This window comes from Macrosteles quadrilineatus, unplaced genomic scaffold (assembly GCF_028750875.1).
Source record: "Macrosteles quadrilineatus isolate MER2022 unplaced genomic scaffold, UCM_ALF_1.0 Scaffold_5__1_contigs__length_97177068, whole genome shotgun sequence".
In the NCBI taxonomy this organism is placed as follows: domain Eukaryota; kingdom Metazoa; phylum Arthropoda; class Insecta; order Hemiptera; family Cicadellidae; genus Macrosteles; species Macrosteles quadrilineatus.
The window spans coordinates 53,963,401-54,035,489 of record NW_026542598.1 but is presented as its reverse complement, the minus strand read 5'-3'; the positions used below and the strand labels follow the sequence as shown (position 1 = coordinate 54,035,489).

Below are 72,089 nucleotides of genomic sequence, written 5' to 3'. Positions count from 1 at the left end.
CAGCCGACCTACCCCTTCTAAATTTACTCTCACACATTACTGTTAAAATATTATTACAGTGTTGTAAATTGTAATATTTTTAAATACATTTTTTAATATAATTAGGTACAACATTGCCAAATAAGTAATACTCTGCAACAAACCTGTACAGACTAGACGGACTTCCAGTTACCTTGTTGGATTTTCACTAAAATATCCCCTTAAAATTATGAGATTTATTTTCTTTTCATCAATGCTATTGAATAGGCTAATACAATGTTCTCAATTTAGGCTCAGGTGTTTGTTACATGTTCTCTGAATCTCAGGTTGGGGTGATCGGGCGGCGTCGGAATTTAATCTTGTGAATTGGTTGTTTGGTTATTACACATCAATCAATAGTCCTAATTAAAATAAAATTAAATTAAGTTTGCTAAAAAGACTGTATTATCGCGGATAAGAAAATAGTCCAGGAGAAAAAGTACACATAACATGTAAAAATCCACCTCTGATAAATAATACAACTAGAAAGTAAGCTTCCGTTGTCAAACAAAACTAAAATATTTATTGCAGGAAATGGTCATTGAAACAATTGTTTGGGGTCGAAAGGAAATAATACATACAGTAAAATTAACATGCATCGGGGATTGGAATGCAAATTATCTTGGATTCGGAATACCAGTAAATCAACTTGTAAAATCGGCCTTGAAAAAAAACTATTAAATAACAGGATAGTCAAATATCATCACACAAGATGAAACATGCCAACCTCTTGCAAAATGGCAAACACGAGAATTAGTAGGGTGCACTCAGACCAAAACCTCAACATCCAACGTTAAATATAACGTTTTACTCCATACTGTTCACCGTAGTCCCCGTATTGAAAGGTAAAAAGTTACTCCAGTTATTATTTTTTTCATTTTTTCGTAAGCTATGTTAGTTTGTTGAAAATGAGTTAATAAAAAAAATTAATAAATAAATAAGAATGCTCGTCTTTGTAAATTGGTTTAAGTAAACGATTACAGAGATGATGCAATATTTAATTAATTGTTGATTGTAATTTTGGTCACAGACCAGCAGCAAGATTGTTGGAATGTGTTGAGTTGTTAGCGCTAAACTTAGTTATTGGAATTGTTATCTGAGATCTGAGATTGGTCCTATACAGAATGTCAACCTCATAGAAATACTTAAATGTATTCTATATTATGAGTTGTGTCGGTCTATAGACTACTACCTGGTTCGATGTTGAAGTGGTTCATTTAATAATTATAAATAAAGTTCTTGTTTTCCTTTTTTTTTTGTTAGAAAAGTAGAACTTGAAAACTCAAAAGGTTTAGAGTTCTCAATACTGTTGTTTAATACTAGGCCTAATTACAGTGCTGTAAATTTTAATATTTTTAAATACGTTTCTTATATAATTAGGTACAACATTACCAAATGAGTAATACCCCGCAGCAAACATGTACAGACTAGACGAACTTCCAGTTACTTGTTGGATTTTCAGTAAAACATCCCCTTTAAATTATGAGATTTATTTTCTTTTCAAACAGCATTTCTTAATGGATACTTAGGTTTGCTGCTACAGGGAAGGTAACACTGTAAAGTGTGTTTTCATTGAAATGTTAACAGCTTAGTAAAAATAAACAAATTTGCTAAATTTGATCAAAATATATCTCTAATACAGCAAATACAACAGTTTTGTTCTCAATAAGAATAGCGTAGAAATTTTAAATATAGCCTAAATTTGGTTTTAGCAAATTCCTCTATAGGGAAGTAGCTATTACCGTAAGTGGCACGGTAAGACCTAGACCCGGGACCGATTTACTTTTTCATTTTTATGTCCCCAGAGGCCAAAAACTCTTTTCGTTCAAATTGTTATTTATGTATATGTATAATTTTATATATACACGTGAACGCGATAACTTGAGTAATCTTTGCCCGATTTTGATGAAATTCGGTTCAAAGGTGTTAAGGCAACTTAATAACTAACTTTAGACAGATAAATAAACTTGAATGAGTTCGCGAACCGCATGATCGGACCATGGGAGCGGGGTTTTACGGGGGGTTTTATGGGGTAAAAATGGTTTTCCTCATATTTGACCCTCAATACACAAAATTCCCCAATTTCTCTTAGTACCATTTTTAGTGCTTAAAAAACAAATAATCTAGTATATGAAAGTGTTTTTAACCGGTTATTGGTAATGTAGGAAATTTAAAAAAATGTAAATTTAAAATTCCCATGTTATTCTTATGTGTAGCTGTTAACATATTGTAAAATGTTGTAGTTTGCTTGTTTATGGATACATTATGATCAAACTTGGCAAACGTATTTATTTTATACTAAGATATTGAAATTTTACTAAAAAATGCACTTTATTAGTTTCCTTGTAGCAGCAAAACTAGGTACTAGTTAAACCTCATGTTTTTTTTTTTTTTTTTAATAGATTTAATTAAAAATTAATTCAGACAAATGGAAATTCGCTTAGTTGGCAGGTTTACTGCGGTGGGGGTATTTTTTATCTCATCTCCGTAAACATTAGGCATACAACAGCACATCAAAGGGTAAAGCGGTAGAAATTGTTTACCATATAGCTAATTAGGCCAAACGTAATAATCCAAATTTTAGTCAAATTTTAGTTATGTTTACCTCTAGCTCATGAGGTAAATTGAAAAGAAAACTATAAATAAAACTCTATATAACTTTTATTGCCTTTCCTTTAATAAATAGAACGAATACAATTACTCAAACATACAAATTTTAATAATGTAAATAAAGTACTATCAAAACCACTTTCAAGTAAAAAATTAATACATTGAGCAGCTGGTTAATTCAATATAATAAATTATGTAAACTTTGGAAGCTATGTAAGGTGGAGTCCTAAAGGAAATCAGCCTGTGGGGCAGAGCCCTTGAGGAATTTGATAATACTAATAGTTTTGGCAAATCTTACGTTTCATTTGGATCAGCAATAAGGCCAATATTTTCATTTTTTAGAGACTTTAATAGATTACTAATTACAAACTTAGCCTTATCACGTCAAGGATATAATAGATAAGTTATCATTACCCATACCTTTGAGGTTTAAATGTTGTATTTGTTTTAAACATTAATATTTATAGACCTTAATTATTTCATAGTCCAATATGAAAATTATTAATCTTTCTAGATGAACGAGCCGGAGATTAGCTAAACTAATCAAATGCATAACTCTGATAACAACCCTTTATCTTTGGTAAACATATTAACGGATTTTGCTGACTAAATATTTCCCCTAAATGTTTAGCTGTTGCTAAATTAATATTACTAATATTTTAGATAGTGTATTCATGCGTTAATACGGAAAGTTAGAAAAAGATCAAACAGTGACTGTTATTATAAACATTTAATGTTAAAGATATTTAAAATATGCAAGCATTACATTACAAAATAGGGTAAATTATTGGACATTTTTGACATACAAATAAATGGAGGTTGAAAACATTTTTGTTAAAGAACTTAATATTAAAAATATGAAAGGTAACAACAGTAATGCTAAAGATGAAATCAAACAATTCTGTCAAGAATGTTTATCTCAAATGCAGCTTTCAATCATTTATCAATTTTAACTTTGTCAAATGACATCATCAATGGTTATCTAACACGCAAGCTCTAAATTAATGTTTGTAATGGATCAATTATTTTATCTCTGTCTGCGTGTGATATATGTTTTCTACGTTAACTGTGAAATATTTTAATTACAAACAATTGACTTGCTTCAGGTTCAGTGTTCTTAAGCCGTTGACTATAGTTAAAACAACCCATTTCATTCCCATGTTGAATCTGTAGTCTGTTTTACATAATTGTAGTAATTAAAATGAGCTAAAATGCTATAAATCGTTTGTAAAACTGATAAAAAAAAACTAGCTGTTTACATCTCTAGGTGACATTATAAAAAAATGATTTTAATAGAGTACATTACTGATTTTGGCTGAATAAACGAATTAGGTTTGTATGTTTAAACCCTCTGTAATCCCGTTCTTTATAGATATTTGTTTATGATAATCCAACAAATAAGGATACTACCAAATAGTTATGGACATGATTATTATACTGCATATAGTTTGGTGACGAAAATCCTTACCGGTATGAGTTTTGATAAAAACCTACTAACATTCTAATTAAAACCTATGCGTGTGAAGTCAAATAATTCAATTGCATACTGGCCAACCTTTTATCACTCAACATATTAGGCAAGCCCATATCCACCGTGCCTCTGACAGGCTTTCTGTTTTAAAAGCATGATTCAGTTAGCTAGTCAATCAAACCACTTTCAACGCAAACTAAATTAATTATGTAGCTTACCAAAACGTAGTTATCTTTAAAATGTAGACTTTTTGCAATTAAATTTTTTTATTTATTTTTATAATATCTAATAAAATATTAGATTCTACACACGAAAATACAGTGTATAAAATTTTAAAAAATATCACACGAGAGCAAATCTATATACTTAAGGGGATTTCTCTGTAATCCCTATTCACTTGTCCTACCTAATTGATTTTTTACGATTAAGGTGTAATGTTTTCGAGCTTATAAAATTATTTTTTTCTAAAGTGCTTTGCCCCTTGGCTTTTTTCATTTCACTTACAAAGATCAAGTGTGGTTGACCAACTTTCTTCATGACGGGTTTTAAATTTTAAATTTAATTTAACAGCTTTAGATTCAGTTGAATTAATCACTGTCAGATTGAAGAGAAGACTAAGCAAATAATAATTATTGGATTTATTACTGAAGCTCCTAAATTTGGCTATAATAATTATTGTAGTTTATTTTAATTATTTAAGTTGGTAAATCACTCTTAAATCTACAATCAACAAATTATATTTATTGTATATTAGTAGTTTTATTCCCATAATAACTGTCTCAAAACGAACATAATCTTTGAAAGATAAAATAGTATTGTATTGTTCGTTTTCTCTCTAAAACAAATTTTAAACCCTCAAAAAATCATCAAAATGTGCAGTTTTTGCACGTGTTTCCTTATTGTGTTCTTTTTCTAAGCAAACTGTTGACAAAAATACAAATACTTGATATAATCTAATGATTCGAGAACAACTTAATCTCGGAAGATCCATAAATAGAATCTAGGTATTCTTGATATTTTAAGAACACTTTTCTGCTCTTAAATTGAATTAACATTTTAAATATCTATATAAAGTTAATTTATTATATAAATAAATTATATCCTTTTTGCTCCATCAAGCAAACTGCTGAACACAACGGATAACAAACAACAATTGAAACTAAACCGAAAAAAATAACTAATTGAAACTACACATTAATTTTGATCTTGATCGGTCAGAGTATAAAGTATTTCTAGGATTGATATTGAAGTTTTCTATGTCACAGTGAAATTTTCTTTAGAATGTTTCTGCCCAATTTAAATATTTTCCAAAATGTATAATGTATACAAAACTTGTAATTGTCCCTCTTGATCCAATAAATAAACCAATAACTTCAAAAATTTTAAGTTGTATTTTTTTTCTAAAATATGGAGTCGTCGGCTCATATATCTTTTTCTCTTCAGCATCGATTTCCAATGGTTGTTCTTTACTAATAACAACATTTATAATCTTATGGTTGTTTACTGTATATCTGTATAAACTACCTTATCTGCTAGGAGTGATCTAATAAAACTGTCTCAATGTTTCATATGAACTATATCATTTTATTATTAAAATTCATTTTGATAGGAAGTCATAACGATTCCTGTTTTGTGAATAATAAAGCAGGAGAAAATGTTAGATATCATACGTTTTAAATTGAATGAATATATCGAATTATCTATAGCATTATCGATCATTTTCATTCGAATGATTGTAGGACAAATACTAAGGTGCAGCTGAATTTTGTTTCTAAAAGCGTTGGTGGATGTGTAACTATTTTATAAAACGAATGTAAAGATCAAAATGTTTGTTTCGTGTCCTCTTACCGTTGCAAAGCACGGGTACAACAGCTAGTAAAAAATATATTTTTAAATTAATATAGGCTATTTTTATAAAATAATGAATGTTTTACACGAGATATCTTGTTGAAAGGTAATTGGGTTCTTGAATACAAACATTGAAATATTGAACTAGAATTAAAATATACAAGAGGAATTTCTATATGTAACGCATAGTACTCATTTATTTTAAAGTTTATATGAATGCGATTTCCTTATTTCTTTGAAAAGAAAGTTTTTTTTTTAATGTATCCTGGAACATTTATTTTTTATAATACAGGGTAAATAAAAAGTCAAGACCCCCCCCTCTAATATTTTTCCAAGTAAATATACAGAGATATCCTTTTGGTGGTCAAGCAATCTTAGCAGGAAGTTTCATTTTATCATTTTGAAATTTTTTAGTGTCCCCCCAAAAGGGGGGATTTGGGGGGCAACTCAAATATTTTAAATGTAAACCCCCTTCAAATGACACCTCATTTTGAAGTGTTTACAAAAACTTAAAGAATGGTGAAAACTAGAGGTCGCTATCTTTTCTCTATCCAAAATGATAGCCCGTCAAATGTTATGGAAAATCAACGGTAAAATTGTTAATATTAGCTGCCATTTTGGATAGAGAAGAGATAGTTAGCTCTGGTTTTCACCATTCTTTAAGTTTTTGAAAACACTTCAAAATGAGGTTTCACTTAAAGGTGGTTTACATTTAAAAAATTTTAGTGTCCCCCAAAAGGGGGGATTCGGGGGACTACTAAAAATGTTTCAACAGAAACCCCTATCAAGTGACACCTCATTTTGAAGTGTTTAAACAAACTTAAAGAATGGTGAAAACCAGAGCTCGCTATCTCTTCTCTATCCACAATGGCAGCCAATATTAACAATTTTACCATTGATTTTCCACAATATTTGACGGGCTACCATTTTGGATAGAGAAGAGATAGTGACCTCTAGTTTCCACCATTCTTTAAGTTTTTGTAAATACTTCAAAATGAAGTGTCACTTGAAGGGGGTTTACATTTAAAATATTTGAGTTGCCCCCCAAATCCCCCCCGGTGGGGGGACATTCAAAAATTTCAAAATGATAAAATGAAACTTCCTGCTAAGATTGCTCGACCACCAAAAGGATATCTCTGTATATTTACTTGGAAAAATATTAGAGGGGGGTCTTGACTTTTTATTCACCCATGTGTCAGTATAGTGGGACTTACAATCCCAATTATAGTGATGAAACTGGGTTTTAGCAGTTGAACCTCATTTACTACTAACTGTCAATTGAAATTCCTTGTTCAACGTAGTGGCTTCGAACCCAATAAAAGTTAGTAGCTTTTGATGGTTCAAACCTGAACCCAGCTGCTTTTGGCTTTGTAATTAATCTGACGGAGTAGATGACCATGATCGGCGAAAATGTAAATGAATCACCCCTTCCCACCGACCCTCTCTACTATCATCTTTCATTCATATTTGGGTTTAAATACACCTTAGTCTCGTCCCATCTCAAAACTGTTATATAAAAACGCGATACTACTACAACACACAAACTCATTAGTGTAACGATGTAATGGCATTAACATTATATTTAATGGTGAATATTATGTGTAAAACATCTAGGTTGAATGAGGAACATGATCGCATTGTTTTTTCCCTGAAATAAACTTTTTTATTTATTCAGATTAATTTATTGAACAAATTATAAATACAATGTATGTACCATGTACCATGTATGTAGTATGGTTACTTGCTAGGATGGAGACAGAATTTTAAGGCAACCCAAACAATAGCCTAGTAGGTTATAGTTTATAGATATAGTATATCTATTATTTTAAAACCTCGCAAATACCTATATGCTCAAAATAGATTTTATATTTTTCACCATTATTTGATAAGCTTTAATTTACCATTTACTCTTAATCAACGCGTTTACCGCATGTATTTCAAATAAACATAAGTGCGTTTTTAGTAAAATTCCTTATTACAGTGCTTTGAAACTGCAAACCACAAAACTTAATATTAACCGAAAAGGACAACGGCTATGAAACATAAAGTGATATGAAATTCCTGGAGGATTTATGTCGTCGCAATTTTGAACTTGGGAGGGAACTAAACTGTTCTCAGACCTCATTTGTGCTTTGTTAGACTTGCTTTTGAGGGTCCAACGTCATGACAAAACATTGAAGTTGTTCACATTGACATTTACTGTAATACATTTTTTATTGTACTATTTTAGATCCAAACTCGTTGAAATCTGTAACCTAGGTAAAATATTTGAATACTAAGTATATTATCCGATCATATTAGTGTAAATAAAATATATTAATGTAGGTTGGATACAACCTGTTTCACAACTTTATTAAGTTTGATTAATTTACGTAATACTTCCAATACATAGTATTTATTTTAACAATAATTCGGTACCATACAAGTAAACACTGACCAAGATTTTGCCAAATGATGCACAAAACACGTTCTTCCGTTTCCCCTTTTTTAACATGTTTAGGACTATATTTAACAATTTACAAAATTTAATTTACTACAACCATCTATATCTCTCTTTGTTTGTAAATTACTGTAAAACTAATTATCTTGAATTAATATATCATTTTTATTAGACAACTTTCTATCAGTTGAGATTTGGAATTCTTACACAATTAAATCGTTAACAGTCGTCAAAATAATTTACTGTTTTTTTATAAACATTGTTTAGTTTAATTTTATCACGGCAAATATTAAACACGCTGCGACTGAAAATAAGAACTTGGATGTAGCTCCTGAGGCTGTGAAATTGCTTGTAAGAAAGTGAAAAAGGGTTATTAATCGTAGAGTAACTTTGATTGCTTCTAAACTTTGTCCAGAACGGCCAAACCCGGAACAGAACTTTAAAAAGATAGATTGGGAGCAATAGAGTAATCTCGTATTTTGGGATACACCACAGGAAATTATAAATACTGAAATGTATTCATCCAATAATAGTTATTCAATTTATATTACAGTTTCGTTCATTTTTACGGGCAATATTTTTGTACACAGTTTTAATGTGAAACTTGGATACGTTATTTATAATCTTTCTTCATACATTGCTCTACTAGAGTTTTATTTTTAAATTCTGAATTTTCAGTGAACTTCTGCCAACGTGTTGTGTGATTAGAACATCGGTTGTAAGTGTTTTTAACATTCGTTGCTGCCATGTACATGTTTCATAATGTTTGACTTTAATATTCAGAGATCTTCGAATTAAAAAAATTCGAATAAATAAATTTATAAGCATAACACACATTCCACTTGTATACATAATGATGATCGAATGAGAAATTAAAACAGTTATAACAATCTTGGATTGCTTACTTCTTTCTTTCGTTTTATGTCACATCTTCATATCCTATGATACTAGATTCTAGCCCGGATCTATTTTACACATTACTTCAGGCTAGTACTGGAGGGATGCAGCATTATCACACGGATAAAATCCATTCCATTTGCCAGATTTGAACCGGGGACCTTGCTTGGGCTCCGAAGCCTCGCGCTCAAATACTAGACCAGCTCGCTCCCCAAATTATGTTTAGTAGTAAAATAATCTTTTGTAATGTGACTTTCAATTTTATCAGCATAAACATCTCAATCTGAATGGATTTATGGAAGTGTATTTAAATCAGCACTATAGTTACTTATTCAGCTAAAACCACCTAAAGCTATCCGTTGCGTATTTTGGTATTATTATTATTTTCTGTGTGTTTGTAGTGTTAATATTAATGAATTATTAATTTTAAATTAATTATTCTGTTCTTGAATTCAGTTATTACTTTTTTTCTAAATTTGTTTCTGTTTTTTGCCGCGGAAATGAAATTTTATACGAAGCGGTAATACATGATAAGGTAGTAACGGGAAGTAATTTCTTTAGAAGATACTACCAAAACGTGGAAATGTAATATTCATTCGTTCTTTGTAAGTAGTTTCTTGGCTTCTTCGCTGCTTTTAAATTAGAAACGCAAGAAATGGGTTTTAGATATTTTGTTTTGTGACATTATTTATTTAGGCCCAGTTCATTTTTATTTGGAACACTTTGACTATATGCAATGTTTAATACAAGCAAGAGTTGTATACTTGTATAAATATTGTCAGTATGTAACCAATTAAAAACCCCGTATCAGCAAACCTGTAGCTTAAGTGAGTTTCCTCGTTAGTATTTAGATTTTTACCAAAATATTTCCTTTAAAACATGTTACATTTATTCCCTATTTAATTAGCATTAGGCTTAACTAGTACTTAGGTTTGCTGCTAGATGGATGGAAAAGAAGGTTTTTAGGTTAAAGGTTAATAGTACAGAATTAAAATAATAGTATAGTATAGATCAATTTGCCAAATTTGAACAAAATATTTCCAAATATCAAAATATATAAGAAAACAACAACATTTTTCTTTTTCTCTGTAGGAAAATAATACATGGGAATTTTGAATGTACAGTTCATTTTTATCCCCCGTAACCTTCAATCAACACTGCAATGTAATAATTCTTTTTGTGTAAGCTCTACACGATGGCTGTAATAAAAATTGGCCATTTTTTAGTAAAGCTTTTAAAAACCCCACAACTGCTTTTTCCCATGACCCGATCTAGCTCGATGGCAAACTCATTCAATTTTACCCAGCCTTACACATTTATGCCAAATTTCATCAAAATCGGACCAAAATTACTCAAGTTATCAGATTTATAGACACAAACACATAAAAATTACAATTTTAAAGAATGGTGTTTTTGACCTCAGGAGACATTACATTAAAAAGTAAATCGGTCCCGGGTTTATGTCTTGCCGTGCCACCTACGGTAATAACTTCTGTCCTATAGGGGAAATCCTTTTAAACATATAACCACTTTTGAGTAGAAGTTATTTTTTATCTCATGACTAATAGCTTTGCCTTGTCGGAAGAATTCCATCTCCAAGCGCCGGATTTACTTGATGAGTTGTTCTTCCTGGAGGATTATAAATGGCGGATTCTTTTACGGGAAGAAGGAAATCATTGTAATCTCCCCCAGATTCATTCTTACAGCTTTGGGTCTTTTCTAAATATATCCCTGCATTTAAATGTTTTTCAAGACACCAAGTATCAGCTTTCTACTTTTTGCTGATCGAGTAATATTACAAAGCATTTGTTTAGCCCGTCACAATTTGTTTAGTGAAAAGGTATTTTCAGTATGATTTGAGGGGTTAGTAATTTTTTTATCGTTTGCGACTCTTTCTTTCGGAATGGCCTTGTCGTTGTTAGTAGAAAAACAATTAAAAATAAACTAAACCTCCTTATCGTGCTGCTTATAGATTAGTAATGCGTTTGCTTTTAGTAATTTTGCTTATTATTTAAAACAATTAACTTATAAATGGACCTCAACAAGTTGTGCCTCTATTTCCTTACCTGTATTAAGTTTTTCCTGTAAGGTCTTTTTTTTATTAGCATGTATGTATTCATTCTACAATATTTAAGATTTTATTTCGAACCTTTGCATACTGAAAAAGGCCCATATCCATTTCCAAAGGTATTAAATTTAAAGAAATAACATACGGAAACTTATCGAAATAATTATAACAATATAGTTATTCAGTACCTCAAAAACGTTACAGATACACTTTCCTCGAGTACCAAAGCTCTTATACAAAGTACATAAATATGTTAATAAGTGGTCTGGTCTCTGTGAATTACTACAAGCCGACCCATTTGTCAGACATGTTCTACTTGATTGGCAACACAAACTGGAAACCACAACATCCTAATACACACCTCGAGCATAACAACGTTGTCAAGGGAATACTGACTGTATTTGCTACAGTAAATTAAAAAAAAAGAGGTAAATATCAATTACTAACATTATTACATTACAAGGAAACTGTGTTTAATATTCTTAATACGAAGTTTTTACTTTTTGATGGCTTTGCAAAATATTATACATATGGTTTGAGCAAGCTTGTATAGTTATAAAGTTTATTATATCAGGAAATCTCAATTGGAATAAAATTACTATGCAAAAACTGGCGATGGAGCAGAAGCTTAATTTTTTTTTAGAAGTAATAGCGGAAGATCGGAAAAATATTGTCACCAAACATTACCGACTTAATATAAGAACTTTGGGTTACATTATGAAAATTAAAGAGAGCCATTTCGAAACTAATATGATTTGGTTCATTTTACTACTACGTTTTTCAAAGACATGACTAGGTGTAAGAAATATTCCGTACGAGTAGTACTTTAACGTAAGTCGAAATGTTCATCTCAATTTCATTTCTTTTCTTTTCTTTACATTACGGGAATATTATTATTTCAGAGAATAAATGTTAATTGTTTGTGATAGTAAGTGATTTTCTAAATTATAAAATATATATTTTACATTGTTTTAACTAGTATACCCAATTAAACACTACCTAGCAAGGCTCTAATACGCCGAAACCTACTTTAAAGATATTACTTATAAACCAATTGAATATGTAACCCTTATGCTGATACATGCTCATGCTTACTCCTCTAATTCACTTATAAACCGCTTAAGGTGCGAGACTCGGATTACAACATTTGCTGACTTCGATATAACATCCTTCTGCTGAGATATCAGTTCCTCTCATGTCCCAATCCACAAACAAGTTCTTACTTCAACCATTTAAAATATCATATGTATATATCAGATTACATCCATACAAAGCCAACATACAGCATCTGTAGTCAAGCAATCTTCAAATTAAGTATAAATTTCAGGTTTAAAATATTTGTAAAATGCTGAAATGTAAATAATATAATATAATTATACTTCAAAATTAAAATTCCAGGACATCTGGTGACTCTTAAAGCGGGAGGATTTTTGTTGTATTTGAAAACACCTCTATTCTGATTTCTGATTTTGGTTTACTCAGTGGTAGTAGTGGCATGTTTATTGCCACTATTGTTGGAAGTGATTGTTATTTAATTACTTCAACATCATTATATTACCCTACCATCATTTTTTACTTAGAAATAACACAGTATCGAGTTCCGTTGTAGTTTCTATTTTAAGACTTGACATATATTCGTTTGTTTACATGAATTTTGTTTAAGGAAGAGTTCACATCAGATTAAAAAAATAATAAAAAGGAAAGAGAATTTTAAAGCCTTGAAATATTGCACGATCCATCAAGATGAAGTGTTTCAAGAAAGGATGAAGCTCGATCATCCTCCACTTCAGGATTGAAGATGTCTTATTTTGAGACGCTGTATTAACCAAGTATCCTATATTTACACCTACTTCATTACAAAATCATTTCTTTACGTCTTATAGGCCTAGTTAAAAATGTTCAATCTAGATTTAAACCTTACTAACGATATTGGCAACCTAAACTTGAAACCCATCCTTATAGGTACATTGATTATAAATACGTTGGACCATAGAGACGTCTATGGTTGGACCCCTTAAAACCCTCAGGGGCGGAGCCCTTTTGACTAATCTGCACCAAACGTCACACAAACTATCCTTGAATAATGCTTAATAATGCCTGGAACTTTTGTTCAAATCATAGGGTACATACATACATACTTCCTCTATTATAGATATAGATAGGCAACATAATAGTATGCATAGTTAAAAACATTGTCCAAAGTTTTCAGGCGAACTATGATGATTAATTTTGTCTTCGAAAAAAACCTGCATAAATAAGTTATAAACTATGTTAGACAAATAGTTGTGAGTGTGGCCCGCATATGCCATATTTTAATAGTTACAAACAATAATTACAAATAATTACAAATAATAATTACAAATAATTACAAATAATAATTACAAACAATTAACGGGTAATTATCATACAAACCAAGATAGAATCTCCGAGGAGTGAAAATTGCAATTAAAACCTTATTACCCAGAAATACAATAATTAACATCTTAACTCAGCATAACAGCATCTTTAGGGTAATAAAATGTCTACGAAAAGACTTACTGTTAATTAAGAAAGTGTTAAATGGTTAATTAGATTTTATCCTCCGACTGAGTAAAAAATGGCTGAAGTTAACTCCCAGCTTTTACTTTTACTTCGGTACACTTAACATAATGTTCGAATATATGAAAAGTGGTTTGTCAAACAAATTAAATTAGTCATGCAGAATGTATTTGTGTCATGGTATTAACACATGCGTGTTTACCGTAAGTTTTATGAAGAAGATTATGCTAGTTAGGACAGGGGTTTTGCTAGTTTATACGATAGAAAATATGCTTAAGAGTTTTATTCAAAATTGGATTAAGCTTGCACAAGTGTAAGGTTTATAGTAACTTTTTATACGTTAGTGAACAAATCGATTTCTTTCAATCTTAACAGTCACTATTAAACATATAATATTTCTAGAGTACCCAAAGGTAATATTGTAATAAAGTTAAATTTAATGCTATTGTTAATCAGGTTAACACTGGTAAATGAGGTCATCAACCTAGAGCACTAATTAGTTAAACACAACAAGTTAAATTTTTAAGCCTAATTGTCAATAGATACCTGTTTGTTGGTAAATATACTCATAACTCATAAACATAAAATATACTCGTGAATTCAGATTTTGCTAGTATTTTTGGTATAATTTAACTTGTGCATATTTTTATTCTTCATAATAGAATGATAATACATTATATTCGATTATTATTAGATTACTTATATGTTTGTATGTAGGGAAATAAATTCTAAAAAATGTATATAATGAGTTAAAGTTTTATTTGTACATAATAATTTTAAAACCAGTTTACCTCGAAATTTTTCAAAATATTTTTTCAAGTTTAAATTTTTTACCTAAAAAATTGTGTATTTATTATTTTATATATTTACTTCGTAATTCTATTGTTCTTTAGTTTATTCTGAACACAAAAATATATATCTTAGTTTTTAAAACTTTTTGCAATTCAAAAAAAGTTTTAAAATTAGTAAAAAATGCCCGGGCTGGGGAAAGAAGCATGAGTTAGATTAGTGGGGATTCAAGAGGTTAACAAACATTATCGTTGGTATATAGTATATTCTATGTTCACCCCTTCATTTCGCAGCAACCCATATAGGTTTGTGAAAGCCCCATCCACCCTACGACTTTTATTAACCGGGTGTACAGCCCATCTCCTTCGCCGTCGTCTATTTCTCTTCATGTACAAATAAGTATACACCAATACACAAGGATCCATCTTGGGTCACTGACGATGGCAAAATGAACGAAGTTGGTAGCACTGACCACCCCCACCACGGGCATCAGCGGATTCCGCTAGGCGGAGAAACTGCATAAAAGGGACATCGATTCCGCCCGACGATTTCGCCCGACCGAAAACGCCGTGCATAAAAGAGGCCTAAGCCAGAACAGTAAACGTTTATGGGAAATAATTTTTGTACATCTTGGAAGTTTCAAGGGTGTTAACAAACAGAAAATCCACCCACTTACAACGAGATCCGGGAAGAGGCAGTATCTGGGCATACGCACTCTTTCAGAGCACAGAGCAGTGCCAGAGACATTCCTCTCCTGAGCTGAAAATGAAATTACCTGTAGAATTATAGCGCAAGACAATGTGCTTAGCTTTATAAGATTAACTAAATATGAACTTATAGTTAAACACTTTATATGAAAAACGCATAGAGCTGATTTTGAAAAAAAAAACTACAGCATACAAACATTTGTCATACTGTAGGGTAGACTTCCGTATCTGTTGGTACAATTAACCAAATGAAAATATCGATTATTCGATTGTTTCATTCGATATATCTTTTGGTTAGTTAGGTTCGGCTAACCTTACCTAACCAACCAAACAATACATCGAATAATTATATCGATCGATATTTTCATTCGGTTGTTTGTGCCAACAGATACGGAAGTCTACCCACCAAAGCAAGTAAACATGTTGTTTTCAAATATTTACGAATCAATGTATGTACGGGACATATAGGGAATTGTAGGGTGATGTTAAATGGAGATAATATACTTCGCCTCTACATGAACGAGAAATACATTCCGTTTTTTCATTGACTACCGTATACCTACCGTATGTATGTATATAGTCAATGGATTTTTAGTAAAAATTAAAGCGAACAAAGAAGTAAGTTTAGTCATTATAATATTAAAATAACTACTTTTGAAACATGCCTAACCGTATTTATATATATTCATTTGGAGCAGTGCCTCAGCATCTCATTATTTGTGGAGCAGTGCATTTCGGGATTTCGGAGTCATGTCTTTCGAGACAGTGTCTCGAAAAAAAGTAAATGCTTTTCGGAGCAGTCTGCTTAGAACTTTCTGTGCTGCATGGTTAATCAATCCGTACCACCTTGCAACGCAAACAAACGAGGTAAACATAACCTATAAAAATACAATGTTTTCTTTTAATTTTATTAGACAGACGACAGGAGGGACAGACTGACACGAAACTGTATCAACGTCAACCAACTAACAGCAACAAAGTTCAAAGATAATAATTTGCTGTGTAAATAAATCTGGCTCATTATATTACCCGGTCAATTATTTGGTCACATTTGTATGTGATTTTATTATTTTCATCGTCAGTTTTGGTAGAAGTATTTATCAGCAGAAGTAATAGCGTTGTTTATCTGCGTTCCAGTGAGATGGCACACAAATCGAGTAATCTTAATTGTAAATATTCAATTTTGCTGCCTACATATAATGAACGAGAAAATCTTCCAATTATCGTTTGGCTGATAACTAAATATATGGATGAGAGGTAATAATTTAAATTAATCAGGCTAGCTTTAAATAAATTAGGATCTGCATGCACAACATGTTTGTCTTGGCCTAAGTTATGTCCCTATATTTTGTATACCTTTTGTGGTTGTTTTTGTGTAGACCTAGGAATTTTTGTACTGTCATATAATGTATAAAATAATATGGACTTAACTTACAACTAATTCCATCTGCATACTCATTATCAATATCAAGAGGCCTTAAAAATGATTGAAACTGTAGCCTATTTGATGAAAGTCTCCAACTGAAAGCACTGATGTGTGCCGTGGTCAACAATTTATTCTTGGCCTAATCATAGACAAAATCTTCCACAGAGTAGTCCTAGTAAGGCCTCTTGAGAAGGAAATCTTCTGGCTTTGTTTTTAAGCAGGTTGATTATTTAAATGCTGAAATTCAAATTAGGGTGCACTTAAGTTTACGTCCTATTCTTATTCGGGGTACAGTTTCTTAACTGGGCTATGCTAATACAGATTGAAACTATCGAATTGAAAATATTGATTAATAATCAATATTTTTAAATATGTCTATTGTAAAATTAAACTATCATAACCTAAACTAACCAACCAAACTTGCTGATGGTGAAAAAATCGCTTGAAGGTTTACTAATCGAATCGATAGTTTCAATCGATATTAGCATAGCCCAGTTAAGAAACTGCACCCCTTATTCGAATGAAAAATAACGATATTTAGAATAGGCGTTTGATATATCGATTATTTCATTCGGTTAGTTAGGTTGATCGATGTTTTCATTCGAATGAGTGTAGGACTTTTTTTTAACTAAAGTGCAGCCTTCAATTTCCACTAGGCTTAAGTTATTCTATCCAGATGTTTCTGCCCAGAGGCTAAATCGCTTCCAATGAATTCATAGTTAGATTATTTTCTGTGGGAGTAAGCTGAGGTTGCTGAGTGGTCTCTAGGATTAACTGGCAGTAACTTAATAAGTTAGTTAAATTAGGAATTACCGGTACATTAACTTTTTATATTGGCAGAGGATACGCGTCCGGTACCGGTAACCGGATGTGGATTAGGCGTCCGGCAGTTACTGTCATAACCTAACCAAACCAAACTTGCTGATTACGGTATGAAAAAATCAAATGAAGGTTAACTTAAATTATGTTCATAATATAAAATTATAAATGACTCAAATTCTAACAAAAGATCATTCTAACGTAAAAACAGTTAAGAAGAATTGGCATTCTAAGCCAAATCTTTGACAAAAAGGTGGTGTTGTCGATGGGATTTTATCTAGATACCTCTTGTATATCAACCGAGTACTCTATCCACTACACCACGAACACTGATGGCTGGACATTGTATCGTTGTGGTAATGGTGTTCCGGGCCCCCACAACCCGGTGACGTCACTGCCGGACACCTAATCTACGTTCGGTTACCGGACGCGTAAATATCCTCTGCGTTTAATCTTAGGCCTAGGCCTAGAGGGTCTTGTAATCAGGCTTACATTAGGTATGTAAAAGAATCATGTGCCCTAAGGACATGGTGTTCTTAAAATATTAAGTTATGTATACTGTATTCATCCCACTCAGCTTTCATCGTAATAATGTGCTATTTATCTTCCTTGGTAAAAATATAATAATCAGCCTTGTAGCCTAATGGGTAAGTTACCTATTACTGACTTAGGCCTAGTCCTAACAGTCCCATCAATTTACAGATTCTATTTTTTTTTTTTTTTTCAGTGGGTACGACTACGAGATCATTGTAATTGATGATGGAAGCCCAGATGGCACTTTAGAAGCTGCAAAACAGTTGGAAAAAATTTATGGATCCAAAAAAATTGTAAGTTTTAAAAAACTAAGATCACAACTTTCGATCATGATTTTGCCATGGGCTACTAAGTTACAAGAATCGCTGTGCTTCTAAAAAATTACCACCGTTTTTGCCGTAATCACGAGAAATTATAACAGATGTTGCCGTGATCGCATACATTTTTCATCCTATACAGAGGCGGATTTGAAGATTTGCCGCCCCTGGGCTTTCCACAATTGGCTGCTCCCCTTCAACCGTGTACGCTTTTCTTGGGGCAGGTTGACGCCAAATCACAGAGGTCAAATGACTAAATGAGTGCCATATATATGCCTCTCAAATCACGTGTATTTTACCAAACTAGATCCACACCGAGTAGCTGAATCTACCCGCTAGTTTATTCTCATCACTTTATTATTCTTATTATATTTTAATTGCATACTAACTCATTAGTAATTAATTACCAAAGCCATGAGAATAATTTTAAATATGAAAGTAAACAAGTGGTTTGATAACAAGATTTAAAATTTTGAAGTAAAATGAAGTTTTGATTAAAAATTATCATAACCTAGTTTGTAACATTGTTTTACAACAGATAGACCCTAAATACTATTTTATTTTATTGGAGAGGTAATGGAATCAAATGGTTAATAGTAAAAAAAAACGTAATGTAGATTGATTTGAGGTATTTAATTTTGTTATGCAAATTTTTGGCTATTGAAATAACATAACTCACATGATCTGGAATCAAATAAACTTCTTTTCATCATTCTGTATTCGAAAATAGCCCATTTCCATGCAGCTGAGATCTTTGAAAATCGTAAATTTTCATACACCAAAAACAAATAGCTTTTGATCAGCTGACTTTTACTCTTTACTGACATAAACATTACTTTCGCTAAACACAAACAATAGCCTACTTTGCCTGACATCAACAAAGTTACGTTTTGATTTTTTTAAGTTTGATGAAGTAGTTTTTTTTTCATTGTGATAAAAAGTATTGTTCAAAACTCGTCACGAAAGTCTCGTTTCGATGCTCGATAGTGTTTCCATCTCGCCCCGAAATGGGCCACTTTTGTGACTAAGTAGTCTAGTGAAATATACTATTAATATTCTAAATATATATAATCATTCCCTATCTCTCAATTCTGTACTAAAAAGTTTCATGACATCTAGCTGTTTGTCGTTTCCTAACCTCAAAACATCACTTCAAACACCTGATATGTTTTATTGACGATTCCCCTCTCTACGAGGACGGCGGAGAAGACATCGATGGTAAATGGTAAATGATCACTGCAGTGACATTATAAACATGTCAACAAAGCAGTGGATACCGGACCTGATATTGCTCGCATCAGTAATCGCAAGAAAATGAGACATCACACCACTTCGCTGTCTGCTGATTCTAACGAGTCCATGGCTGTTTTCGGGGATGGAAGCTTGGTTTTTGCGTGATGTTAGTAGGTAGAGGTTAAATGTGGAATGGTTTGATCATTATAGTGTGTATAATTTTCAACCTTCGACTTTCCTAGTTAGGTTATAAAGTTTATTTGTAAGCTAAATATATTTTTAAAGTTTCAAACTAAAGAAAATATACTTCTAAAATTTCTCACCCTTCAAAATCTGCCGCCCTGGGCTGCACACCTTGAACCAACCCCCCCCCCCCCCAAACCCGCCACTGATCCTATGATCATGAGCAAACAATATGGTGATTTGAGGCAGGGGATAAATCTTTTAGTAGTACGTGGCCCCGCTCTGAACATAAGCATGGCACTACCTATAAGGCCTACTCTGGGGACATTTGAGCTTTCTATCTCTTTAAATTAGTACCTGGGCTACTTACTTTAAGGGGTTTTAAAACTCATCAGGTTAAATTTTGACATTATGTTAGGCTAGAATGCTGATAAGAAATAAAAATGCTGCAAACAATATTTTTTTAAAGAATTGTCTGGTAGGCTAAATATGATTTAGGCCTAGATTATGTTTTTTTTTTAAATAAACAGAATTATAGGTTTTGATTACAATTATAACCTAACTGGAAGTTTACCATAGCCTACAATAAGTTATATGAAATATATACCTATATATCTGTAGGGGGCCTATAATTTTTTAATCTATTTTCATTTTCAGGTTTTGAAACCGAGAGAGAAAAAGCTTGGCCTCGGAACAGCTTACATCCATGGAATTAAACATGCCACTGGAAATTTTATTATTATAATGGACGCTGATCTATCTCACCATGTAAGTGGTAGCCTTATTTTTATCTAACAATTTTACAATCATGCATATAAAAAAGCACCATGATGTACCATACCAATTTTTATTACTTTCATTATGTCCATAGGTAGGCCTATAAAGGAAAGTGCAACTTGGATTTGTTGTGTATCCACATGGGTTAATTTATTAGTTTACAGTTTGATTCCGTTTATATCTGGAGCAGGGAGCTCAGCCAAAAGTAGTTTTTAACTTTGAGATTTTGCAACATTATATCCAGTACCAAATGTGGTTTGAGGTAATTCTGGAAACCAGCATTTGCGTCACAACCCCCACCACCTTGAGGTTAGATATGGTCGGTCCTTGTGAACCACCAACTTACAGTCAGAGTCAGCCTAGGCGCGGCCACTAGCTGGTCATGATTCTCCCGCTGATATTAGCAGGTATGTGGTGATAGGCTAATAGGAGATTTACATTGCCCGACCCTTGGTTCAGTAGTAGGTAGCCCTCTCTCTAAATTATACCCTTTTAATAATGGGGATTCTCTGTGATATTAGCGTAGTCATGTATTAGTAAGATATTATAACTTGTATTTTATTGCTTATCCGCTTAATAAATGAACCCAATTAACATCACGCCCGAGTATTTATTCCGGACACCCCACCCACTAGCGGATACAACATTTGGTGTCAGAAGTGGGATATCTGTAAATTTAAGTCGGGAGTTAGTTATCTCGGACATATTATCAGTGGTGAAGGCGTGAAGATAGACCCAAGGAAAGTTGAAGTTGTTTGCACATATCCTATGTCAGTAAATGTTAAACAAATACGTAGTTTTCTTGGGGTTGGTAAATTATTATGGAAAATTTATTTAAAATTTTAGCGAAATTTCAAAACCGTTAATTGAGTTGGCATATAATAATATCAATTTTAGTTGGGGTGAGAGGCAGTGGAAAGTGTTTAAGTGCACACACTGGCACATGCACTCTCGACAAAACCAATAATTTTTGAATGTGGTAATTTAGTAGATGCAGTGAGTTAAGCGTTAAAAACAGTTAAGGTAAATATAAATGTATTTAAGGAATAGAGTAAATTGTATTATGATAAAAATAAGTATTGATAGAATTTAATGTGGAATATACAATATATATATTTTTCATTCGAAAAATTAAAAATGTATCGGGGCAAAAGATTTTGTGAAGTACTGGTCGGGGCCTCATACCATTCTATCCAAGTTATTAGATTTAGTTTATGAAGTTTAATTAGGAGAGCGTAAAACAAATTTACATGTGAATAGATTAAAAGCAAACAGGGAAAGTTTGCGAAATGAGATAGTGTTGGAATATGATAAATTCAAAGAAATTATGGGTAATGATTTTAGCGATAAGGACGATGTGGTTGTGGTAAGTAATAAGTCGGATGAACGTCCGGTGATTGACGGAATCGATCAAAATTTGCGGCCGGATGCCATGGTTTTTGCAAAACCAAGAATTGTCGGAATTAGACCGGAGTACGGCGGAAGTGGTCAGGCACGCGTCCCGGAGAAGCGGCGAACCGAGGCGCCGGAAGTACCAGAAATAGAAGATGACACGGGCGATATGAATATGGCAAACACAAGTAGTAGCTCGGACCAAAGTACTTTCCGAGGTTGGGGTAGTCCATGTTCTATGACTGAGTCATTAGGCTCGGAAAGCTCAAGCCGTGTGGAGGATACTGGTAATTTAACTATGATTGATGATCCGAGGGATGTTGACTGGGCACCGTCCAATAATAAAGATGACGCGCCAGATATGAGAGCAACGACTCATCCGTACAATACTAGGCACAAGTCTAGAAATCAATCAGCAACCAGTCCTTAAGTAAATTGATGTTATTGAATTAAATGGAAGAAATTAATTTTGTATTTTAACGAATGAAACTTGGATGCACTTCCTGGCTGAAACGCGAGGCGTTGTTGTTTGTAGGTATGCGACGTTGTTCTGATATTATTAATTTTCTGTTGTGGTTGTATAAATGCATATAGGAGTGAAAGGTGTAAAAGGCGTATGGTATAAATGTAAGAAAGAATGGAAAAAAAAAAATTAACAATGTGTTGCACTAACACTATTTGTTTCAATTCGTAAGATATGGCGGTACTTCTATTACTAAGGCGGTATTTCGTTTGTTTGCAGGCACGCTCTGCAGCGTGGCCACACTAGACCCTGGTCTCGAAGGGAAGTTAGTATGTGGAGCAAGGCATTGTGAATTGCTGCCAGCAGGGGTAATGTTCATCAAGGAAAGAGATTTGATAGTTACAGGGGACGCGTGGAAGGTCGCGTCAACCTTAGATATAAAACATTATGATGAACTAGTGTCGGCGTTAGCAGATGCGGTGTATAGTATTGCAGACAACGTTTCCGAGATAGGGTTGCCTATTCCCGAGGATGAATTAATGCGGATGAAGGAGGGAGTAATGCATTTACGGGCGATAACGGACCAACTGAAACTTTTGTTAGATTGGGAGGATGATATGGACAACTTAAGGGGAATAGGGCTATATTTGATTCTATAGGGACAGGTATGCGTCAAGTATTCGGAACGTTAGACTTGGAAGATTTTTATAATTTAAATGATAAAATTGGGGAAATTAGCCATTATTCAGGTGGAATTAGTTTATGTTAGTTAGGAATAAGTAATTTACGTAAAAACATTACAGGACGGGTTGAAAGTCACACATTCAGATATTATAGGGCTTGCAAGACTTTTTGAAAATAAAGTTAGTCAGTTTACAATGCGTACACAATCAGTGGAGTTGCAAGTCTCACAATTAAATTATACTGTAAATTTACAAAATGGGTTGTATTCACTAGTCAGAAGTATTGAGTTTATGGGATTAGAGTAATATTTATTGTTTTGTTAAAATCCCCAGATAGATCCTTTGAGTAGTTTAGAGTCTTTAACCTCCCTGCATATGATCAGAAATTAAGGGCATATGTAAGTTTCCATAGTCTGTCCCCATATCTAGCTATTACGCCAGATCGACAGCGGTATGCCACTCTGAGCGAGGAACAACTCCAGCGCTGTACCCAGGGACAACAGGCACTGTGTCAACCACTATTCCCAGTGTGCCTACGTGTGAATCCAGCTGTGAAGCTCAACTGTTAGCCGAGCGAGGGACGACGACCCCAGGAGTCTGTCAGAGGCGGGTGCATCATGGACCAATGGACACTGTGTTTCACCAGGTGCCGTCGCAAGGGCTGTGGGTGTACAGCACAACAACAGCAATGACATTGACTTTTGAATGCAGAAATGAAGTGAGGCAAACAACGATCAGAATTCAAGAATTTCCTAAAATGAATGAATTATGAACATGCATTATTATGATATCCAAGAATCATGAAAATTTCAAGAAAGTGGAAAGCTGGCACAGTAATCATTTTGTGCGTCATCGCTTGTTTGACCTGCTACTGTCGAAAGCCATTGGGAAAGGTCGTCCAGCTATTTTGGGTGATCAGCCACTGTCAAGGAGCCCAGACGGGACCACCATCATCAACTGTAGACAGCGAGGTGCCTAGCCCGACTCCAACTACGTACCGGAGAGCAATCATCCCAAGTGCAGGGGTCCAATGGAGCAGCCACGCAGGAATCAACCTCATATCCACCCTCGACCGTTCACAAGCAGCAGAAGTCCACCTGGCGGAGTCCTCAGCTCAAGAAGAAACCAATTTGTAACCCCAGAAGTATCGCCAAATCAGTGAATTCGTGTGAATGTGCAAGTGTAGTGAGTGAAGGGCAATATTTGTGTTATTTTGTGTGCATTATGGTATTGTAGTATTTAAGAAATGTATTATGTTGTAGCCGCAGCAAAATGGTAAGCACCAAGATCAGTGCTAAACGCGTTAGTGTTGACGCGGGTGCGGTACATACGTGTGTATGTACGCGTACCGGGTTCGCTAAGTGTACATATAGCATGTGCATTTACCGAATCCCAGTTAATAAATATGAAGTAACGCTGCGGTGATATGAGAAATGTATTGATGTTGACATTAATTGTCAATTGATGATGACGGCGGGTCTCTAAGCATGTGTCTTTCCGAATCTATTGAAATTCATTGTAATCAAAATTCAAAATTGTCACGTAATAGCCACATGCCATTCGAGGCGTTAAGAGCCACCCCAGTAACCGGACAGGTCCTAAAAGATTGCCTGTTCGTTTTGGGTAACCGCACCCTGCCAATTGAGGCTCAAGCGGTCCCTTTAGTCATGTTTATACCGTCCTCAGGGTTATTTGTCTTCCTCTTCTACCTCAGGTTGTAAGCAGTATTAATGCAACGGGTTGTATGTTCCTCAAGTGTTTAAGCGAAGGTTGTATTATTTAGAATTTAAGTTTGAGGGTGCTATCTTAGATATGTTGGTGTTTATGAATTAATTGTGGAATGTTAAATGTGTAATGAAGTATATATAGTGTTTAAAAAAAAAAAGTGTTAACATAGGCAAAATGTCTGTATGAATGGATTATGGAGTGTGAATGCATAACGTTAGGATGTTCCATTAACTGTGGATATACCCTTTGTTGTTAATTGGTAGTTTATTTATTTTGTGAACAGCCATTAAGCACAATTCGGGAATCACGTGGTAATTGGTTTAGTCACACATTAATGTGGATACGTCAAGGGATTGTCACAATTGGGCAAAAGTAAGCATTGACACATGGTGACAGTACTACGGAGACAGCTGTAGTATGCGAGGTGAGTGGAGGTCTTTACCCCCTCGACATTGTTGGTCATTCATTAAATAGACCTGGTATGCAGAAGCGTTATCTTTGAAGGCCAGTAGTGTGGTCTGCGCCAAACAGCTGTTGTCGCCAATACAGATAACAGAACTCCAACTCCAGGATTGTTTATTTACTTGCCCTTGAGGCAAATATTTCAGATAACTAGTTGCCCACAACATTCCTGATTGTGTCTGATGGTGTGAACATAGTCAACGTAGCCAGTGACGGCTGCTGTATGAGTTTTGAGACAAAAAGATAGTTAAAATCAATTTTAAATATGCATAAAGGTTGTCGGGGTATAGAAGCAGAAAGTGGTGTTAAATTTTGGAAATATGAAATGTTTCGCCAAAGATATAATGATATGATGTAATAAGTAGGGTAGTTGTTTGGTGTGTGTGTGTGTAAAAGTATAAGGTATATATATATGAAAGGAAAGAATATAGATATAAAATAAAAAAATAAAAAAAATAAAAATAGTAAAAGTATAAAATAAAATAAAAATATTTGTGGTAACATTGATGGGTTGTGTTGTTTGAATTAATCAATTATAGTCTTGTGTTTACTTTGTGATTTAAATTGATGTATTGTATTTCTTTGTGTTTATTTTGGGAGTTTGATTTAATAGAGATGGAGTATTGGCTAATTAGTCAGGGTGTATTGTAGTTCAGATAGGGATGCGCTATGTTAAGCGGGGAAGAGAAGAGATGCATTTTGTAGATGGAAAAGTTTATTAGCGTGTTATAGTGTGTTAACTGGTATTCGTATTGTATTTTGCTTATTCATTTGCCAATTTTAATAACATAATTATCATTGTCGTGTGGTTTATTGTGCATATGTTAGGACATTTAGGTAATATTTAAAAGAGATCCAATTTTAATAACATAATTATCATTGTCGTGTGGTTTATTGTGCATATGTTAGGACATTTAGGTAATATTTAGAGGAGATAGTCGCTTATGAAATCAAGCAAAGTATTAATTGATTCCATTTGATCATATTGGATTTGATAAGTTTTAAATTTAAATCAAAATTATGATTCATCATTTCACTGTGCATACAGTTGTAGATGTCCAACTGTTTCACTGAGGCGGCGTGTGCCACCGCAGGCGTTATCGCTGCGGGAAGCCGGTCAATGATAAGCTTGTATCTCTGTTGTGACTTTGTTGTTGTAATTTTGTATCAAATATGAATATACTTTAACCATAGAATATTTTAGATATTTGTTTTGACATTGCTATGGTGTAGCTTTAAGGCTTAGACAAGCAGAGAATTCCCCTTAGAGTATCTCCTATAATTGTAAGGGCCAAGGATCATTTAACATAAACAAAACACGTAGTTCTTTCAAAATTCTTTATTTTTGGTAAAAGTTAGACCACTTGAGTGTGGTCTCACTTTTAGAAAGAAGGGGCGAATGTTGTGTATCCACATGGGTTAATTTATTAGTTTACAGTTTGATTCCGTTTATATCTGGAGCAGGGAGCTCAGCCAAAAGTAGTTTTTAACTTTGAGATTTTGCAACATTATATCCAGTACCAAATGTGGTTTGAGGTAATTCTGGAAACCAGCATTTGCGTCACAACCCCCACCACCTTGAGGTTAGATATGGTCGGTCCTTGTGAACCACCAACTTACAGTCAGAGTCAGCCTAGGCGCGGCCACTAGCTGGTCATGATTCTCCCGCTGATATTAGCAGGTATGTGGTGATAGGCTAATAGGAGATTTACATTGCCCGACCCTTGGTTCAGTAGTAGGTAGCCCTCTCTCTAAATTATACCCTTTTAATAATGGGGATTCTCTGTGATATTAGCGTAGTCATGTATTAGTAAGATATTATAACTTGTATTTTATTGCTTATCCGCTTAATAAATGAACCCAATTAACATCACGCCCGAGTATTTATTCCGGACACCCCACCCACTAGCGGATACAACAGATTGTTCCTTTCTTTGGTTCAATTATTGAATGAAATAAAATACTTGAAAATTACATTCTTGAATTTTTTTATTAATCCGCCTTGTCCTAAACATCATTAGTTAGGGTTTTGGTTTTAATGCAATCAAATCTATGTATCACCATAGATAAACCATAGTTCCTTAGTAGATTTCTCATCCTTGTGGAACAGCTGAAGCCAATTTTATTGTTAGTTCTGTCAGGTTTTATGTAGATGTCGTGTTTTGTTTATAATTTGTTTCTATTGCTTTAGGGTTAGTTTCTCATTATTTGTGTGTCACTGTTTGGTTATATAGCTAGTGGACAAGTTATGTTTATGATTAGATAGTTTTATTTGGTTACAACAAAATACAAACAAAACATGACATCTACAGAAAACCGGACAGAACTAACAATAAAATTGGCTTCAGCTGTTCCACAAGGATGGGAAATCTACTAAGGGACTATGTTTTATCTATGGTATCACCAACAAACTTGCTGCTTTTAACAGCTGCTTAGATTCAGAAAAGCTAAGGTCTTGATAGGATAGGTTGATTGGAATAGCATTCTAGATCCCAAGGACAGGATGGACTTACTGTTACCACTGACTGCTTCGTGGTGTGAGATAAGCAGGATAAATTCACATGAAGATACTTAATAAAGTACTTAAACCAAATTTAATCTGTCTCAGCCCAAGTTTATCCTGGAGATGATCGCCCTACAACAGAAACACAACCTAGACGTTGTGTCCGGCACTCGCTATGTAGGCACAGGTGGAGTCTACGGCTGGGACTTCAGACGCAAGCTGATCAGCCGAGGCGCAAACTTCCTTACTCAGCTGCTACTGCGACCCGGGGCATCCGACCTTACTGGTAGCTTCAGGTACGTTAATATTATTTAAAAATAATCGCTCCATCATTTAAAATCTGCTTAAAAATCGTAGCTATATTGAAGTTATGAATTGTATATAGAATACTAAAACACACCTTTTCTGACATTGGGGTTGATTGATTCCTTGGAATATCCTGCTCCTTCTGCTTGCCTTCCAGAAGTGTCTATAAAACACTAAAAGGTCCTTTTAAGTTGGGTTGATGGACCCTTCAGCATATCATACCACTTCCCACAGTGTAGCCTAAGTAGCTTATGTTAGGGCTACTAGTTCCTATGGTTTCAACTGTATACCATGTAACAATGAATCTAAATTATAGTTTTTATACCTTTCCAAGTGTATTTTTCTGTTAAGAGGGTTCTCCCCAGTCAATTCAAGATGGCGGCTAAACATGTTAGTGTTCCTGAATATCCCTCTACGGTACAAGCTCTCAACATTCTAAAAATAATTTGTTTCCGTTTCCAATGATTGTGTGCTTGTTGTGCTCCTAACATATCAGAGCTTGTAGTGGGTGGAGCAAAAATAATGTTCAACTATTGTTTGGAAGTTAAAATCGCACGTGAAAAAGACTAGGTCTAATTTACAATTTTTAAAATGATTTTGTAAATACGGTACTTAAAGAAACAATTACAAAGTTTCAGTTCAGCCAGTGCATAGTTTAGATAATTGTGCATACTGTTTATTTATTTAAATTTGATTAACACTTTAGGTTCTTTTTTGTAGGACCATGTTTACATGGTAACAGCTGGCAGGAGGAACCCTCTTAACTAAACCTTTACCTCACTATGAATGCCTCTAACCTAATTGTCTATGTTCCGATCATGATGTGTTCCCTCACACACAGGTAGGAGTGATTCGTGTTTACCATGTAACATGTTACGCTATTGCAGTTATAATGTTTATTTCTTAGCCCTCAATACATCTTTGATGTTTTAACATCACTCACAAGAAAATCTTTATCTTTCTAGGGTAGCCTGTGTATCAACTGTTTTCAATAACCTAAAATCAATTATTTATTTCTGCTGCAGGTTGTACAAGAAAGACGTACTACAGAAGTTGGTGGAGTCTTGTGTCTCTAAGGGATATGTGTTTCAAATGGAGATGATCATCAGAGCTCGACAGTTCAATTACTCCATAGGAGAGGTGAGTCATCTTACTCTCCATTATCATTGACTCAACAAACCAAAACCATATTGTTTTACTTCACCTGTTTTACCAAAGAGAATATATTTTTAAGAAAAGTATGATCTTATGGATGTGTTTGAGCTTAAACATTATGGCATTATTCGACATTTTGCCCATTCGTATAAGACACCTTGAGGTTAGGATTCTTCAAGTCAGGCCAACATGCAGGGCCGGACCTAGGGCTTCAGGGGCCCCGGGCAAATCTGCCAATATGGGGCCCCCAGCATGAATATATGATTATATACACAATATAATGTGTCTTACATGCACACTATTTTACCATTATAAGCAATGTAATGGCGAAATAATATTTAAACATGTTAGAATATCAGTACGGTATGTTGCATTTTGTATAAAGTAATTATATAATATTTTAACTGTTAACATATTTTAATGTACGATTTTATGGTTTGTTGTAACTGTATTTATTAAAACTTCATGTTGTTAGCCTCCGGATCACTGGTAATAATAAATAATAGTTTAAATACCTTTTACTGTCAAGTGATCCTTTGTAGTCCAAATATAGGCTACTACAGTTTTGTTCCTGATGGGAACTTCATCAGGCTGTCAAGGACATCAAATTTCGTTCCAAACGTTTGTGTGTTAAATGTATGACATGGATGGATTTTAACTTCAACGACTTCCTCTGGAACGAAATTTGATGTCCTTGACAGCCTGATGAAGTTCCCATCGGGAACGAAACTGTAGTAGCTTATATTTGGACTACAAATGATCACTTGACAGTATAAGGTATTTAAACCATTATTTATTATTTATTAACACTTTAACCGAAACACCGGTCTGTGAGACCGGACGGAAAATTGATTTTCCTGTAGTGGCAAAACTGCTGGACGTGCGTGCCCCTACCCCTCAGTACCTTTGCCCCTCCTACTCTTCTCCCTACCCCACCCATCAGCGTCAGTCCCCAATCAGCGGTCATTGAGTGAGTGTCTCCATTTTGAAAACGTGCTGGTCTCTAGTGCCGGGTCTTTCGAGTAACGTATATCGCGCTGCCGGTCTTTGTAGGCAGTTGTTTATGCAAAGGCTTATTTTTTTTTTCAAAAAACCCGTAAAGTGTGCATAGACTGTGACTGTATATAAAAGACAAGTTCAGACAAGAAGATTTTTATTTTTTATTTTATGTATCCAGTATATTGTATGTTTAAGGTTTATTATACATTTTATTAGCCTACATTTTTTGTAAATTAATATTACTTTTATAACACATATATTTGTACTAAAATGTATGTTTTACTTTCCTTAAGCTCGCATATACTTAAAAAAATACTAAATCTAAGATTTTACATGAAATTTGTTGATGAAAAATCGTCCGGTCTCTAAAACCGGATGTTTCTATTTACCTAAGTGTCACCCATGTTTCGGTTAGTGTTAAAATTCAATATACCACTTAAGTAGGTACCTTGCTAATTCCTTTGCAATACTACATTAAACCATTGACTATTGGTTTAATCACACTAATCGACACTAATTTTTACTAAACATTGGCTTCAATTTTAACATAGGAACGCATTTCTGTAAGAAAGGGTTCAGTCCTTATTAATTACGGTTTCCAGTTGACAAATTTATTTGTGGAAAAGTGTTTTGTCGTAAAAAATTTGTACGGATTAGAGAGTTCCTAGAAGGTAGTAAACATTTGAAGAACAGGGCGAACAACGGATGTTCATCAGTTCCTATCGAGACAATTGTTGAATTTGATTAAACTTTGCTTGCTTCACTGACCTCTTTCAGACATCCAAGGCTGACTGTAGTTAATGAGAATCGGAATGTAGAATTGTCCTAACTTCGGTCACTGCTTCAAACATAACTAATGAAACGGGTCCGCGGAATTGGCTAACTCTGGAACTCGCTAACCCCATGTTAAATGCCCTATCTTAAAATTTGGTCGATGAGAGGAACTCGCTAACTTGTTCGGTTTCGGAATTGGCTAACTCCGGAACCCGCTAACCCGCTTTAGAGCCGGGTTAGTGACTTCCGTACTAGGACAGAATTCGCTAACTCGGTCCCTCGGCGGAACTCGCTAACTTCCAATCAGAATCGTCGCGCGCCGGCCAATAGGAGCAAAGCACGAAGATTGTTGGCCAGTGTTGCCGAAAGTGTAGTACCTACGATCGTATCGGTACCATAATATCGTATCCAGTGAATAATTCGCAGTAAGAGCAATGTGGTTGATGTTAAATAAATGTATATTGAGAAGTAGGCTATGTTTATTATTATTGTTATGATTATTATTAGCGTGTAAAATGCGTTATTATATTCTGATTTAATTGTTGTTTATTCGTTTGTAAAAAGATAGTTCGTTCCGTTCTTTTGTTGATGAAATATTTATTTTCATAGGCCGTAATTTGCTCCTTTTTTTCAAATAAATTGCATTAAATATATGAAATGCTGTAAATAAAATTATCAAGTTCGTATTTGGTAGACCGGGTTTGTAGCCGTGAACGATTTTCCTTGATAGGCTATAATATGACTCTTTAAAGGTCTATTTTATGTCTGTCGTGCGAGTTATGATTTTTATTCATTTGAATAGCTTATCATTTTGTTTCAATGTTCTTACATTCATTAATCTGGCACTCCCCTCATGAAGCAGAACAAGACAGTCCGTTCTGTTTACACCCACAGATGCACAATGGGTCATAATAGAAGAATGGACCATTTGCAATAATCACTCTAGGGTTGGCAGTATAGGCCTATCAGATACTGTACGGTAGTACGAGGTTTTCACCAAGAAGGACATTATTCTCAGACGTTTGAACATTTATGTGAAAAAAACTACTATAGGAAACAGTAAACATGAATACTATAGTATGAAACAGTAAACATATCAAAACAGGCAATGCAAAAAGACTACAAAACAAAAAAGTCGTACCCCCATACATTTCTTATGGACGTTTCGTAGTTTGAACATGTTTGTAGACAATTTTTCTTATATCTCCAGTTTTTATAAACAGTTATAATATAAACAGTTCTTCTTGAAGAAAGAACTTGGTGACATATTAGCAACCCGAGATATACATCTTTTAATAAAACCTTATTTCTAAAAAGTTAAATTTAATATTGTTTTAGGGTTTGTAGCTAGTCTATAACACGTCCGATTTTAATTATCAAGAGCTAAAATGAAAAAACTTTTATCACTTCAATGGCTTATGAAGCAATTTTGCCCAGGTCAAATCATAATTTTACTAGACTATTAACAAACTTATCTTTGCCACCGTGCTGTATTTTTTATTTGAGGATTATTTTTATCAAGTGTCATTTTTGATAATTCTGAAGGTGCCGGGGTTCGCATCCCGCTGGTAGTACTAATTTTTTGGCCTTGCAAACTAACAACACGTCTCCTCAATTTTCTGTCACCTGCCTCTTCTAATGCACATTATTCATTAAATTACTAAGATCATTTTATAAATTGTGTTTCTTTATATAGTCTAATGTGTTGAAATGCATTGTATATTTATTTAATTTTACTAGGGTTTTACCATTATTTACATGCATTAGGTTCTCACATTATTGTTTTTGAAACGTCACAATTTATTTGACAAACATAAAATGGAAGCATAACAAAGAATCGGAAATCAGAAATCAGAAACGTTTTATTGTCCTTCAACATTTACAACAAATGCAATAGACAAAAGTCAAGAAAATTCAGCTATTACATAAACAGCCTATTTTTAGGCAAAACAAAACAAGCCTAAAAACAAGTCAAAATAGGCTATACTAATACATATGCTTACAAATAAAAAACAATGTGGAAATGTGAGGACATTAAAAGTTAACTTCGTCAACCTTAAAATATTCTTCTAAGTCATAAAAAGGATTTAAAAGTAACCAATCCTGAGCTCTTTTTTTAAATGACTTAAGGTCCAATTCTTTGGCATTGATGCTAAGCTTATTAAATAATCTTAATGAAATAACATGGTAACTATTTTTACATTTACTTAACCTACAATAAGGCACGTCTAATAGGAACTGATTACGTGTGTTGTGTGAATGGATATTAAACCTATAAACATGGGAACTAGTATTTTTCTTAACCCTAAGTAAACACATAAATATGTACAGATTAATCACAGTCAATATTCTACTTCTTATGAACAATGGTTTGCAATGCTCTTCAATTGGAGCTTTGTTTATTATTCTAACTACCTTCTTTTGGAGTATTAACACTTCACTTATGTGACTACTGTTTCCCCAAAGAATCAAGCCGTAGCTAATTATGGATTGGAAAAATGCAAAGTAGGCTACCCTTATGTAGGTTTCAGGTACAACACCCATAAGATTTCTAAGCAAACAGATTACTCTGGACAATCTTGCACAAACCAAATCTATCTGAGGAGACCAGCTTAAACATTTATCAATTTTTATTCCTAAAACTGTAATTACATTTTCATTGTTTACATCTTGTGACTCTACTGGAATGTTTTTAAGACTACACAATAGATTTTGAGTTTTATTCTTATTAAGACAAAGGCTATTAGCATTAAACCACATATAAGCTGAATCAGTTGTGAGCTCAGTTACTGACATAAGATCATAAAAGTTGGGATGAACACTCAAAAAATTGGTGTCGTCCGCAAACATGATGGTAGAGGATCTTTTAATATTGGCTGGTAGGTCATTGATGACTGTGATAAAAAGAAGGGGGCCTATAATCGAGCCTTGTGGCACACCTGAGCTAACTTTCAAGCAGCTTGACATCTTGCCTCCTGCATCAACGAATTGAGTTCTCTCTCTCAGGTATGAATCAAAAAACTTAAGCTGTATACCGCGGATGCCATAGTACTCCAGCTTAGTGATGAGTATGTTGTGATCAATACAGTCAAATGCTTTACTCAGATCACAAGCTGTGATCTGAGCAAAGCTCGACTCCTCAAAAGCTCTCAAAATCTTAGAAACAAGGTGGTCCAGGGCATCCACGGTAGACAAACTTTTACGAAAACCAAATTGAAAATTTGAAAAAATTTTGTTTGTGTCAAAAAAAGAACATACCTGAGGTTTGATGACAGCTTCAATGATCTTGCCAATTATAGGGACCAGAGAAATAGGACGATAATTTTTAATCTGTGATTTTTCCCCTTTTTTGAAAATTGGGATGACTCGAGAAATTTTTTGGGAGGTTGGGAAAACACCTTCTTTCAGACATAGGTTGATACAAAAGACAAGGGGCATTACTATTTCAAAGATAATGTGTTTAACAATATTGCTTGTGAGACCATACACATCTTTGCTTTTTGAGGATTTCATTTTTGACACTGCACTGAGCACATCATCACATGACACTTCATTCCACTCAAGTTGGGTGCTGGGCCTCTTCACTTGCTGCAGGAAGTGATCCGCAGGCAGGGGACTCACAGGAATGCTGGCTCGAACATCGTTTACGGAGTCGATGAAGAATCTATTGAAGTCCTCGGCAGAATGGTTGTTGCTGACCTCCTTCTTCTCTCCAGAAACTCGCCTTACTATCGTCCACGCTGCTTGGCATTTGTTTGCTGATCGCTCAATGAAGTCAGCGTTTGCGGCTAATTTTGCTCTGTTCGCAACGTTTTTATAGAGGTTTCTTAGTTCTTTGTAGGCACTGTACGAGGCATCAGTTCTAAGGTTCATGTAGACAGTACGGTAAGCCATAACTGTTTCCTTAAGTTTCTTGAGGTCATCACTATACCAGGCCACTCCACTTTTAGGCCTATTGTCCTTACGTCCGGAAATCTTCTTTGCGGTTAGGTAACTAACAGGACAAGTTAAGTTGAAAATATCAATCAGCTTGTTAAAAAATAAATTGAAAGTCTCTTCAGCTGACTGATCGGCCGCACGGTTACTGTTCAGGATGTTAGGCCAGTTCACATTCCCCAGTTCAGCTTTAAAGTTGTTTAAGCACCTTGGGGAAAGACTGCGGTGCATAATTTCCTCAATATATGGTTTAGCAGCTTCTGATGCCGTTATTAGCCTCAACTCCAGGCCTTCGTGATCAGCTATGTCAGGGTGAACGATGTGTGTGGAGCAGGAGTTGGTCGGGACATTTGTAAAAATATTGTCCAGACAAGCTTTTTTGCGAGTAGGCTTGTCATTTAAGTAAACACAATCAAATTGCCTGAGTAGGTTAAGTAATCTTCTAACACTAGGCTGATCTCGGGTAACATCAAATCTTGAGTTTACATCGCCACCAATAACAATATTCATCTTCAATTTACTCAGGTGGATCAGTAGTAGCTCCAGATTATTCAGAAATATAAGTTCATCCCCTGCAGGAGAGTGATATATACAAACAATTATGATTTTAGGATTATCTAAAACTATTCCCACACATTCAAAGCTTATTTCATGACAAAAACATTCAATGTCCAACACTTGGAAGGTAGGCCTAGTAGGCTTGCTATTATTGGCGAATATTGCGACGCCACCTCTTATATGGGTTTTACGACAAAATATCGATGAAAGCTCATAACCCTCAACGATAACATAACCTGCCTCGTTTGGGTTCAACCAATGCTCGCTAAGGCAGAGAAAGTCATACTGATTACTCACAGCATGTAGGCCTAAGATGTTTTCCTTGGAATGTAACCCCTGCACATTAAGAAACAAGACATTAAGGTTATCATTTACTGGGTTTAGGCTATGTTTGCCCCAGTCTCGGCCGTGCGTTGAGAGTTTAAATTGCGCCTTGGAAGTTTGAATTCACTGATGAAAGTGTTTTCCGGCCAAAAGTCCTCACAAAAAATGCTATCCCATAGCGATTCTGGAACACCAACTTTGAAGGAGTTATAGGTTGGATACTTGGTATTCAGCTTTTCAACAACATAATCGCCACTTTTGAATGATGTAAGATGGTTTACGACATCGGCCTTTTCGACCGAAGGTTGAAGTCTCGAAACAAAAATAAATTTAGTCCTTTTCACTGCCTTCAGGTTAGAACTGTCATTACTGTTTGTCAACTTACCAGTGCCAGTTAATACTTTCCGGGTGGGCCTGCCATTTCCTTTAGGTTTAGTAGGCCTAACAGTTTCTTGATTCGTTAGTTCTGGCCTTCCATTTTCTAGGTTAGGATTAGACCTATTTTGCACGGTAGTTCTCTTCTTGTGCCTAACTGTCCTCCATGGGTTTCTGATGGAGTTAGAAGCACTCACTTCGGGGAAAGAGTCACTGGATATTACGTTATTTCCATTCACAGACGTCTTCTCAATATTCCAAACACAGGGTAATGGTTCACGGTCAAAATCTGCTTTCTTGGGGTTATCAACCGGCGTCATCATAACATTTATGGTAGAGGAACCATCATCTTCCCGATCTTGATTCGTCTGCTTGGAACTGGTTGAACGGGAGTTGTTCTGGAGAGATGGTTCTGTCGCAAGAGTCTTGGTAGGTTGGCAAGTATCACTCAAAACTTGATTTAATTTAGATCTAATAATTTCGCTCTCACTTTCTAGTCTAGTGAGCCCTTCAGACATAGACAAGTTACTTTTCCTTATCTCGTTCAGCTCCTTAATGATTTGAGTCAGATCCGAAGCGTTCTGTGGGCAGTTCTTAGACGACTCATCAGTTCCGAATCCCGAGTTGTTCACGGAGTCGTTCGCCAGTATGATCGCAACTCGTTCTGAACACGATTGGCAGTACCAATTTATTCCTTTCATTTGAAAAATACACTTAAAATGATCGAAATTGGTTTTTGAAATGCTAGCACAGGCGATATGCCACCATTTTTTACACCACCCATAACACTTCACTGCGTTATGACGATTCTGGACTAGTTTATCGCACGAGCTACAAATACTTTCAGACTCACCACCCGCCATCTTGCAGACGAAAAAAGAAAAAAATCGGCTGATAGCTTCAAGGTCAATGAGTAAAACTTGCGGTAGTTGTTATTTTAAACGTTACAGTTTTTATTACTGAACTAAGATGTTAATGACAACCTAATTACCTCCTCTTCATCGATGACCAGCCTAGGCTGGATAGATAGCTACTATCCAGCTAGTCACTGCCTTATTTTAAGTATCCAACTCAATAACCTAATGTTATTGAGCAATAATACTGTAGTTGTAACTTACTTTGACTATGCGAAAAGCAAATTAATAATCACAATAATGTACATTTATACAGTTAGGACTATTATAAGGTTTTATGATCTTTTATGGGCAAAATCCTTTCGTCAAGGGGGGGGGGTGACCCCAAACCCCACCCCTTGCCACTGCAGCAGAATATTTAAGACGGTTGTAGAGAAATTTGATCTATAATAAAATGTAATCAGATGATGCTGTGATAGTTGTACCATGTACTAGATGATTGAGTACTAGCGTTGACTAGATAAAGTCGAACACCTGCTCGACCCTTTGTCGACCGACGGGACTAGCATTGCTTTTTCAGAACAGCTGCTGCCAATTAGGCCATTCTAGGGTTCCTATTGGTTGTAGTTGTTGCCTAGCAACAGTTTCAGCATGTCCTTGTAGTTCAAACTTAGTCCACCAGGCTGCAGCACATACTGGATTCCATAGGGTACTAGCCCTTTGTCGACCGACGGGACTCTTAAGTCCTCCAACGGGACCCTCAAGTCCCAAATAACATTTTTTTCTGTTACAAGTAACCATGGAGATATTTAATAACTTAATTTGATCCATAAAAACATCTTCCAGCAAATATTTTCTTATTTTTCCAATTTTCAGAGGTTGGGCAACAAAGGGTTAACATAATAATAATAAATGCAAATAATTGAATTAATTAATGTTTGTTAACTTATTTAAGCAAAGATTTAGTAGTTGAACATTTTTAGGGGAAAAATTAATTAATTAGGCATTTACAAATGTATCATACAGTAATAAATAACATTACTAATTGTAATTAATGAATCTATATTAAAATAATAGTCTCCTCTCCAACTCCAGAAAAAACAATTCAGCTACTTGATGTCATAACAGAATCATAGTATCAAAAATATTTTAAGTATTGCGACCATTGCAACTGTCGGCTGTTATTTGACCGCTTGAAAACACATTGTGTCAATAAACAAATAGCTCAGAGGTAAGGTAAGAGGCTCACAACACGTAGATATCAGGTTCGAAACCCATTTGGAGAAGATTTTTTTTTCATCATTTGATTTCATATATAAATAGATAGGCATACTTTTGTAAACAACTTGTAAAGTTAACATTTTTGCGACACTTAGAAACCCACTGTAAACCACATTAAAAGTTACTCAAAATAATAACGACGGATACTATTTAAAAAAATACACAGTTGTTGACATCTACAAAACTGAAACCCTAAACTAAAATGACCTTGACTTTACCTTTCTTAAATCTATCCTTCTTCCAACACCAAATCATATAACAAAATTAATAATAAATTAAACAAATCTTAGGATTAGGCTAAAAAAAACTAGCTTTTTGCATATAGGCATAGGTTTACATTGCTTTAGTTGTCAATTGCCTAGGTTAAGCCTACAATTATCAAATAATTGTAATCAAATTACAGTAGGATTAACTGTTATGAAACGTATGCAATATTTTACACATAAGTTTGACGAGTCAACAACGAACCTTTAATTTGAAGAATTACTTATAAAACACGGTTTAAGGCTTTATTAGACAAGGGTCAATTACATCACGATTAAATTTTGTATCCGTGTTTGAGAGCTCACTTACATTTTTACAATCTCTTCGTGGTTTAGTTGGTAGGTCTACTATTCTCACTAATTTTCATGTATTGCTATTTTCCTATAACACTGGCATTCATTTTAGATATAAATCATATAACACAATTTCATTGGACGTGTAACAGCAAAATACAAAACCATATAACCTCTTAGAATTTATGTGGCATTCCCAGTTTCAAGAACAAAGGATTTATTATGTTGGTTTACCTTATGACTGCCATGTTCTTGGGTAAAACTTTCAATAAAACTCTACAATCATCAAGAAACAATCACAAGGTGAACCAACATAATAAATAACTTCTTAATGATGTTATAATTGCATTTTAATTGCTTTGAGCTACGTAGCTATTATATTCCCCCTAATGGATTTGATAATAGAAACCAATACCGTAACAATTACCTTTATTGACACTGACGTTTTGAATTACGGCAGATTACGACTATTTCGTCGTGCAAGGTTGGCAACGCTCCGTGCAGTGGGCGCGGCCGGGTTAGCGACTTCCAGAGTTAGCGAATTCCGCCGCGGGACAAAATCGAGTTAGCGGGTTCCGGAGTTAGCCAATTCCTGACTGGGACGGTTAGCCAGTTCCAGAGTTAGCCAGTTCCGACACACGACCGAGTTAGCGAGTTCCAGAGTTAGCCAATTCCTACGTCTCAATGAAACAGCAGAAAAATATTTAAATCCACCTCCGAACTCACTACTCTGTTTACGCAAAATATCAATGTTCATCACTTTACCCTATTTTCGTCTATCAACTGGCAATAGACTTCAAATCAAATCAAATCAAATATTTCTTTATTCATAATATGTAAAGGTGTACCATCAATGGTCTCAGTCTTATTTCTAAGACATAAAAATAAAATTAAGTACATTAAAATTAGCCTTGTTACAATTATAGTATACTTAAATCCTACCAACAACGCCATTTATTTTATTTAAAAATTGATTAATTGAATAACAAGTGTTCTCAATCATGAAAACTTCAAATGGAGTAGACTATTGAGACCACAGAAATTACTGATGTTTTTTTAATTAATGTCAGCATCGGATATGTTTCTTGTAATCAAAAAACAAACAGACAACGAAGCGTACATGACAGCTACAGAGATGTGTCATTCTGTTCACAAATGATGCCAGTAAATGGTTATGAGCCTCGTGTCGTACAAGCGAACTACGGATTTATATGCAAAATAAGCCCTTACTAAAAAAACCTGCCCTCGTATTAAATCACAATCTTTCCCTTACTAGTGCATACATGTATCATTGAACCAACACAGTTGAGCCATAAATCCAGCCAACTTCCTGATAATACTTACCTCGATAATGCAGATATTGCTTAATAGATAATTCAGATATAAAAAGTTATAACAGTTAGTATTTTACAAACCTGTTGGAGTACTACAGGTAGCCTTTTCTCAGTTTCTTGACTTCAGACTTCTCATTATGCTGTCATGATGATCATCTTCTAATATTTTTCACTTCTATCGTCTCTTTTGCCAGTGTCTTGACTCTTCAAATGTAGATCCGGATTACCTAGAACCACCCTCCCCCTGCTATTCCCACTATTCTCAGAGAAATAAAGGATTATGCCTCCAAAAAGAATCAAGTCATTAGATCATCCATCCCCACGATGCCCCCCTCTAGCCTACTTCCCCATTACCCCAGACCCTGACTAGCCTACCAATATACTTCCACGCCCTAACTCAAAAATGTAAACCCTCCCCCCTTAAGCTCCCCAATAACCTACTATTTTTTTAAGTTCCCTCGTCCCTGTCTAGCCTACTTTATCCCCCTCCCTGTCTGAAATGGATGATCCAAGGACCTGTTGTATACTTCTCTATACAATAAACCCAAGATTATCAACCCTGAATTGTTACCTAATTCCCTGTAATTAACATGTAAATGCCCTACTTAATAACAATTTTCGTTTGCACTATGTCTTAAACCCATAAAATCTTTTTCATGATAAAATCATGTTTCTATAAAACTTTTTGTCTTTGTACATACACAGGTCATTAGAACTTCCGACTTTTGATGCCCCCCTCTAGTCTACTTCACCCCATAACCCCGGGCCCTGACTAGCCTACCATGATATATCCCACGTCCCTTAGTAAAATTTTGACCCTCCCCCCTTTACAACCCCCCTCTAACCTACTTTTTTTTATTCCCTCTCCCTGGCTAGCCTAGCAAGTTCCCCTCCCTGTCGTAGTCGGAACTACAAATGACCTGTTCAATAACTTTGAAAAGATAACCTAAAAATCTTTCTGGTCCGTTTTAGTTCTCAACGAATTCCCTGGCTAACAACCCCTACCCCCCCTCAAACCCACACGCACTAACAACCATACATCTTCTTTTTTGATCCAAGCAAACATCATCTTCTTTTCAAGGAATCCGGAGCATCTGAACATCAATATTGTGGTTAGTAAAAGTTTCAAGATGTCTATAAGGTTAACTAAAATTGCAACTAAGATAAGGTTCTAATAAGACAGAGATAGAAAATTAATTCATTACATTTGTTTTTAATTTACAAATTTGCAATGTTATTTTGTCTTAATGGATAATTCAAGTATAAAAAGTTATAACAGTTAGTATTTTACAAACCTGTTGGAGTACTACAGGTAGCCATTTCTCAGTTTCTTGACTTCAGACTTCTCATTATGCTGTCATGATGATAATCTTCTAATGTTTTTCACTTCTATCGTCTCTTTTGCCAGTGTCTTGACTCTTCAAATGTAGATCCAGATGACCTAGAACCACCTTCCCCCTGCTATTCCCACTATTCCCGGATTAATAAGGATTATTTCTCCAAAAAGAATCAAGTCTTTAGATCATCCATCCCCACGATGCCCCCCTCTAGCCTACTTCCCCATAACCCCAGACCCTGACTAGCCTACCAATATACTTCCACGCCCTAACTCAAAAATGTAAACCCTCCCCCCTTAAGCTCCCCAATAACCTACTATTTTTTTAAGTTCCCTCGTCCTGTCTAGCCTACTTTACCCCCCTCCCTGTCTGAAATGGATGATCCAAGGACCTGTTGTATACTTCTCTGTACAATAAACCCAAGATTATCAACCCTGAATTGTTACTTGTTACTCCCTGTAATTAACATGTAAATGCCCTACTTTTAAAGTATTTTAGTAACAATTTTCTTTTCACTGCGTCTTAAACCCATAAAATCGTTTTCATGATAAAATCATGTTTCTTTAAAACTTTTTGTCTTTGTACATACACAGGTCATTAGAACTTCCGACTTTCGATGCCCCCCTCTAGTCTACTTCACCCCATAATCCCAGGCCCTGACTAGCCTACCATGGTATATCCCACGTCCCTAAGTAAAATGTTCAAACCCTTCCCCCTTTACGACCCCCCTCTAACCTACTTTTTTTATTCCCACTCCCTGGCTAGCCTAGCAAGTTCCCCTCCCTGTCGTAGTCGGAACTACAAATGACCTGTTCAATAACTTTGAAAAGATAACCTAAACATCTTTCTGGTCCCTTTCAGTACTCAACGAATTCCCTAGCTAACAACCCCCCCCCCCCCCCCCCCGCACTCTCACACACACAAACAACCATACATCTTCTTTTTTGATCCAAGCAAACATCATCTTCTTTCAAGGAATCCGGAGCATCTGAACATCAATATTGTGGTTAGTAAAAGATTCAAGATGTGTATAAAATTAACTACAATTTTAATTTGATAAAGTTGTAACAAGACAAGTAGAATATTAATTTTTATGTATTGGTTTTTATTTTGTGCATGATTGTAATTTTAAAATGTATGCAATGTTATTTGTCAACTGCAACAGTGGTTTCAACATTGCTTTGAATATCACTTTATATTAACAACTGGTTTATATAATGAGCTGAGGCAAGTAGTTGAGTATTGTCGCAATGGAGAGTAAAGTCTCCGAAAACTTTAAACCTGACTATGCACTTTGTTCTTCTTGATGATTTGTTCTTTAAGTCTGGAATACTATTTTATGGGGAGAAAAGTCTCATCCTAAAGGATCTGAGGTCTCCTATCTTTCAATCACTCTATATTCAATTGATAAGGGTTGTTAGACAAACATTAGTTTTCTGGCTGGTAATAAGATAAAGTTAAGATTTTTAAGCACTAAAATAATTTGTTGATTATTTGTTTCTTTAAATACTTTGTTAGTATTTTGAAAATTCTTTCTGTACTCGTGATATATTAAAGGTATATTACTAGTAAATATCAATAATATTAAAACGATAATAGCTACTTACTTGCAACATCCATTGAGCTTAGAGACTTTGAAACTCTTGAAGTTGGCTGGATTTGAGCTAAATTCTTGTGCTTAGAACTTAAACTTAAACTGTGTTGGTTCAAGGCTTGAATGGAGAATTACCTTTTACAACCTATGAGCATTTTACTATACAACCAATTGAGGGAAATTAAATATTATGCAGAATTACTAAAGCCTTATAAGTAGCAATCTGTGTTGTTCATTAGTTAACAACAACAAGAAACTTTGTTTTTTGCTGTTCATTAGTAGTTACCTGGGTTGAAACAGTAACGGTTGTAAACGTTAGTAAATGTTTCTACCACAAAGCTGTAAACTATAATATTCATTAGATTTTTTCAATTGGTTCTTCATTGGTTCACATTTTGCAAACATTAAATCAAAACAAACTTAGCAAATACGCCTGGAAATTTGCTTTGATGAACTCTTCGTCCATAAATAGGCTCAAATGTTAAGGTAAAGTAAGAAAATTTGTTACTATTTGTAACAGACTAGTCAGCAACCACCCCCGCGCCGGAATTATATTATCATAACAGTGCTATCTAAATGTTTGTAGCATGTTTATGTTTGTGATGTGTTTGTTTTAATTATATGTGTGAGGGTTGCAACCTTTAGAAATGTTTTCTTCACATCAAAAGATAATATGATTATACAGTACTATATTCTTATATATTATTATAAGCTACTGAGCAATCTGAATAATTTTTAGACTATTTGACGGAGATACCTAACAAATTGTTATGTCTTAAATAGCTCAGGGGCTAGAAACATGAATATTTATACAATGATTTATAAGCTGTGAAATGAAATTAGATTGATTACAACAACATAATATTATAACAATTGAAATATCAGAGTATAATGACGACAAGTACTGAGACATTATTATCATTCATCAATAGATGTATCAGCATACACTTTTATATCCTCTCAATACTTGTGCTATCTGAATATTTTCAGATATGTGTTTAGATGGAAGTATTGACAATTTTAATATGTAGTTTAAACTGTCGGGCGAATATGATTTTAACAAAACTGCATGATGAAGATGAGATGACACACTGTTGACGTTACTCACCATCTGACGATTTTCACAGCGCTGTCTTAGTTAATATCCATTGAAGAGCCTTACGTCTCTCATGAACCTTTCATTTTTAATTTCAGAATCCTTTCAATTTGGGTTTCTCTGGAAACAAATATGCACCAAATTAGTAAATAGTAAGAAGTCTTATGTTGTAATCTCTTTCAAATCTGCTTTTGCAGGTGATACAATTCACGAACCGTATATACATACTGTGACTGATACTTGATGATGCTTGGGGGAAGAATTACACTGCGACCTGTAAGATCTATTGTGTCCCCAAAACTAGTCTACGGTCTTTGCCTAGAGAACCTCCTCCAATCCTAACTCCTTAATGAAGTTTAGCATCAGGTGGGGTTCTGAGGAAAATCTCCAACTGCTACTTCTTGCATTCGCAAGCTATTCTCTTTCTCTCAACTGCATCGCATTCAGCCAATAGATGTCTGGGTGTTTCTTGCCCTGATTGGCAAGGTCTACAGTCACATTCCTGAACGATGTTATTTTTTTTAGATAACCTCTGTGCCTACAATGTTCAGTTACAAAACCTGTTTAAGTTCTTATTTAGGGGTGGGGTAATCTCTTGAATCTCCCTTTTTTCCTTTTCTAGGCACCCATTTGTCCTGCGCTGATGATGCCTTCCTTTGATCCACTTTCTTCCCGGCTTCATCAGGTTCCAAGCCCTGTACTAAGAAGTGTAGATACCAGCGGGTTCCTGCCCTGCTCAGCCCCACCTTACGAAGTACCGTTCAGACACCATACAAAAGAGGCCTGGTGCCATCCACCCCACAGCACGGTCCACTTAACACCTTGGGTTGGCCTGTAACAGAAGAAGGAAAAGGAAGGGGTGGAAGTTGGGAGAAGAAGAGAGCAGAGACATGAAAGATAAGACAGTTGGTCCATGTTTGTGAAGAAGAAGAAAAACCATGGAGTAAAAGGACAGACCCTGCTCAGTTGATGAATAGGGAGTCAGGGAGGCTGATTGCAACCCCTACGCCGAAAACCCTATACATAAACAGTTGCGTTTAGGTTTTATCCAAAAGGGAGGGAGTGGAGGGCCAAAAAGAGCCATTACTAGAAGTGTCAGCAATAATTGCCTTTGGTTTGTTGCATAAGTCTGTAGATCAAGTTGACTCAGATGTCGAGTGACTTAGTATCCTAATGTTTTCAACGGTTTGGGAGTTGAAATAGGTAACCAATACACCATTTAATTATCTGATTATGCCAAACAGTTTGCAGTATCTAGCCCTCGTCGGGTAGCTCTACTCTTAAAGGCTAAAACTGGACAATATGATTAAGACCGGTATTATTGTTCCTGTCATAGAAGCAATTGACCGGTTTACCCCTAGTAGTAGCAACAAAAAAGGATGGTGCTATTTGACTTTACGTTGATTACACGGAATTAAATGAGTTTGTCCAGAGAAATGCTTAATTTGCCTGCAGATTAACAGCAAATATAGGCAAATACAGGATCAGCCTCTGTTATGTCTAAGCTCGATGCTCAAAACGGTTTCTAGCAGGTCGTGATCGATGAAAAATCCCAGAAACTCACAAATTTCATCACACCAGTCAGTCACTTTTACTTTAGAAGACTACCATTTGGACTTACCCCAGCTCCGTAGCATTTCCAAAGAAAGATGATTAAGGCCATCGAGGGGCTGAAAGGTGTTGTCAATTACCTTATGAAAGACTTGATATGCTACTAAGAATATGCAAGACAAAGGCATTACTTAGAACAAGAACAAATAGTTATGTGTTTAAAGTGAAGTCATTGAATTTATTAGGTCATAGGTTTGAGAATGGTCAAATAAAACCTGATCCACATAAGGTTTCTGCGATTAAAGCTGTGCAACCTCCAAGGAATGTGAAGGAGCTTCGGTCTTTTCTTGGTATGGTGAACTACCTCATGAAATTCATTTCTCATTTGTTGAATCATGTAGTTCCACTTATAATTCTACTTAATACAAATTACGAATAGATTTGGACTGATCAACATCAGATGTAATTCGAGAACATCAAGAATCTAGCTACTGATGATGTGTCGCTTGTCACATTTGACCCAGAGCTGCCTCTGATTTGTGTAGATTCATTAGGCCTTGGGATTGGTGGAGTATTGGAACAGTGGCTCAACAGAATTTGGCATCCAGTTAGATTCATTTCTCAAAGTCTCAGTGAAGTTAAATGGAGATACGATCAAATAGAAAAGGAGGCTTTGTCATAAACATGGGCTTGCAAATATCTTTCTCAATTTGTGTCAGGGTCTTTAGACTTGATTACTGATCACTTACCGCTTCAAAATTCTTGGTGATTATAAGCCCATCACAGTCATTCTGCCCATGTTGATATGTTTCAAATGAGGTTGCTACCTTCCAGCTTTGGTATCCATTACAAAAAAGGCAAAGACTTCTTTATTCCTGATATTTTTTTAATGAACCCGATGGCTCTGAGGGATGAAAACAACTCACTACTGTAGTTATATCTTATATGAAATATAAATTCATGTTCGTCAAGTAATGTCATCCATTCCCGTCAAAATAATGTTTTGTAAAATACTGTGAAAATTTTTATTATTTCTCGGTACCTATGTGTTAATGTACTAATGCAAACACTTATTAATTTCCTCTTAACGTAACTTGTCACTTGTAGTGTTTAAATATTTGTTTTGCCCATTATCATTAAATTCTATGTAAAAAACACAATTCCTTATCATCCATAAAAACCTAATAAGTGTTTTAAATCACAATATTTCCCTTACTAGTGCACACATTTATCATTGAACCAACACAGTTTAGCCAAATAATCCAGCCAACTTCCTGAAAAATACTTACCTTAATAGTGCTGATTATGCATGTTTGACCTTTTAAATATATATATAATTTAAACATTTACACACCTCATGGAATGCTCCAGATATCCTTTTCTCAGTTTCTTGACTTCAGACTTGTCACACCACTGTCATGACGATCATCTTCTAATATCATCCTCTTCTAACATCTCTTCTACCAGTGTCTTGACTCTTCAAATGTAGATCCAGATTACCTAGAACCACCCTCCCCCTGCTATTCCCACTATTCCCAGAGAAATAAACAGGATTATTTCTTCAAACAGAATCAAGTCATTAGATCATCCATCACCACGATGCCCCCCTCTAGCCTACTTACCCATAACCCCAGACCCTGACTAGCCTACCAATATACGTCCCACGCCCTAACTAAAAAATGAACCCTCCCCCCTTAAACCCCCCAATAACCTACTTTTTTTAAGTTCCCTCGTCCCTGTCTAGCCTACTTTATCCCCCTCCCTGTCTGAAATGGATGATCCAAGGACCTGTTATTAAAATATTTTAGTAACAATTTTTTTCCCCTATGTCTTAAACCCATAAAATCTTTTTCATGATAAAATCATATTTCTTTAAAATCTTTTGCCTTTGTATGTATATACACAGGTCATTAGAACTTCCGACTTTCGATGCCCCCCTCTAGCCTACTTCACCCCATAACCCCAGGCCCTGACTAGCCTACCATGATACATCCCACGTCCCTAAGTAAAATGTTCAAACCCTCCCCCCTTTACAACCCCCCTCTAACCTACTTTTTTTTATTCCCTCTCCCTGGCTAGCCTAGCAAGTTCCCCTCCCTGTCGTAGTCGGAAGTACAAATGACCTGTTCAATAACTATGAAACGATAACATAAAAATCTTTCTGGTCCGTTTTTGTTTTCAACGAATTCCCTAGCTATCAAACCCACCCCCTTACTCTCACACACACAAACAACCATACATCTTCTTTTTTGATCCAAGCAAACTTCATCTTCTTTTTTGATCCAAGCAAACTTCATCTTCTTTTCATGGAATCCGGAACATCTGAACATCAATATTATGGTCAGTAAGTTTCAAGATGTGTTAAGTACAACTAACACATCTGTACATATCTGTGTGTGTGCACTGTCTGTGTTATGTGTGTGGTAATTAACTAAAATTGCCACTAATATGAGGTTGTAATAAGACAGAGATAGAAAATTAATTCATTAAATTAGTTTTTGATTTGTGCATTTTTTTTATTTACAAATTTGCAATATTATTTTGTCAATTGCAACAGTGTTTTAACCAAAGTTTCAACTTGATCCCTTTATGTTAACAACAGGTTGAGATAATGTTTTGAGGCAAGTAGTTGAGTATTGTTGCAATGGAGAGTAAATTTTTACTATGTACTTAGATATGATTTGTTCTTTGAGTCTGGAATACTTTCGTTATGGGGAGAACACTATCATTGCAAGGGATCTGAAGTCTCCATCAGTCAATCACTCAATATAGTTATTTATAATGGTTCCTAGACAAACATTTGTATGCCTCCTGTACAGTACTTGTGTTATCTTAAAGGAATACACTAGTTAATGTCAATAATATTAAGTTAAAATACAAAATGATAATAACTACTTACGTGCAACATCCATTGAGCTTAGAAACTTTGAAACTCTTGAAGTTGACAGGATTTTGGCGGAATTTTCATGCTTAGAATTTAAACTGTGTTGGTTCAAGGCTTAGATGTACAATTACTTTTTATCATACAACCTTAATCGTGGGAAATGAAATTAGACTTTTTTTATACTCCCAATACTTGTGCTATATTAATGTTTTCAGATAAGTTTTTAGATTAATGTAGTGACAGTTTTAATATGTACTTTAAACTGTCGGGCTACTACTATGATTTGATCAAAACTGCATGATGAAAATGAGATGACACACTGTTGACGTTACTCACAATATGAAGATTTTCACAGCGCTGTCTTAGGTAATATCCGTAGAAGAGACTACTTACAGCTGGCTGTCAGGCATCTTTCATTTTTAATTTCTGAATCCTTTCAAACCAGTGTTTCCCTGGAAACAAATAATACCATATTAGTTAATAGTAACAAATCTTATGATGTAGATGCTGCTAATTCACCAACCCTTATAGATAGTTTAAAAGAACCCTTACCTTTTGTTTTTATTGAGATAGAATTTTAAACGATTATCTTATAATCTGTTATTTTTCACCCTCATTACAGTTTAAGGGCAACAACCTTCTTTCTAGAATTAAATCATCAGCTTCATACCACTACACCCACCATGAGGCTCAGAATGTTTGAGAAGGCGTCTCTACCAAACCAACACCGGAACAATGTTCGGCGGACATCACAAATGTCCGTCAAACACTGTTCGACAAACATGTTTGGTGGGGACGCGGCTTTAAAAAATTATGTCTTTATTTACACCTTTGATTATCAAGAGTAGTTTCTCTGAATCAATAGGTAAAATAATAATCTTGTATGTCTTTATTATTATTATTATTGTGATCTTAATATTATAAATTGTGAACAATATTATATTAAGATTATATTATTATTATATTATATTTGGGATTTATTATAAACCCAAACGTTAAGACTCAAAATGAAATTTAGGTTTTTCGCCTACTGAAATGAATATAAGTTTTTTTTTGGCAATTGTCTTAACCAGTTAAATAACCAGCCAAATTTAATTAAAATATTTGCTTGCCTACATTGGTTACTCGATATTCCATGTTATTTTATACAAGATGAAAATTTTCTGGTGTAGTTAATTTGCTTGTTAACTTGTTCAGTGCTGAAATGGGTTAGTATTGCGTGCCTAAAGTGCTGAAATATGATTATTGATAAATCACCAAGTAAATGATGTGAATGCATCCAAAATGTCATTAGAAGATCCCCAGACCTCCATTTTGATCATTATTGGTGACGTCACTTCCTGTACATCAATTGATGCAGTCCGCCGGTGGGGCCGTTTTGCTGAGTCATGGCGAAGAAGAAGTAGTCCGTTTACTGTCACATTTGTGTCTAACGGCCCACAAACTTGTTTCTTAACAGAAATGTTGGTAATTATCCTAATAATAACCACAGAAAATTAAATACAATCCGTCCAAGTGTCATTTAGAACGATCGTCAATGCAAAAAATTAGTTCACACACAATGTCAAAGAAAGAGTTATTGTTATTTATAAAAACACTGTTCTTACAGAAAAGACAATTATAGGAAAATTTTCAAACTATTCAAAAACTATTTACAACCCCACCCACCGCATTTACACAGACCACACAAAAGAACGAGATTAGCACGGTCCCGTGCCGAAGTGAAAACCCGGGGTTGAAAACGATTCGCGGCAAAATAAACTCGAGAACTGGCACAACAGGCTGACGCGCGATACATCGTTCCTCGTCTATGTCTGAGTTCACACAGAACCAATATAGTTTGAGTGGTGCGACTACATCTTTTGATGTAGTCCGCCATGGGCGCTCGTGACGTACTACATCAATTGATGTAGTCAGCAGTGTTAAAGATGTATTTGTTAGTGTAATCCATGGAAACAATAATAATAAGTATTACCCCAAAAATAAAATAAATACATAAAACAAGTGTTGTTGTTCTGATGAATGGAAAGGGCCTCTGAATTAACTGCTATGCACGGTTGCATCTATTCAACACAATCATTCTCTTCATATTCCCTTACTAATATTAACATTACATTAGAAAATGTATATCATTTACTAAAAAGATTTAAAATATTTTTATTACAACTCAGTCAGTATTGACATATTAACCTGCCATTGGTCAATGCGAGTGCAGTCGTGCTGCACCAAATGGTATCGTACTCTTACTTCATGTGTAATCAAAGAAATAGCTTTACCGTTACAGATAGTACTATGGTAATATTTCCCCTAGCACGCAGATTAACGCGGTTGATATCGTAGCGAGGCTCTCAACGGAAGAGAAGAAACATAGGATAAACTTCATGGTACCACCTTGTCTAGCTCTAGTGCTGATGTCTAGGGCAAAGTCCCACACCGCCTCCTCGCCCTTATGTACTAAAATGCTCACGGTTGAGGAAAACCCTGTACCCAGTGTGATAGGAATTTCCACACAGTGCTCGCCAGTCGGGCTAATATGATTTTAACAAAACTACATGATGAAGATGAGATGACACACTGTTGACGTTACTCACCATCTGACAATTTTCACAGCGCTGTCTTGGATATTATCCATTGAAGATTCTACTTACAGCTGTCAGGCATCTTTCATTTAATTTCAGAATCCTTAAAACCTGTTTCCCTGGAAACAAAATTTGTTAATAGTAAGAAGTCTTCTTATATCTTATAAGTATAAAAGAGGATGTTTGTATATATATATTTGTTTGGCAGTGATAAACTCAGACACTGCTGAACCGATTGCCACGAAACTTGGTACATACGTGTAGAATTTCATGGAATAGGTTTATACACCATCAATTTCGTGATCCGTCCAATCGGCTCCGCCCCAGTGGCTCTGGAGTTTCCCATGTTAACCTTATGAGAAATGGAATTAATGAATCTTAACAGCTGTTTCAATTAAACAAGTTGGTTCTGTTCTATGATGTTCAATAGCATTAAAGTTACAAGGATTACCAACAGGGTGTAGCACTATTATTTCTTTTACAATTATGACAACAGCTAATTTGCAACCAAAAGGTGAGTGAGCATAGCGAACAAACTTCAACCTGGAGGCGGGTTAGCGTAGTGAACGAGCTAACCTGAAGGCACGTGAGCGTAGCGAACGACCTAATCTGAAGGCAAGTGAGCGCAGCGAACGAGCTCCAACCCAAAGGTGAGTGAGCGTAGCGAACGAGCTCCAACCTAAAGGTGAGTGAGCGTAGCGAACGAACTTCAACCAGAACGTGATTGAGCCATGCGAACGAGATCATCTTGAAAATTAAGAAGTTAAACGGGGCAAAGCCCGCGGGTTACAGCTAGTATGTTATAAATTATTTCTATCTCATTAGCTTTTGCAGGCGATACAAATCACAAACACTATACATAAATACATAAATTGCGTTTTGGTTTTATTGAGATAGAATTTTCAACAATTATCATATAATCTGTTATTTTTCACCTGTTTTTTTCCCTGCGTAAAAACGTAAACCTAGCATTGAGAGTAACACGGTTGATATTGTAGCGAGGCTCTCCACAGAGAAGTAAGAAACAGACGATACACTTCATTATACACTTAAGTGGTGGCTAGCTCTAGAGCTGGTGTCTAGAGCAATGTCCCGACTGCCTCGATTGCCCTCATTTACTGCAATGCTCACGGTGGAGGAAGACCCTATGCCCTGTGGGATTGGAATTTTCACACAGTGCTTGCCGTTTGGGCTCTTCGTTGCTTGTCACAAGTATATTTCCGCCCCAACATACCAGAGCCCAAAGTGCACAGTTGTCCCATAAGCATGTTTCCTCTGTACCTTACATATCTGTGGGCTCTCCGTCTAGCCTCACATTCCTGACATTACGATCTTTGACACCCTTTCTATCCACTTCCATACACAAATATTTGTGGAACGGATGTAACTTGTAACATACACTTATTTAAAATAGCCGGGGAGCGAGCTGATCTAGAGCGTGGGACTTTAGCCCGTCCCGGGTTCAAATCCCACCAAATCACCAATGGATTTTATCTAAGAGACAAACCAACCACTAGGTCTAGCCTGAAGTAATGTTAAAAATAATCCCGGGGTCATGCCTAGTGTCCTAGAACAAACAAAAATTGCCAGAGTTTCATGACCATAGGTACAGGTATGAAAACGGTTTCTTTATAAGTTGTAAGTATACCTTATTAGATATGATCTCACAGTGCTATTAATGAGGTTTAACATGTAACTAAATGTTACCCGGTCTGCTGAAACTCATGAAGAGATAGATACCTGTCAGTGGTAAAGCTCGGAGGAAGATGGTCGTCCAGTCGTCTACTCGGACTTTTACGGGATCAGTCGATTCTTAGTGATTTGCAACGCAGATCAGTTATTCCACTAATTGTTCCTCATCCTTTTTAGTGTGCTAACCGTACTGTATTTCTATTGATATTAATTTTTACTTTTGGTTACAAGAAATGAAAACGTTATTAAGATTCCATCCAGACCGCAATTTTCTCAGGTTTTAAAATCATTGAAATGAAAACCATGGCAACTTATTTAAACCAAAATACTAAGGGTTTTGCTTTAGCAATTTCCAAAATGAAAGAATGTGTTTAATGTGTTTTATACCAGCATTTTGCATAATCATTCTTCAGGCTCAGCGCCTAGATTATCAATCTCTAATGATAATTTGCACCTTTAGCATAATCTGATTCAGCTAGAAAGGGACAAGCTAGAAGAAACAATGAAGCTAAATCAATTTTGATTTAGTTTCAGAAAAAACCACGCTTGAGTTATTCAATCATTAATTGAATTAGGAATTTCCTAAATGTAAACCCTTTTTATCTTAATTGATAGCAAACCGTTAATGTCCTCGCAATTTTTTATGGATCTAAAACAATAAAAAAGGAAGATAAAATCGCATATACCTGAAAAGGATCGGCCGATCGCAAACTTTAGTTGTCAATTTCTTGACTTCATTCAATAAGCAAAGCAATATCCAATACCTTAACAAAAGTCATTGAGCTATTCACTTATAGTTAATTTTGAACAAGCTAAAGTGTTATATTTCTTGCCACCATAACTTGAGGCAGCCCAAACTGACCTGCAGGGCCATTACCAGCTGGACCCGCACGACCCTATTACAATCCTATTAGCGACGCCTTCGTGAACGCCCTAGTTCAATATTAACTTTAAAATTATAATCTGATATATTCTCTATTTGCTAAAGCTTTGATTTCCTAGGCGCGGAGAGCGGACTCCTCTTGTCTTAGGTAATTTAATGTTACTGCTTTCCCAGAAGCGGAGCGGAACACCATGTTAATTGCTTTTCCGCTCTCCGCGCTCCTCTTCTGCGTCTTGGAAAATCCGGCTTAAAGGCAGTTTTCAAATATAGGAATCATCATGAAAATATCCCTATATCACAACTTTTATTAGTTACCTACTTTATACTATTTTACTATTTTAAGTTAGGAATATTGATCCTCGTATACCTAATATTCAGTTTGGTAAAAAAAAATACCTAACTCCACGTGGGATGAGGTGTATGAGCGGGCATCGTCCGACTTACTTAAGTTGAAAAATTGGTTGGATCATAATTCTTTAACTTTAAACGTATTAAAAACTAAATGTCTTCCAATTTTTTTAAAGAAGGAAAGTGATCCGAGCCCGCGTCATTTACGTTTGCACTCCTGTGGTGATCCGTCGTCACGTGACTGTGATTGTAACGTCATCGAACGTGTGTCACAATACAAATATTTGGGCATAATTATGGACGAAAAATTAAGCTGGGTTCCTCACGTGTGGTATGTCAAGCAGAGGCTTAGAAAATTAGTATATGCATTCGATCAGCTGGGCCAGGTGCTGACGGTGGATCACTGCAGGATGGTGTACTACGCCTACGTGCAGTCGGTGTTACAATACGGTGTCCTGGCATGGGGTGACGTCTCGTCAGCTGTGTTAGAGCCCTTATTCATCTCACAAAAATCATTGATTAAAAAAATTCTTAAAAAACCTTTCCGTTACTCAACAGACCAGCTTTTCCTTGACTTTCCAGTACTAAACGTCAGACAGCTTTTCATAAGAACATTATTATTATTCATTAAATCCAATAAAGAACAAATATTTTCTGAGATTCACCATAGGTACCCTACAAGAAATCGTTTAAACTTTGTCTTCAGCTGCCCAAAATCTATTCTTACGACCACTAACAAAAATTCATTTTATATTGCTCACGTCCTGTACCGTAATCTTCCAACAAACATTATTGAGGCTGAGAGTTGCAGTGTTGCTGTTTATAAGCGGATGATCAGCGAGTGGCTCGCGCACATCGGGCGGGCTGCTGCAGAGGCTTTGATCCAGTCGGTCTATATTCCAAAAGTATGATATTGTCATGATTCAGTCATCGATCACATTTTTTATATTTATAGGTATACTAGTGGCCTGTAGGGGCCATAGCCCCTAATTTAGACTACAATAAAAAAAACATAGGCCTAATTTATATAAAAAGACAAATAGTCTAAATATTTTTTTAAAATTATAAATTTTATGTTACTTAAAATTAATTAACTGTGTTTCTTGTTTTATATCTTGGGTTTCCTTTCCTTAGAGTCGTATATTAGTTGCTTCTGATGTGTCAATGAAATACAATTGTAAAATAATGATTAAATCAATAACGCAACATATTAATAAATGGAAACGTGCACACGGTTTGGCCTGAGCCCGGAGAACGACGAATCAGAGCTGAAATCATACAGCCAAACATTGCACATCTTTTCTAGTTTAAAATTGATGATTGTTTTGTAATCTTACGAATTCTGTTATAGTTTCCATTTTGAGAACCAAATGTAAAGGTTAAAATTATTATTAATTATTATGAAGGCAACTCCCCATTTCGCGGTAGTAAGTCAGAAATATATCCATGAATTTGTCCCTGAATTTTAAAACAGTAAGGCCCATTTCCCGGAATCTCTTTTTGTGTAGCGGAAAGCGACGCAAAAGCCATTGCACTGATGTATTGCCTTATTTTTTTTACGAAGCTCGAATCATGTAAAAACAGTTCTTTTGGTTCGTCATTTACTTGTGGTTGTGGCATGTCCATTGTGGCAACATGCGTTGAAATGTCCATTTGTGGCCTCCTCTGCGAAGTGAAATGCGCCACAACGCATGCAAGTGCTTTAAGAGGACCTAGATTGTGAGAAACAACACTCAACTCATTTTACAGCGTTCTTCTAAAGACAGGTTGTAAAACAGCTTCTGGATTTCTTTTACAGCTAGGCCCTACATGACATTCTCTTTTTGCATTTCTTAAGTCTGTTGAATTCCTGGACACTCTTCCACGTCTTGCAGGTCTTCCCCTACCCTGTCTAGTTACTTCACTCAACACAATTCATTTTAAAACATTATTTACCAACATTTACTTTCGAAATAAATGTAAACATTGCAAGTAAATAAGTAACAGCTGATAGAATGCAGAAGTTTTTCATTCCCCATGCATTTCTTATGGTGGATATTTTACGTTATATCTCGTTTTCTGGTAACTTTATGGGAATTCTGCTATTTTTCCCGAGTCCCTGGGGTCAAGACCTTTAATTTAAGACCCCTCCCACTTTTCTGCGACTTACCAGACGTCCACAATTTTCTGGTAAAAATTTAGTCTTACAGAATTATATATATAGATATTTTTTTTTAATATTTTACTTGTAAAACATTGTAATCCATATTGTTTCTGTATGGGATTCAGCCCATTGTGTTGGAATAAATACAATGGGCTGAGTCTTGTACAGGGTAGTGCGACGTTGTGTTTAATGTTAAGAAGTAATTCACCTCATTTTAGAATTAAAATTTTGTTAGCATTTAAAATACAGTTATTTAGTTTAGAGCTTAGATTTATTTAGTTTATGTGCTTAAAATAAAAAAGTGCAGTGAATCGAACAATTTTACAATACCCATAGACTGATGATATTGTTAACTCTTCCCCCGATCACGGATCAATAGTCTATTCGGGGGAATAATTCCTTTTACTTACAATGTATTGTAATATTGTTTTTTATTTTATGGAATAAATAATTTTGACTTGACTTGAAAAGTATTACCTTTACAGTAAATCTTAACAGTTTACAAATATCGAAGGGCTTACAAAAATTATTTACCATTTACCAAATGAGTTACATTTAAGACTTTGGGAAAAATAACAAGTTCAAGAGTTCAAGAGTACTTACGGTCTGACGACTTCATGGACATAGTGTTGTCTTAGTTTACGGCTCAGGGAAGGCTGCTTATTATGCCTTTACAAATATTTTTCTTAAATTTCAGTTCCTTTGTTTCCTTGGAAACAAATACGTTAAAAGATAGTAAATGTGTAAAGGCCTACACAGGTTTCTGAGACCTCTCTTGTGGATTTTGATATTTGTACCTACACATATAAAAATTAAGAAGGGGTTTAAATACTTGCAAACATGTAAACCTACGTTTATACAAACAAGTTCGTGGAGTGTTTTATGTGGTAAAAATTGATTTTCCCCATTTTTGACCCTAAAAAACAAAATTTCATAATTCCTCTCCAAACCATTTTGTAGAGCTTAAAAAAAGAAATAATTTTGTATATTAAAGCGTTGTTGTATGCCCAACGGTTACGGATGTAATTACGAAAATTGTAAATTTAAAATTCCCATGTTATTCTTAAGGAGAATAAATAAACTGTTGTAGTTTGCTTGTTATTCTTATTGATATTTTAACCAAATTTGGAAATTCGGTTTATTTCATACTAAGCTATCGACATTGCAATAAAACAAACACACCTCAATATCTTCCCTGTAGCAGCAAACCTAAATACTAACTAAATTAATGGTTTTTTTAATAGGAAATAAATCTGACAATTTCTAGGGAATATTTTAGTAGAAATCTAGCCAGGTAAATGGAAATTTGCTTAGTCTGCAGGTTTGCTGCGGCGGGGGTATTTTATCTATGCTCCTACTCATAAAGTGCTCATCTTTTAGGATGCATTTCCTTATGGCTGATTTCAGGCTAAATAAAATACAAATGAAATATGTTTACAAATTACTGTGTTTAGTTTATTTTGTTATAATTCTGGGGTTGGGCAATGACCTCGAAATGAGTGCAAGCCACCGTGAGTAGAGTGGGCGGTGGGAAGGGGTGGGTGTATAACCTTGAAGCTATATTTAGACTTGCACCACTTTCCTAAAGGGCTGGGAAAGGGGATTCCAATCGCAATACAATGATACAAAGTTTTTTTATCAGAAATTCCTTGTTCGGTTTGACAATTATTTATCATTGATTTAGTAGGAACCATAGGATAAATATTCAAATTAATGCCATGATTTGCTTTTTACATAAAAATACAACATTGCACAATGGTGATATTTTAGGTCATTGACCGATGATCTTTATTATACGCATCCGTTACTGCTGTTTCAGAAGGGAAACACGTCAATAATTAAAAATAATTTATGTTCGCTTTGTTGAAAACAATTATTATCTAACCTATAAAACATTAGATAGCTCATAAATATATCAACATAAAAAAGCCATTATTCTTTCTCTTCGCTCTTGAATTATTTCTTCGGTTTCCTTCATTCATCCAAGCATTCAACAAGTTGCCATGGTTACTATACTAATCACCCCATTAGCCGATTAGCCTCATGCGGTGCATGGAACAATTATTTTTGATACAAGATCCAGAGGTCTCGTATCGTAATAAAGTAAAAGTTTATTACTTCAGTGCGTTACGAGATCTAGGACCTATTTATCGTGTTCATTTCATGTTTACTAGTTAGTTGATAGATCAATAAAAATGCATTATATATGTACAAGTTTCATTTCTTTACGATAACTGTACGCCAAAATATCGATGTTGTAACTTAAGGAAAGAAGCCAAATTATGGGTCCCGCACAACAGGCTAGGTACGATACGAGACCTCGGGATCTCGTAGCGCATTGAACGTGTAAAACTAATGCACAGATGTAAGTGTTCTTTTATATATTTTTTATTTTTTTTAAATGTCTGAACAGTCTTTTTATTGGAGGTATTTTAACTAGTTTACGTACATGGAATTGACCTCAACCTTACGGCTACGGTAGCAAGTTAGCATTATTTGCACGATATTTTCGTGCCGGTGAGACACAGGCTAAGTTAGTTGCCTGACTCTATCCGAGACTGGTAAGCTACGGTAATACCATTAGCCTATTGTACGGTATTTTCGTGCGGACAAAACACAGGCCGGTTGCCTGACTCCATAAGAGACATTGCAAAATTTGTCTTGATACTGGAACTGGCACAATAGTTTTGTGTCGGCAAGATTTTGGCCGTTTGCCTGACTAGCTACAGTACTAAACTGACTAGTTATTGGATGATAACATGGTATTAACTTCGCAGTTTGCATCACCATCATTTTATTTGGAATCATCTAGTCTAAATCTAGACTAGATTAACTGTTGTACGTGATAGTATAATATTATTGAAACATGACAAGTTTCGTCTAAAGATTTAGTGTTGTCCCAAAAATAAATAAAAATCTGTAGGTCTACAAAAATTTAGGTGACAATTTAAGCAAATTCCGTGACAATAGGGGACATCAGTGACACATTACTAAAATCGGTGACTTTTCGGGGACTTCGGTGACATCCGTGACAGGTAGACACCCTGCTGTGACTAGTTTTTGGGATCTCGACGTAGTTTGTGATGATACCCCGTGATCACGGCAATATCCACCATTATCTCAATAATCGTGACAATTTGTCCCAACTCCTGACCATTATCTGGGATCATATTTCAATCCCGGCAAAATTCGTGATGATTTCCTGCGATCGCGGCAATTTCCGGTATTCGTATTAGTTTCCCACGATCATAATTTTCAACTACGCAACACGAGAGAGGCTATTCGTTAAGCGCCTAATTAATTTTTGAACTTATTAAGATGGGGCCCCGGGCGCTCGCCCCAAGGTAAGTTCGGCCCTGCCAACATGTGCTGGCTAAGCCTACTGCCTGTCCACCATAAGCCAAGGTACTTGGGGGTACCAACAGTTGGACTTCAAAGTCCCCCACCCTCAACGGTAAGATGGTGCCAATCGCTTTTTGGTCAAAATCACGATCTCAGTACCTAGTTATGTTTTTTTTTTTTTTTTTTTTATGTGGATGGTATTGGCACTTACGAACATAAAAATCGGGATTTTTTCATAAGGACCACACATGTATGACAACCAGTTTTAGGTAGTCAGCACATCAGTACAATCTGATCAGCGTCATGACCATGAACTTTAAAAAAAAAACTTTCACAACAAGTTAGATGTTATGAATGTATTACCCTTAAGAAATCAAACAAAAAGTATTACATAATGTCTCAATTTTGATTATTTTGCTTTTACTTAATAACCAGGTAAATTTCAAACTTGGCATTCCTCTGATCTACATTAGACCGAGTTTGTGGGATTGTACTAGACTAGAAATTTGTCAAGTTTATAAAAAGTAAGAACAAAATATTTGTAGTAGTTGTGTCAACCATTGCTTATTTCCAGGTACCAATCACGTTCGTCGACAGAGTGTATGGAGAATCTAAACTTGGAGGTTCAGAAATATTCCAGTTTGTCAAATCCTTGTTGTACCTGTTCGCTACTACGTAACGTCAAGATTTAACGACAGCTTCAGATGCATTCCTCTCATGTATTTATGTAAAAATGTAATAATGGTGATATTGCAAACAATTTGTTATTATAGAAAATATATTATAGTTGATTTGTTTTATATTAGTTATGTCTTTTATTTCTTTATCTTAATATATTGACAAAAATATTAAAAGACTAAGACTGTTGGTATGTGTAATGACAAATAAATATTTATGATAAGTGACTGAAGTTTATTTTATTGTTATGGAAAAACTCAAAACCGAAACCGAAACTTTTAAAAATTGAATCCCGAATCTCAAAACCTAAATGCAAAACTTTTTTACCTAGCTGGTTATACAAAAAATACAGGAAATAATAAAATGTTAAGTATGCAATCAAAAGTGAAAGAGATAGACTTATGACACTGACATAACATAAATATGTGTCTGATAATCTTAAACCCGAATACAACATATTTTTTTATAAACAACCAACATTAAAATAAATTAAACTCCTAATACCAACATATACATGAATATTAGATTAATTAGAACATTTAGTAGTCAATATTTCTTTGTGTTATGAAATATTGATATAAAACTGAATCGTCGTTCCAGTTGTAGTATAGATGCCTTTTGATGTTCAGAATACAGTTTACTTGTTTTATTGCTGATGATGTTGATGTGTTTGCTCTGTTGCTACAAGCTTGTGTGGAAACAATGTTATTAACAATAATAATGACACAAAAAATGTCAACAGTTTCAAAAATAAAACTGCCAAAATTTTTGAAACTTTTGAATCTCAAAACTCGGTGATCGAATCTTGAAACTAAGACTTTTTCAAAGTTTTGATGGTTTTGTAATTTGAGATTCGGTTTTGACACATCACTAGTTTGTTTGGCCATTGATAGTTTAAATTTAATGTCCTTAAAGCAACATCCCCATAACGTAATAATAAATTTCAACTGCCATTTAATTAATTTATTAACTGCTTATGTATCCTCATCACCCCGATGGTATCCTTGCCTTGAAGAGGCGGTGGGGCTTGCACGCTCTGACAACCTCGAGAGCTATGTCGGCGGTAGCGTAGCTACTGATAGGGCCTCCCTGGCCGGACAGGTCTTCGTGAGGTAGGAGTCAGACAAGAAGGGATACCCTGGTCCTCCAGGTTGGGGGTTGAGCGTTGGGCCGACAACCCACCTCGTAAAAAAATTCTGTTACGAATCACCAACATACAGCCTCGGATCAGGATGGAACTAATCGGAACAAGACCCGCCTATGTCAGAAGTACTTGAGAATGGGAACCTGGAATGTACCCAGCAATTTATTCCTGCATCTTTCCTCGGCGACAGCAGACACACGACAACCAGTTCCTACACTCCCTTTACTCGCCTGCTCCCAGCGCATGCTCTGGGGTTGAGATTAGGCGGGACATTTGAATACTGTTGTGTTGTGGAGATTGACTCCACAGAAGCCTAAAGTGAAGAAAGATATGGCCAGGATGGAAGTCATTGAAGATACCGCAAGAGACAGGGCGACACGGAGGCAGTGTGTTGGTGAGGCCAAGTACCACTTGAGGTACAAATGGCCATGGGACTTGGGAGTAAGAGTAAGTTATGTATCCTCATAATGGAGCTTTCTTTTCACCACCTGAGTGAGAAATACAAAAGGGCTACTTAAGATTTCTTTTCATTATATTACTGCATACTGGCTGTAACATATCTGTCTAGATGTCACAACACCCTTATACACTCTGTCACATCTTTACAAACTTGTGTACAAAAACCTCCATCTTATAACTATTCAACTTTATTTTGCTACAAGACAGGAAGTTGGTGATTACATTACGAGCATGATAGTTCTTGCATGAGGCTTTCCAAGCACAGGATTTCATGTGAGTACTTTAAAAAATTATAGGAAAATCATTACCTGTCAGTCAGTGGTAGTGATAGAGGAAGGTTGTGTTTTCCTTGTCTCTGTGAGTTTTGTGTCCAGTTTTCCTTGTTTGCTGATTTGTCAAGTTAATGCAAGATGAGTTGTGATCATTGTAAGGAGGTTATTTTAGAGAAGTCTGAATTAATTGTTTGTTCAAACGATAATTGTAAGTTAGAGTATCATTACAGATGTGCTGGCTTTAGTCATGCAATGTTTAAAAAACTTACGAAAACACACAAGGCAGAATGGGTCTGTGGAAAATGTAAATCAGTTAAAAAAAGCGGACGAAGAACAGAGGAAAATGAGGAGGAGACGGAACGCATTAAGTCTTTTTTAGAAGAAGTTTCTATGAAGTTAGAGTGCTTGAGCGAAATTAAAGAAGATATCAAACAAATAAAAAATAAAAACGATGAAATGGTTAAAAGTCAGGAGTATATAGGAAATCAATATGACGACATTTGCAGAAAATTAGAGACTCTACCAGTCCTAGAGAGGGAGATTCAGCAGTTAAAAGCTACCATACAGAAGAAAGATGACCAGATATGTGCATTGGAATCAAGACTTAACCAGCTGGAACAATATGGAAGAAATAGAAACATTGAAATCAATGAAGTTGCTGAGCAAGAATTGGAAGATGTTGAACAAATAGTGGTGGATGTAGTAAACAAGATGGGTGTAGTGATGACGAAAGACGACATAGAGATGGCTCACCGACTACCAAAGACTCGCCGGGACGACCGACCAGCAACCATAATTGTACAGATGGTGAGGAGGAAAAAGAGGGAAGAGATCCTGGCAGAGAGGGATAAGGTGGTGACCAACAACCAGGTGACGGGGCTCGATGGCGGCAGGATATACGTAAGTGAAAATCTATCACCTTACTACAGAAACTTACTACGGGAAGCAAAGAAGAAGGGAAAAGAACTAGGATACAAGTTTATCTGGTATAAATATGGAGCAGTTAGAGTGAGAAAGAGTGAAAAAAGTAAAGTTTTAGTTATAGAAGATATGTCTCAATTAAGTAAAATAAAGTAAAATTTGTTGTACCTGACACATTATTAGTTCTTAGACCTGATTGATAAACAATATGGAAATTTTTGATAGTGATCAATATAGGGCACAAGTTTTTTTGAATACACAAGAATTTAAAAACTCATGTTTTGAAGGACAGTATGAGTCAGGTATAACAGTTTTGCATCTTAACATTAGGTCAATAAGAAAAAATTGGGATCAGTTTTTGGTTTATTTTTATGAATGTTTTACTTTTGTGGACATAATTATATTTACTGAAGTTAATGTAAAAGAAACTCTGTCTGAAATTTTGAATTTTTTTAATATTAAGGGATATAACATAGTGCACAATTTAAGACAAGAAAAAAAAGGTGGAGGTATTGTAATTTTTATTAAAGAAAACATTTTAGTACAGGGGTTGGATGTAAACAGTAGTAGTTTTGAAAGCAAAGTCATTAAGGTCACAAAAAATAACTATGTGATAAATATTGTAGCCACATACAGACAGCCATCAGGTGATGAATATAGATTTATAGCTGAAATGGAAAAAATAATAACAGATATTAAAGGCGATCTATTGGTGATTGGAGATATGAACTTGGACTTAAAGGATTATTATAAAAAAAGTGTTGAGGATTATAAATCAATTATGGCAGGACATGGGCTGATTTCTTATATTAATGATTTTACCAGAGAGGAAGTAAGAGCAAATAAATTGACCCAGACATGTATAGACCATGCGTTCCTTAGAGCTAAGAGAACAAAGGTCAGCTCAGATATCATACAGGTAAAGATATCAGACCACTACACCTGTGTGATCAACGTTCAGACTGACCAATACTGTCCAGCCACTCAGAGGAAAAATAAATCAGCAAATATTGATATAGCTTTACTAAAACAGGCACTAGGACAAATGGAATGGCAGTCAATTAATACTTTAAATAATCCAAATGATATTTACAACCGTATATTATTAAATTTCAAAGAAGCCTATGAAATTAGTTCAGTTTGTAAAATAAAAAGACAAAAGCAAACAAAGAAGCCATGGATGAGTTTAAAAATAGTTAACATGATTAAAAAAAGAGACAAACTTTTCAGAACACATAAAGCCTACCCAAGTATAACTAAACATAGAGTTGATTATAAAATTGCTAGAAACCAGGTAGTTGCAGAAATTAATAAAGCTAAAAGAAATTATTACTATTGTTTGTTCCAAAGAAGTAGAAACGATATGAAAGTGACTTGGAATAATATAAATACAATTTTGGGAAAAAATAAAACAAAAAATATAGATGAGGTCGTAGAGAAATATTTATTGGATAAGAACAACAAAATAGAAACAGTGTGCAATTCCTTTGGAGAACAATTCACAGAATGTGTATATGCATCTTTACATGACTGTCAGATAATTGTGTCACAATATAAGGAGCAAAATAAATGTAAGGAGACTCTAACCATACCAGACCTGGATAAGGAAAATTTTAATATATTAGTACAATCTATGAAGAAAAAGGGACCTGGTTTAGATAATATACGCATGCAGGACATAAAAAACAATTCTGATTTACTGTCTGAACCCATAATAAGACTGATAAATACTTCAATTAAAAAATCTTGCGTTCCAGAACTGTTAAAAACTGCAGTAATTAGACCAATTTATAAAGCAGGAAGTCATGAGAGCTATTTGAATTATCGTCCAATATCTATTTTACCAGCTATTAGTAAGTTAATGGAGCGATATATTGCAAATAATTTGATTGACCATTTAGAAAGGAATAGTATTATTAGCAAACAGCAATATGCATATCAGAGGAAGAAAGGAACAAACGAGCTACTTTTAGATTTTACAGATTATATAAATGAACAGCTTAGTGAAGGAAAACAGGTTTTAGTAATATTTATAGACTTTAGTAAGGCATTTGATACTTTAAAGCATGAGACAATTGCAATGGCTCTGGACACATCAGGAGTAAGAGGGCAAATTAAAGACTGGTTTTTAAGTTATTTAATGGATAGAAAATGTAAGGTTAGAATTAAGAGTACATATGGAGAGGAAAAAATCTTAAGGTATGGGGTACCCCAAGGTAGTATATTAGGGCCATTGATATACTTGTTGTATGTTAATTCACTTCCTGAAATATTACAATTTAGTAGAATATATATGTATGCAGATGACACTGCGCTTGTATTATCCCACAAAAACATTCAGGAAGCTACCGAAAAAATGCAAATAGATTTCTTAAGTTTAACCATGTGGTGCCACGACAATGGTCTAGCTATAAATGGAGATAAATCAAAGTTGATGCACATACATTCACCGTCATACAAATGCTCAGAAATAAATGTGAAATTCCATTGTCATGACTGCTTACACAATAAACAATTTGAAAATGCTGCATGTGGGTGCCTACCATTACAGAATGTAGTGAATTACAAATATTTAGGTATAACAATTGACCACAATATGAAATGGGATTTACAAATTAAGACAGTAACAAACAGGCTACGAGTTTGTGCAGCAAAATTTTTCTATTTAAAAGATTTTTTACCTTTTACAACAATGAAAATCATATATTCAGGCATATGTGAGTCAGTGATTAGATATGGCTTAAGATCATGGGGATCAGCATCACCCACAGCCATAAATCAAATAAAAACTGTGCAAAATAGAATCATAAAAACTATGACAAAGCTTGACTCTACTGTTTTGTCAGAAAACCCTCTGCTCGGATATAGGATAGTTGAGGTATTACCAGTGGATGTATTATTTGAGTATATAATTTTACTTGATTACTATTTCTCAAATGAATTTAAAGTAAAAAATGACCATAGATACAATTCACGCAAACAGTTTTATATTGTTCCTAAGACCACAAACAAATTTTCAAAAAGAGTTAGAAAATTTCTAGTTCCAACGTTTTTTAATAGATTGCCAACTGAAATAGAAAATATAACTAGTTTTAGAGTCTTGAAATCTAAGCTTAAGCATTGTTATCTCAATAAATTCATTTAAACATTGTTTATTACATTACTTTCTTTTTATATTATTGTTAAAGTTAAAATCATTTAATGCACGTTATTTATTTTAGTATTGTCATCTCAAGGAATCCATTAAAACTGGTTTAATATTGTTGTTATTATAAATTATTTAATTATTTATTTAGTTATGTATTGTTGTATTGTTAAAAAAATATTTCATTATATTATTGTTAAAGATGAGAAGTATTTAATGCATGTTATTTATTGTTATATATTTTATTTATTTAAGATAATTGTTTCAAGTTGTTTTTAAAGCAAGCTAGTCTTATATAGAAAGGTAGAGAATAAGTCAAAACAACAAATAGCAGATCTTGACAAGAAACAAGGAAAACCAGAGTGTAATATGGAGAAGACTGACCAAGGGACAAAGTACATTGTTATCTAGAACAAGTTTATCTCTATAAGCTGCAGACAAGCCAATTTTTCCTGGCTTTTGCAGCAAGCTTTGTTTATGAAATGTTGTAATATTTTTGAGATTTTCCAAATAAATAAATAAATAAAAAAAAAAAAAAAAAAAAATTAATAATAATAAAAAATATTTTAATACATTATTTTTCACTGTCACACCTATGAAAGGTTTTAATTTTTATTTTTTGGTATAGCAAAGAAATTGTCAGACGCTTCATGGTTTTAAATGAATTTTATTAGTAAACATGCCTTAACAAGAATAGTTTTTATTTTCAAAACATATTTACAGTCACTTTTTCTTTTTAAACGTTGTTTTATTTGAAAATCCTTTTCCCTTCTGAAACTTCTGGTTTTTCTTGCCAAACTTTTCTTGTTTACTGTGTGAATTTGCCCTGAAAAAAACAAGGATACAAATCAGTAGGTTCAATAAAATATTGAATGTTTTGAATTTAGTTTTTAGCGAATTTCCCATATAGGGAATAAGCTATTACCGTAGTACTCATGGTAAGACCTGGACGCGGGACCGATTTTTTTTTTCGTTTTGAGGTCCCTAGAGGCCAAAAACACCATCCGTTCAAATTCATATATATATATATTTATATATTTACATATTTATATATATATGTGTCCGTCAGCACGATAACTCGAGCAAAAATGATCCGATTTGGATGAAATTTGGTACAAACGTGTAAACGTATGTTTATTCAAACGAGTTCGAGATCCAGCATGATCGGACCATGGGAACGGGGGTTTACGGGGGGTTTTATGGGGTAAAAATAGGTTTTTCCAATTTTTGACCCAAAAAACATAAAATTTAGCAATTTCTTTCCAAACCATTTTGTAGAGCTTAAAAAAACAAATAATTTAGTATATTGAAGCGTTATTATGCGCCTAATAGTTACGGAGAAAATTCCAAAAAATTGTAAATTTAAAACTCCCATGTTATTCTTATGGAGAATAAGTAAACTGTTGTAGTTTGCTTGTTTGTGAACATATTTTGATCAAATTTGGAAAATGTTTTTATTTCTCACTACCTATTCACATTTTACAAAAAAAAAGTTTTACCCTCCTTGATGCAGCAAACCTAAGTACTTGTTAAACTAATTCTATTTAAATCAAGAATAAATGTTATATTTTTAAGTAGACATTTCAGTGTAAATCCAATCAGTCAAATGGAAATTCGCTTAGTCTGCAGGTTTGCTGCGGCGGGGGTATTTTATAATATTGTAAAGTTTAACACGTTCGCTACTGAGCGTCGCATATATGCGACGCCGCGATCATTGCCACAGACAGAAGTATAAATTTGAATCTTACACACAGACCGGCTGTCACTTGGATAACAGTACACACAGACCACGGGCGAAAACCTGTAAAACAGTGATCATTTACATTGTAATACTCTACAATCGTGTTTGTAAATAATATATTCTTGTTTTTTTTTTTTTTATTTGTAATTGTTTTTTTAACCTTTTGTAATGTCGCATATTTGCGACGCCCGGTCTACAGCAAAGAAGATAGTGAAAATTATCATAGTTTTCTTGAAATAGACCAAACGTCGCATATGCGACAGTTCATTTTTTTGTGTTTTGAGGTGAAAGTTTTTAAGTAAAATAAAAAACAGATTGATCAAGAACAGTTTATAACTGAACAAATATAAAAGCTACATAGGATAATTCAGCATACATACTGCATACGTACATACAGTGATGCAGAAAAGTAAAGACCAGTTTTTCCAACTATCATATGACGTCACCAATCATCATATCCACAGACCAAGCAACACAGTTGTGCGTCAGACATCTCTGTAGACCACTGCAGGGAATTCAGTGCCTTCAAATAGACCGTTACAAAGACGCATATATGCGACGGCAGTCTATGGTCCACGTGAATGAAAAATTTCGTACTATTGCATTGCAGTAGCGAACGTGTTAAAAACGCAGTTGTACTAAAACTATCCAAGCTATATATTGGAGCTATATCCAAGTAATATGGGACGATTAAGAGGTGAAACTGCATGGCAAAATTACAGAATTATTTAGTCCTAACGGAAACATCATTATTGTCACCCACGATCGTGGCAAACCATGAACATCTCCTGCTGTCGTGTAAACATCATCACCGTCTCCCACAGTCTCGGATATGTCATCATCATCATTCCTGCAAAATGGTGAATTTTGCAATCGCATAATCTTCTCAGGCATGTCGAGTATTGGTATCGACTTATAACGATCTATTCCCTAAACCAATACCTATGTCCAAGAATTGGTGGTATCGAGAATGGACACTGCCCCAAAGTCTCAGGTAAGATTCCTGATTAAATCCAAGGTTAGGCCTAGTATTTTTTTAGGAAAATCACTTGGCATAAAAGAGTTCAGAAATCTCAGAAATCAGAAAATCTTTCAGAAAGTTCCATGCAGTTAACACAATACCAAAAGAGCACATCTTATTAAAGTTTGTTTTGGATATTTTGGGTGCTATCAAACTGCTTGGATGTCTTCTTAGATGAGTTTGTTGAGTTATTGATTCTTCCTGTATATGAAATCCACACAAATTTTAATTATCTATTCTTCCACCGTTCAGGGGAGGATTTAATGCTTCTACTTCTGCTAGTAACAATTAATATCATATCAGAGGCACTACTGTAATGTCAAAACTACATTTGGGCAACAATTCTTAACAATTTGGTTTCAACTTACTCATATCGCAGCCTCTTGACTTTATTCTTGCTGGTGTCTGTGAGGTCATGTTCAAAGGATGACTGCTTACGTTTTTTGGCACCTACAAATAAAGGACGGCATTTAAAATTTGAAGAACTGTATAAAACTGAAAAGTTGATATGATAAGCTAAAATAAAAAGGATTATAAGGCTAATAAAGTTAAAACGATTTGACATAAAATCAATCTAGATGATCACTGGGTGCGGCAAAAGTCAGCGTACCGCTGCAGACCGGTGAGCGTCATTGTTTATCTCTCGCGCAATTTTTATCTCTTACTTTCACTCCTTATCTAGTCTAATGTCAAATAATGTTTTATTTTGCCTTAGTTTATTCTTTATCAAGGATTTTTTTGTTTTGTCAGTATTCCACCAGTGTCCGTGAAGTGAAGTTCGTGAGTGTAGTGCTTGTTCTTCTATACATCAGTGTTTGTAATTATAAATCGCAAACTATCTATAGATCGAGGGTGTAGCATAGAGCACAAGATATAGATCGAGTATTTCTATAGATCTCTATAGATCGAGTATTTCTTTTGAAAAAATTGTGGAAATTTGATCATGATTATACGGATGTTATTGCAGCATATTTTATTCCGTGTTCGCTGCATACAAACAACAGTTTCCTGGAACACAACCTCTTAAACGTGTTTTTGGAGAAACCTCAAAGTTTAGAACATTTAAAAGCATTGATAACGGAACATTTTGATTTTCTATTCATACCACAACTATGTAAAAGAATTTACAAATCAGTGTTGAATAGGTGCTACATGTGTATAGACAATGGAGGTGGTCACTTTGAACAGCTTCTCTAACAGGTACTTACCATAATAGTTTAGCTACACTTTCGGTAGATCCGGTAGTCCGATATTCGGATCCGACCATCACTAATAAGAAATCAAACTAAAAGGTAGAGTAGACTGGAACTGTATAAATCATTTAGTTAGAAACTGAAACCCCAATTTGGAAAAGACTCTAAACCCCAATTTTGAAAACCCTTACTATTGTCATACATGGACCCAAGGCCAACTCCAGCTCCCCTAGCAGAAGGACCCTGTCCTCTGGTGCACCACACAACCTCTCCACTAAACGCCCCTTGTTCAAGAGCACTGGTCTACTTAAAGCAACATCCTTCTGTAGGTCAGCACAAGTTATTGTTTAACAACACTACCAGCTTACTAACACAACATTACCAAACACTTCCTGTTCACAATATTTGACCCTCCTATTACATAAGGTGTTAGTTTAAACCACTCACCCTGTGGTCCGCTGTATGTAGAATCCACAACAGCTCGTAGTTTCTTAGTTTTCCGTTTCTGTTTGGCGAGTCGAGCTTGGAGTAACATGACCTTCTCCATCTCTTTGTTAACTCGCTCTTCCGGTGTATCCACATGCTTCTTCTTCTTCTTTCTCTCCCGAGGACCCTCTGGCACTTCATTTGGCGCTTTCTCCTCATTTTTATCTGACTTGGTATCTTTTTGTTTTTTCCCTGGTTCTTTCTTCCCTTCAGTCAGCCTTAACCTCTCTGAAATAGAACAAGTTAAAAAGTTTCCCGGTTCAAAATTGTTTTTTTTAACAACACATCAGTGATCTGATGTCATCTAGATAACTTGACACTAATTTCATATATTTGAAAACAATTTTTATTAAATTTTTATTTTATCCAAATATTTATTTTATCCAAATATAAGTCAACTGTATTTCATATACAAAAGAAACTAATAACTATTAACCACAGTAATATTAAGAGTCTTTAAAAAAGATGTTGTTTCAAGAACTGGAGTGTGGCTAGTAAGGAATGGAACACTTTTATCTTGGAGGTGTGGGTTTACATTCTGCAGATCACTAATGATTTTTAGCTGAGGATCCAAATTCAATGTTACTGTATTCACCTTTCTCCTCCTCCCGCTGCTTGTGTGTCTGGAACCATGTCCGAGGCATGTCTGCCGCTGTTCCCCCTCCCTGCAGGATCTTCTCTGCTCGGTTTGCTTGGTTCTCGGTTCTCTGCATAACTCGCTCCTCCCACTCCTCGTGGAGGATCTTGTTGATCTCATCCTCAAGTTTGCTCACCTTCTTGCGGTATTTGTCCACAATCTCTGTAATAATTTGGAGTAATCAAGATCCACAAACAAGTGAGCATGAAACGTACTGTGAATAAAAGTTTAGGAGTGGGCGAATAATGGATTTTACAACAGAGTGCTTTGAATGACTGAGTTATTGACTCTTGTAGTTAAACAAAACTATTGTTAGTTATTTAATACGTTATTAATCGGTTAAATTTATTAAATGGCTGTGGTAAAATCTTTGAACCAATTTACTTCCATTACATTGTAAATTTGTATGCCACTGTAATTAGTTTTAATTCTGTCATACAGTTTACTTTTAATTATGCCACCAATCATTTTCATGAAAAGGTAGCAAATGATAAGACAACCGGAGCTATTAAAAGTGAATCAATAATCATTAAACAACAAAAAACTATGGTGGTACAGTAATTTATGTTTACATTATAAACTTA

At 34.9% G+C, this 72,089-nt stretch overlaps 2 protein-coding genes across 2 annotated transcripts in view; one reads left to right on the top strand and one right to left on the bottom strand.

Moving 5' to 3' along the window:
* The first annotated feature begins 16,331 nt into the window (after positions 1-16,331).
* LOC128994054 (dolichol-phosphate mannosyltransferase subunit 1) lies at positions 16,332-60,613 on the top strand. Its single transcript, XM_054418270.1, has 6 exons — positions 16,332-16,643; positions 18,359-18,458; positions 20,556-20,666; positions 28,012-28,202; positions 29,238-29,352; positions 60,383-60,613. The coding sequence occupies exons 1-6, from the start codon at positions 16,528-16,530 to the stop codon at positions 60,485-60,487; spliced, it is 738 nt and encodes a 245-aa protein (XP_054274245.1). The 5' UTR covers positions 16,332-16,527; the 3' UTR covers positions 60,488-60,613.
* Positions 60,614-67,082: 6,469 nt separating this feature from the next.
* LOC128995598 (probable ATP-dependent RNA helicase DDX27) overlaps positions 67,083-72,089 on the bottom strand; it is an 18,237-nt gene continuing 13,230 nt past the window's right edge. The window contains exons 12-15 of the mRNA XM_054420615.1: positions 71,464-71,667; positions 70,830-71,096; positions 69,558-69,639; positions 67,083-67,253 (exon numbers count right to left, since the gene is read on the bottom strand). Of these exons, the coding sequence (XP_054276590.1) occupies positions 67,151-67,253; positions 69,558-69,639; positions 70,830-71,096; positions 71,464-71,667 (656 nt within the window). The 3' untranslated portion in view covers positions 67,083-67,150. The remainder of the gene's footprint in view (positions 67,254-69,557; positions 69,640-70,829; positions 71,097-71,463; positions 71,668-72,089) is intronic.

Excerpts from the sequence above, each read along its gene's own strand:
- LOC128994054 (XM_054418270.1), top strand. The coding sequence starts at position 16,528 with ATGGCACACAAATCGAGTAATCTTAATTGTAAATATTCAATTTTGCTG. Across the intron at positions 16,644-18,358 it reads ACTAAATATATGGATGAGAG|TGGGTACGACTACGAGATCA; the intron begins GTAATAATTTAA and ends TTTTTTTTTCAG. Across the intron at positions 28,203-29,237 it reads GACCTTACTGGTAGCTTCAG|GTTGTACAAGAAAGACGTAC; the intron begins GTACGTTAATAT and ends TTTCTGCTGCAG.